This window comes from Triticum urartu, chromosome 2A, assembly GCF_056163025.1.
Source record: "Triticum urartu cultivar PI428250 chromosome 2A, HENAU_Tu73, whole genome shotgun sequence".
NCBI classification, from domain to species: domain Eukaryota; kingdom Viridiplantae; phylum Streptophyta; class Magnoliopsida; order Poales; family Poaceae; genus Triticum; species Triticum urartu.
The window spans coordinates 465,916,134-465,987,796 of record NC_141874.1 but is presented as its reverse complement, the minus strand read 5'-3'; the positions used below and the strand labels follow the sequence as shown (position 1 = coordinate 465,987,796).

The 71,663-nt window shown below is 46.3% G+C and overlaps 3 protein-coding genes across 4 annotated transcripts; 1 reads left to right on the top strand and 2 right to left on the bottom strand.

The window, feature by feature from the left end:
- Positions 1-34,822: 34,822 nt before the first annotated feature.
- RMI1 (recQ-mediated instability protein (DUF1767)) lies at positions 34,823-42,457 on the top strand. Of its 2 annotated transcripts, none has more exons than XM_087544108.1 (8): positions 34,823-35,990; positions 36,751-36,921; positions 37,959-38,104; positions 38,579-38,712; positions 39,265-39,845; positions 40,241-40,351; positions 40,429-40,557; positions 42,069-42,457. In XM_087544108.1, exons 1-8 carry the CDS (start codon positions 34,965-34,967, stop codon positions 42,153-42,155), a joined length of 2,385 nt encoding a protein of 794 aa, XP_087400234.1. In that variant the 5' UTR covers positions 34,823-34,964; the 3' UTR covers positions 42,156-42,457. The 2 variants fall into 2 exon arrangements, with proteins under 2 accessions (XP_087400234.1, XP_048556996.1); XM_048701039.2 differs by having other exon boundaries at positions 34,824-35,990; positions 42,098-42,457.
- A 1,020-nt stretch (positions 42,458-43,477) lies between these two features.
- On the bottom strand, positions 43,478-45,305 carry LOC125541639 (11-beta-hydroxysteroid dehydrogenase 1A-like). The gene is made up of 6 exons (XM_048704995.2): positions 45,046-45,305; positions 44,763-44,955; positions 44,544-44,629; positions 44,333-44,464; positions 44,056-44,220; positions 43,478-43,962 (listed from the first exon to the last, which is right to left on the bottom strand). The coding sequence occupies exons 1-6, from the start codon at positions 45,229-45,231 to the stop codon at positions 43,669-43,671; spliced, it is 1,056 nt and encodes a 351-aa protein (XP_048560952.2). The 5' UTR covers positions 45,232-45,305; the 3' UTR covers positions 43,478-43,668.
- Positions 45,306-50,212: 4,907 nt separating this feature from the next.
- On the bottom strand, positions 50,213-52,070 carry LOC125541638 (11-beta-hydroxysteroid dehydrogenase 1A-like). Its single transcript, XM_048704994.2, has 6 exons — positions 51,789-52,070; positions 51,502-51,694; positions 51,340-51,425; positions 51,106-51,237; positions 50,770-50,934; positions 50,213-50,690 (listed from the first exon to the last, which is right to left on the bottom strand). Exons 1-6 carry the CDS (start codon positions 52,026-52,028, stop codon positions 50,400-50,402), a joined length of 1,107 nt encoding a protein of 368 aa, XP_048560951.1. The 5' UTR covers positions 52,029-52,070; the 3' UTR covers positions 50,213-50,399.
- Positions 52,071-71,663: the final 19,593 nt, after the last annotated feature.

The window sequence follows — 71,663 nt, the reverse complement described above, 5'->3', positions numbered from 1 at the left end:
GAGATGATCTTAGTGGGAGGAAAATACTTAGAGATAAAAGCATCTTTGCACTTGTTCCAAGAATCAATACTATTTTTAGGCAAAGACGAAAACCAAGCTTTAGCACGATCTCTAAGCAAAAAAGGAAATAGCTTCAATTTAACAATATCATTATCCACATCTTTCTTCTTTTGCATATCACAGAAATATGAAGCTATTTAGATGGGTAGCGGCATCTTCACTAGGAAGGCCAGAAAACGGATCTTTCATGACAAGATTCAGTAAAGCGGCATTAATTTCAAAAGAATCAGCATCGGTAAGAGGAGAAATCGGAGTGCTAATAAAATAATTGTTGTTGGTAGTGGTAAACTCACACAATTTAGTGTTATCTTGAGCCATCGTGACAAGCAAGCAATCCAACACACAAGAAAACAAAAGGCAAGCGGGCAAAAGGAGGAAAATAGAGAAAGAGAGGGAGGACAGAGAGAGAGAGGGCAAATAAAACGGCAAGGGTGAAATGGGGGAGAGGAAAACGAGAGGCAAATGGCAAATAATGTAATGCGGGAGATAAGGATTGTGATGGGTACTTGGTATATTGACTTTTGCGTAGACTCCCCGGCAACGGCACCAGGAATTCTTCTTGCTACCTCTTGAGCACTTCGTTGGATTTCCTTGAAGAGGAAAGGATGATGCAGCAAAGTAGCATAAGTATTTCCCTCAGTTTTTGAGAACCAAGGTATCAATCTAGTAGGAGGCTACGCGCGACTCCCTCGTACCTGCACAAAGCAAATAACTCCTCGCAACCAACGCGATAAGGGGTTGTCAATCCCTTCACGGTCACTTACGAGAGTGAGATCTGATAGATATGATAAGATAATTTTTTTGGTATTTTTGTGATAAAGATGCAAAGTAAAATAAAAGCAAAGTAAAAAAGCACAGGAAATAACTAAGTATTGGAAGATTAATATGATGAAGATAGACCCGGGGGCCATAGGTTTCACTAGTGGCTTCTCTCAAGAGCATAAGTATTTTACGGTGGGTGAACGAATTACTATTGAGCAATTGACAGAATTGAGCATAGTTATGAGAATATCTAGGTATGATCATGTATATAGGCATCACGTCCGAGACAAGTAGACCGACTCCTGCCTGCATCTACTACTATTACTCCACTCATCGACCGCTATCCAGCATGCATCTAGAGTATTAAGTTCATGAAAACAGAGTAATGCCTTAAGCAAGATGACATGATGTAGAGGGATAAATTCATGCAATATGATAAAAAAAACATCTTGTTATCCTCAATGGCAACAATACAATACGTGCCTTGCTGCCCCTACTATCACTGGGAAAGGACACCGCAAGATTGAACCCAAAGCTAAGCACTTCTCCCATTGCAAGAAAGATCAATCTAGTAGGCCAAACCAAACTGATAATTCGAAGAGACTTGCAAAGATAACCAATCATACATAAAAGAATTCAGAGAAGATTCAAATATTGTTCATAGATAATCTTGATCATAAACCCACAATTCATCGGTCTCAACAAGCACACCGCAAAAAGAAGATTACATCAAATAGATCTCCACAAGAGAGGGGGAGAACATTGTATTGAGATCCAAAAAGAGAGAAGAAGCCATCTAGCTAATAAATATGGACCCGAAGGTCTGAGGTAAACTACTCACACTTCATCGGAGGGGCTATGGTGTTGATGTAGAAGCCCTCCATGATGGATACACCCTCCGGCAGAGCTCCGGAACAGGCCCCAAGATGGGATCTCGTGGATACAAAAAGTTACGGCGGTGGAATTAGGGTTTTGGCTCCGTCTCTGATCGTTTGGGGGTACGTAGGTATATATAGGAGGAAGGAGTATGTCGGTGAAGCAACAGGGGGCCCACGAGGGTGGAGGGCGCGCCCCCTACCTCGTGGCCTTCTCCTTTGTTTCTTGACGTAGGGTCCAAGTCTCCTGGAACATGTTCGGTGAGAAAATCACGTTTCCGAAGGTTTCATTCCGTTTGTACTCCGTTTGATATTCCTTTTCTTCAAAATCCTAAAATAGGCAAAAACAGCAATTCTGGGATGGGCCTCCGGTTAATAGGTTAGTCCCAAAAATAATATAAAAGTGGATAATAAAGCCCAATAATGTCCAAAACAGTAGATAATATAGCATGGAGCAATCAAAAATTATAGATACGTTGGAGACGTATCAGCGCCACCCCCTTTCCCCTAGTCCAATTCGGACCCATGTGGTCGCGTGCCTCCTTCCCTTTGGCCTGCCTCCTCTATTCCCATATGGCCCAATAAGGCGCAATACTTCTCCCGGCGAATGCCCGTAACTCTCCGGTACTCCAAAAATACCCGAATCACTCGGAACCTTTCCGATGTCCGAATATAGCCTTCCAATATATCGATCTTTATGTCTTGACCATTTCGAGACTCCTCGTCATGTCCCCGATCTCATCCGGGACTCTGAACAAACTTCGGGCATCAAATCACATAACTCATAATATAAATCGTCACAGAACGTTAAGCGTGCGGACCCTGCGGGTTCGAGAACTATGTAGACATGACCGAGACTCATCTCCAGTCAATAACCAATAGCGGAACCTGGATGCTCATATTGGTTTCTACATATTCTACGAAGATCTTTATCGGTCAAACCGCATAACAACATACGTTGTTCCCTTTGTCATCGGTATGTTACTTGCCCGAGATTCGGTCGTCGGTATCTCAATACCTAGTTCAATCTCATTACCGGCAAGTCTCTTTACTCGTTCTGTAATACATCATCCCGCAACTAACTCATTAGTTGCATTGCTTGCAAGGCTTATAGTGATGTGCATTACCGAGAGGGCATAGAGATACCTCTCCGACAATCGGAGTGACAAATCCTAATCTCAATCTATGCCAACTCAACAAGTACCATCGGAGACACCTGTAGAGCACCTTTATTATCACCCAGTTACATTGTGACGTTTGGTAGCACACAAAGTGTTCCTCCGGTATTCGAGAGTTGCATAATCTCATAGTCATAGGAACATGTATAAGTCATGAAGAAAGCAATAGCAACATACTAAACGATCAAATGCTAAGCTAATGGAATGGGTCAAGTCAATCACATCATTCTCTAATGATGTGATCCCGTTAATCAAATGACAACTCATGTCTAGGGTTAGGAAACTTAACCATCTTTGATTCAACGAGCTAGTCAAGTAGAGGCATACTAGTGACACTTTGTTTGTCTATGTATTCACACATGTACTAAGTTCTCGGTTAATACAATTCTAGCATGAATAATAAACATTTATCATGATATAAGGAAATATAAATAACAACTTTATTATTGCCTCTAGGGCATATTTCCTTCAGCTCCGCACCACCCATCCTGTCAAAAGCAGAGAGACGGGACATCAGCCTATCCTGAACTGCCACACCGGGCCCACGGCCACCCACCCGACGCACTGGGCCCATCGATGGGATCCGCCAATCTCCAACCTGCCCGGAACCAGCCATGCCACCGACACACTGCCGGCCCTCCGCGCACCACCACCGCCGCCCACATTGGCTCCCTTGCGATCACGGACACTGAACTGTCAATCTAACCTGCGGGTGCTTGGACCGCCCCCCCTGTCTAGCTCCGGGTCCGGCAAGCCGCTCTGCCCACTGTTCGACGAGGCTCCCAGGAACCATGGCTCCTCCCCTTCCAGAAACGATGACACCGGATCCAGATGAATGAGCACTTTGTGCTGAAGCACCTTCATCTAAACATGTCCCTCTCCTCAGACGGCTTCGACACCGCCAGCCACCGGCGCGAAGGGATCTGATCTGGCTCTGCCGTCCATGCCGTGAGTTTGAACGATGACATGTCCGCCCTCGAAGAGGTCTCCGGCGCCACTGCCTCGATGATGCAGGAACCGCCCAGCAAGCTCTCCACCACTTCCAATTCCCAGGCGTGAGGAGGGATGCCTTCCAGCTCCAAGCCGACCTTGAATTTCATGGCCGCGAACACGGCATGCGTCTGCCTGATCCACTGCCGGAAAAATAGTTGGCGCCCCTGAACTCCAGCACCGGGCGGAACCCCAGTCTGTTGCGGTCCACCAACCTCGTGAAAACCACCAGAAAATCCTTCGACCTGAACCTATGGACCGACACCCTGTCCGGCGGGATGCCCATCCTCTCCTGCAGTGCCTCCAGCACGAACACCAGTGAGACCGTCGCGTTGTATCCACCCACGTACACCATCATGGCATGTTGTAACCTTCCCTCTAGCTCATCCATCACACGGGTCCGCCTGACGACGCACAACTCACCCGACCCCATCCCCGATTCAGACTCGACCTTCAAGCGCAGCGGGGCAAAACGGGGCCACACCAGCACCGCCGGAGCATGCGACGAAGGGGTGGTGGAGGTGGAGGAGGAAACCGCAGAGTCGCCCCCCCCCTCCCACCAACCGTGCGGGGGCCCGACGACGCGCCCGGCAACCCCGCCCGGCGAGCGACTGAGGGAGTCCTGGATTAGGGGGTCTCCGGACAGCCGGACTATATCCTTTAGCCGGACTGTTGGACTATGAAGATACAAGATTGAAGACTTCGTCCCGTGTCCGGATGGGACTCTCCTTGGCGTGGAAGGCAAGCTAGGTAATACAGATATGTAGATATCCTCCCTTGTAACCGACCTTGTGTAACCCTAGCCCCCTCCAGTGTCTATATAAACCGGAGGGTTTAGTCCACAGGACAACATACAATCACACCATAGGCTAGCTTCTAGGGTTTAGCCTCTATGATCTCATGGTAGATCAACTCTTATAATACTCATATCATCAAGAACAATCAAGCATGACGTAGGGTATTACCTCCATCAAGAGGGCCCGAACCTGGGTAAAACATCGTGTCCCCTGCTTCCTGTTACCATCCGCCTTAGACACACAGTTCGGGACCGCCTACCCGAGATCCGCCGGTTTTGACACCGCCATTGGTGCTTTCATTCAGAGTTCCACTGTGTCGTCACCATAAGGCTTGATGGCTCCTTCGATCATCGGTAGCGATGCGGTCTAGGGTGAGGTTTTCCTCCCCGGAAAGATCTTCGTATTCGGCGGCTTCGCACTACGGGCCAATTCGCTTGGCCATCTGGAGCAGATCGAGAGCTACGCCCCTGGCCATCAGGTCAGATTCGGAAACTTAAACTACACTGCCGACGTCCGCGGAGACTTGATCTTCGACGGATTCGAGCCCGTGTCAGGTGCGCCGCACAGTCACGACGAGCACGATGTAACTCTACCGTCGGACAATGTTCGGGAGATCGCATTTGCAACTACTCCGGCCGTCAATCCGGAGCAAATCGCGCCATCCGAGAGCGGAGGGATAGACCCCACCATGGAGACCGCACTCTCAGTGGCGATGGAGCCGGATACTGACTTCACCCCTTACGAGAGTCGTGTCGCCGAACCATTGGATTCACCTCCGGCCATGGACTCCGAGCCGCTTACATCCGTGCCCATCGAATCCGACTGGGCGCCGATCATGGAGTTCACCTCCGCGGATATCTTTCAGCACTCGCCCTTTGGCGATGTGCTAAATTCATTGAGGTCCCTCTCCCTGTCAGGAGAACCTTGGCCGAACTATGTCCGGCTAGAACAGGATGCGGACGGCGAAGAAATTCGCTGCCCACCCACCACTCACTTAGTAGCCACTGTCGATGATTTAACCGACATGCTCGACTTCGACTCCTAAGACATCGACGGTATGGATGATGATGCAGGAGACGAGCAGGAACCACCGCCCACAGGGCGCTGGACCGCTACCTCATCATACGACATATATATGGTGGACACTGAAGGAAATATGCCCTAGAGGCAATAATAAAGTTATTATTTATTTCCTTATATCATGATAAATGTTTATTATTCATGCTAGAATTGTATTAACCGGAAACATAATACATGTGTGAATACATAGACAAATAGAGTGTCACTAGTATGCCTCTACTTGACTAGCTCGTTGATCAAAGATGGTTATGTTTCCTAGCCATAGACATGAGTTGTCATTTGATTAACGGGATCACATCATTAGGAGAATGATGTGATTGACTTGACCCATTCCGTTAGCTTAGCACTTGATCGTTTAGTTTGTTGCTATTGCTTTCTTCATAACTTATACATGTTCCTATGACTATGAGATTATGCAACTCCCGTTTACCGTAGGAACACTTTGTGTGCTACCAAACGTCACAACATAACTGGGTGATTATAAAGGTGCTCTACAGGTGTCTCCGAAGGTACTTGTTGGGTTGGCGTATTTCGAGATTAGGATTTGTCACTCCAATTGTCGGAGAGGTATCTCTGGGCCCTCTCGGTAATGCACATCACTCAAGCCTTGCAAGCATTGCAACTAATAAGTTAGTTGCAGGTGATGTATTATGGAACGAGTAATGAGACTTGCCGGTAACGAGATTCAACTAGGTATTGAGATACCGACGATCGAATCTCGGGCAAGTAACATACCGATGACAAAGGGAAGACGTATGTTGTTATGCGGTCTGACCGATAAAGATCTTCGTAGAATATGTAGGAGCCAATATGAGCATCCAGGTTCTGCTATTGGTTATTAACCGGAGACGTGTCTCGGTCATGTCTACATAGTTCTCGAACCCGTAGGGTCCGCACGCTTAAAGTTCGGTGACGATCGTAATTAGGGTTTTTGTGTTTTCATGTACCGAAGGTTGTTCGGAGTCCCAGATGTGATCACGGACATGACAAGGAGTCTCGAAATGGTCGAGACATAAAGATTGATATATTGGAAGCCTATATTTGGATATCGGAAACGTTCTGGGTGAAATCGGGATTTTACCGGAGTACCGGGGGGTTACCGGACCCCCCCCGGGGGGGGTAATGGGCCTACATGGGCCCTAAGGGAGAAGAGGAGGTCCGGCCAGGGCAGGCCGCGTGCCCCCTCCCCCCCTAGTCCGAATAGGACAAGGAAGGGGGGCCCTTTCCTCTTCCCCCCTTCCCCTTTCCTTCTCCAACAAGGCAAGAGGGGGGAGTCCTACTCCCGATGGGAGTAGGACTCCTCCAAGCGCACCCCTAGGGGACGGCCGCACCTCCCCCCTCCCTCCTTTATATACGGGGGCAAGGGGGCACCCCATGACACACAAGTTGATCTTCGTGATCGTTCCTTAGCCGTGTGCGGTGCCCCCTTCCACCATATTCCACCTCGGTCATATCGTAGCAGTGCTTAGGCGAAGCCCTGCGTCGGTAGAACATCATCACCGTCATCACGCCATCGTGCTGACGAAACTCTCTCTCAACACTCGGCTGGATCGGAGCTCGAGGGACGTCACCGAGTTGAACGTGTGCAGAACTCCGAGGTGCCGTACCGTCGGTACTTGGATCGGTCGGATCGGGAAGACGTACGACTACTTCCTATACGTTGTGTCAACACTTCCGTTGCTGGTCTACGAGGGTACGTAGACAACACTCTCCCCTCTCGTTGATATGCATCACCATGATCTTGCGTGTGCGTGGGAATTTTTTTGAAATTACTACGTTACCCAACAGTGGCATCCGAGCCAGGTTTTATGCGTAGATGTCATATGCACGAGTAGAACACAAGTGAGTTGTGGGCGATATAAGTCATACTGCTTACCAGCATGTCACACTTTGGTTCGGCGGTATTGTTGGATGAAGCGGCCCGGACCGACATTACGTGTACGCTTACGCGAGACTGGTTTTACCGCCGTGCTATGCACACAGGTGACTAGCGGGTGTCAGTTTCTCCAACTTTAGTTGAACCGAGTGTGGCTACGCCCGGTCCTTGAGAAGGTTAAAACAGCAGTAACTTGACAAACTATCGTTGTGGTTTTCGATGCGTAGGTAACAACGGTTCTTGCTCAGCCCGTAGCAGCCGCGTAAAACTTGCAACAACAAAGTAGAGGATGTCTAACTTGTTTTTGCAGGGCATGTTGTGATGTGATATGGTCAAGACATGATGAGATATAAGTTATTGTATAAGATGATCATGTTTTGTTGAAGTTATCGGCAACTGGTAGAAGCCTTATGGTTGTCTCTTTATTGCATAAGATGCAAGCGCCAAATAATTGCTTTACAATTATCGCTATGCGATAGCAATAGTTGCAAGAGCAATAGTTGGCGAGACGACCATGTGACGACATGTTGATATAGATCAAGATGATGGAGATCATGGTGTCATGCCGGTGACGATGGAAATCATGACGATGTTTTGGAGATGGAGATCAAAGGCACAAGATGATGATGATGGCCATATCATGTCACATATTTTGATTGCATGTGATGTTTATCTTTTATGCATCTTATCTTGCTTTAATTGACGGTAGCATTATAAGATGATCTCTCACTAAATTTCAAGATAAAAGTGTTCTCCCTGAGTATGCACCGTTGCCAAAGTTCGTCGTGCCCAGACACCACGTGATGATCGGGTGTGATAAGCTCTACGTCCATCTACAATGGGTGCAAGCCAGCTTTGCACACGCAGAATACTCAGGTTAAACTTGACAAGCCTAGCATATGCAGATATGGCCTCGGAACACTGAGACTGAAAGGTCGAGCGTGAATCATATAGTAGATATGATCAACATAGTGATGTTCACCATTGAAAACTACTCCATTTCACGTGATGATCGGTTATGGTTTAGTTGATTTGGATCACGTGATCACTTCGAAGATTAGAGGGATGTCTTTCTAAGTGGGAGTTCTTAAGTAATATGATTAATTAAACTTAAATTTATCATGAACTTAGCCTTGGTAGTATTAGCATATCTATGTTGTAGATCAATAGCTCGCGTTTAGCTCCCCTGTTTTATTTTTGATATGTTCCTAGAGAAAACTAAGTTGAAAGATGTTAGTAGCAATGATGTGGATTGGATTCGTGATCTGAGGTTTATCCTCATTGCTGCACAGAAGAATTATGTCCTTAATGCATCGCTAGGTGACAGACCTATTGCAGGAGCAGATGCAGACGTCATGAACGTTTGGCTAGCTCAATATGATGACTACTTGATAGTTTAGTGCACCATGCTTAACAGCTTAGAATCAGGACTTCAAAGACGTTTTGAACGTCATGGATCATATGGTTTTCTAGGAGTTGAAGTTAATATTTCAAGCAAATACCCGAGTTGAGAGATATGAAGTCTCCAACAAGTTATATAGCTAAAAGATGGAGGAGAATAGCTCAAGCAGTGAGCATGTGTTCAGATTGTCTGGGTACTACAATCGCTTGAATCAAGTGGGAGTTAATCTTCCAGATAAAATAGTGATTGACAGAATTCTCTAGTCACCATCACCAAGTTAGTAGAACTTCGTGATGAACTATAGTATGCAAGGGATGATGAGAATGATTCCCGAGCTTTTCATGATGATGAAAATCGATGAAGGTAGAAATCAAGAAAGAGCATCAAGTGTTAATGATTAACAAGACCACTAGTTTCAAGAAAAGGGCAAAGGGAAAGAAAGGGAACTTCAAGAAGAACGGCAAGCAAGTTGCTGCTCAAGTGAAGAAGCCCAAGTCTGGTCCTAAGCCTGAGACTAAGTGCTTCTACTGCAAAGGGACTGGTCACTGGAAGCGGAACTGCCCCAAGTATTTGGCGGATAAGAAGGATGGCAAAGTGAACAAAGGTATATTTGATATACAGATTATTGATGTGTATTTTACTAGTGTTCATGGCAACCCCTCGGTATTTGATACTGGTTCAGTTGCTAAGAGTAGTAACTCGAAACGGGAGTTGCAGAATGAACAGAGACTAGTTAAGGGTGAAGTGACGATGTGTGTTGGAAGTGGTTCCAAGATTGATATGATCATCATCGCACACTCCCTATACTTTCGGGATTAGTGTTGAACCTAAATAAGTGTTATTTGGTGTTCGTGTTGAGCATGAATATGATTTGATCATGTTTATTGCAATACGGTTATTCATTTAAGTAAGAGAATAAATTGTTGTTCTGTTTACATGAATAAAACCTCCTATGGTCACACACCCAATGAAAATGGTTTGTTGGATCTCGATTGTGGTAATACACATTCTCATAATATTGAAGCCAAAAGATGCAAAGTTAATAATGATAGTGCAACTTATTTGTGGCACTGCTGTTTAGGTCATATTGGTGTAAAGCGCATGAAGAAAATCCATGCTGATGGACTTTTGGAACCACTTGATTATGAATCACTTGGTACTTGCGAACCGTGCCTCATGGGCAAGATGACTAAAATGTCATTCTCTGGAACTATGGAGCGAGCAACGGATTTGTTGGAAATCATACATACAGATGTGTGTGGTCCAATGAATACTGAGGCTCGCGGCGGGTATCATTATTTTCTGATCTTCACAGATGATTTGAGCAGATATAAGTATATCTACTTGATGAAACACAAGTCTGAAACATTTGAAAAGTTCAAAGAATTTCAGAGTGAAGTGGAGAATCATCGTAACAAAAGTAAAAGTTTCTACGATATGATCGCAGAAGTAAAATATTTGAGTTACGAGTTTGGCCTTCAGTTAAAACAATGTGAAATAGTTTCACTACTCATGCCACCTGGAACACCACGGTGTAATGGTGTGTCCGAACGTCGTAACCGTACTTTATTAGATATGGTGCGATCTATGATGACTCTTACCAATTTACCACTATCGTTTCGGGGTTATGCATTAGAGACAGCTACATTCACGTTAAATAGGGCACCATCTAAATCTGTTGAGACGATACCGTATGAACTATGGTTTGGCAAGAAACCAAAGTTGTCGTTTCTTAAAGTTTGGGGTTGCGATGCTTATGTGAAAAAGTTTCATCTTGATAAGCTCAAACCCAAGTCGGAGAAGTGCATCTTCATAGGATACCCAAAAGTAACTGTTGGGTACACCTTCCATCACAGATCCGAAGGCAAGATATTTGTTGCTGAGAATAGATCCTTTCTAGAGAAGGAGTTTTTCTCGAAAGAAGTGAGTGGGAGGAAAGTAGAACTTGATGAGGTAACTGTACCTGCTCCCTTATTGGAAAGTAGTTCATCACAGAAATCTGTTCCTGTGACTACTACACCAATTAGTGAAGAAGCTAATGATGATGATCATGTAACTTCAGATCAAGTTACTACCGAACCTCGTAGGTAAACCAGAGTAAGATCCGCACCAGAGTGGTATGGTAATCCTGTTCTGGAGGTCATGTTACTTGACCATGACGAGCCTACGAACTATGAGGAAGCGATGATGAACCCAGATTCTGCGAAATGGCTTGAGGCCATGAAATCTGAGATGAGATCCATGTATAAGAACAAAGTATGGACTTTGATTGACTTGCCCAAAGATCGGCGAGCCATTGAGATTAAATGGATCTTCAAGAGGAAGACGGACGCTGATAGTAGTGTTGCTATCTACAAAGCTAGAACTGTCGCAAAAAGGTTTTCGACAAGTTCAAGGTGTTGACCACGATGAGAATTTCTCACTCGTATCTATGCTTAAGTCTGTTCGAATCATGTTAGCTATTGCCGCATTTTATGAAATCTGGCAAATGGATAAACAAAACTGCATTCCTTAATAGGATTTATTAAAGAAGAGTTGTATATGATGCAACCAGAAGGTTTTGTCGATCCGAAAGGTACTAACAAAATATGCAAGCTCCAGCGATCCATCTATGGACTGGTGCAAGCATCTCGAAGTTGACTTATCAAAGCATATAATTTTATACAGACTTGCGGTGAAGCCTGTATTTATAAGAAAGTGAGTGGGAGCACTACAACATTTCTGATAAGTATATGTATGGCATATTGTTGATCGGAGATGATGTAGAATTATTCCGCAAAGCATAAAGGAATGTTTGAAAGGAGTTTTTTCAAAGAAAAACCTCGGTGAAGCTGCTTGAATATTGAGCATCAAGAGATAGATCAAGACGCTTGATAAGTTTTTCAATGAGTACATACCTTGACAAGATTTTGAAGTAGTTCAAAATGGAACAGTCAAAGAAAGAGTTCTTGCCTGTGTTACAAGGTGTGACACTGAGTAAGACTCAAAGCCCGACCATGGCAGAAGATAGAAATAGAATGAAAGTCATTCCCTATGCCTTGGCCATAGGTTCTATAAAGTATCCCATGCCGTGTACCAGATCTATTGTGTACATCACCATAAGTTTGGCAAGGGAGTACAATAGTGATCTAGGAGTAGATCACTGGACAGCGGTCAAAATTATCCTTAGCGAAATTAAGGATATGTTTCTCGATTATGGAGGTGACAAAAGGTTCGTCGTAAAGGGTTACGTCGATGCAAGTTTTGACACTGATCTAGATGACTCAAAGTCTCAATATGGATACATATTGAAAGTGGGAGCAATTAGCTAGAGTATCTTAGTGCAGAGCATTGTTGACATAGAAATTTGCAAAATACTTACGGATCTGAATGTGGCAGACCCATTGACTAAACTTCTCTCACAAGAAAAACATGATCACACCTTAGTACTCTTTGGGCGTTAATCACATAGCGATGCGAACTAGATTATTGAATCTAGTAAACCCTTTGGGTGTTGGTCACATGATGATGTGAACTATGGGTGTTAATCACATGGTGATGTGAACTATTATATTAAATCACATGGCGATGTGAACTAGATTATTGACTCTAGTGCAAGTGGGAGACTGAAGGAAATATGCCCTAGAGGCAATAATAAAGTTATTATTTATTTCCTTATATCATGATAAATGTTTATTATTCATGCTAGAATTGTATTAACCGGAAACATAATACATGTGTGAATGAATAGACAAACAGAGTGTCACTAGTATGCCTCTACTTGACTAGCTCGTTGATCAAAGATGGTTATGTTTCCTAGCCATAGACATGAGTTGTCATTTGATTAACGGGATCACATCATTAGGAGAATGATGTGATTGACTTGACCCATTCCGTTAGCTTAGCACTTGATCGTTTAGTCTGTTGCTATTGCTTTCTTCATAACTTATACATGTTCCTATGACTATGAGATTATGCAACTCCCGTTTATCGGAGGAACACTTTGTGTGCTACCAAACGTCACAACATAACTGGGTGATTATAAAGGTGCTCTACAGGTGTCTCGGAAGGTACTTGTTGGGTTGGCGTATTTCGAGATTAGTATTTGTCACTCCGATTGTCGGAGAGGTATCTCTGGGCCCTCTCGGTAATGCACATCACTCAAGCCTTGCAAGCATTGCAACTAATAAGTTAGTTGCGGGATGATGTATTACTAAACGAGTAAAGAGACTTGCCGGTAACGAGATTGAACTAGGTATTGAGATACCGACGATCGAATCTCGGGCAAGTAACATACCGATGACAAAGGGAACAACGTATGTTGTTATGCGGTCTGACCGATAAAGATCTTCGTAGAATATGTAGGAGCCAATATGAGCATCCAGGTTCCGCTATTGGTTATTGACCGAAGACGTGTCTCGGTCATGTCTACATAGTTCTCGAACCCGTAGGGTCCGCACGCTTAAAGTTCGGTGACGATCGTAATTAGGGTTTTTGTGTTTTGATGTACCGAAGGTTGTTTGGAGTCCCGGATGTGATCACGGACATGACGAGGAGTCTCGACATGGTCGAGACATAAATATTGATATATTGGAAGCCTATATTTGGATATCAGAAACGTTCCGGGTGAAATCGGGATTTTACCGGAGTACCGGGGGGTTATCGAAACCCCCCCGGGGGGTTAATGGGCCTACATGGGCCCTACGGGAGAAGAGGAGGGCCGGCCAGGGCAGGCCGAGCGCCCCCTCCCCCCTAGTCCGAATAGGACAAGGAAGGGGGGCCCTTTCCTCTTCCCCCCTTCCCCTTTCCTTCTCCAACAAGGCAAGAGGTGGGAGTCCTACTCCCGGTGGGAGTAGGACTCCTCCAAGCGCACCCCTAGGGGACGGCCGCACCTCCCCCCTCCCTCCTTTATATACGGGGGCAAGGGGGCACCCCATGACACACAAGTTGATCTTCGTGATCGTTCCTTAGCCGTGTGCGGTGCCCCCTTCCACCATATTCCACCTCGGTCATATCATAGCAGTGCTTAGGCGAAGCCCTGCGTCGGTAGAACATCATCACCGTCATCACGCCATCGTGCTGACGAAACTCTCTCTCAACACTCGGCTGGATCGGAGCTCGAGGGACGTCACCGAGTTGAACGTGTGCAGAACTCCGAGGTGCCGTACCGTCGGTACTTGGATCGGTCGGATCGGGAAGACGTACGACTACTTCCTATACGTTGTGTCAACGCTTCCATTGCTGGTCTACGAGGGTACGTAGACAACACTCTCTCCTCTCGTTGCTATGCATCACCATGATCTTCCGTTGCTCCTAGGGGGATAGATTGGTAGGAAAAGACCATCGCTCGTCCCCGACCGCCACTCATAAGGAAGACAATCAAATAACACCTCATGTTTCAAATTTGTTGCATAACGTTTACCATACGTGCATGATACGGGACTTGCAAACTTCAACACAAGTATTTCTGAATTTCACAACTACTCAACTAGCATGACTTTGATATTATTACCTCCATATCTCAAAACAATCATCAAGCATCAAACTTTTCTTTGTATTCAACACACTCATATGAAAGTTTTATTATTAATCTTGCATACCAAGCATATTAGGATTTTAAGAAAATTACCATGCTATTAAGACTCTCAAAATAATCCGAGTGAAGCATGAGAGATCAATAGTTTCTATAAAATAAATCCACCACCGTACTCTAAAAGATATAAGTGAAGCACTAGAGCAAAATTATAAAGCTCAAAAGATATAAGTGAAGCACATAAAGTATTCTATCAAATTCCAAATCATGTATGGCTCTCTCAAAAGGTGTGTACAGCAAGGATGATTTTGGTAGACTAACAAGCAAAGACTCAAATCATAAAAGACGCTCCAAGCAAAACACATATCATGTGGTAAATAAAAATATAGCTCCAAGTAAAGTTACCGATAGAAGTAGACGAAAAAGAGCGGGTGCCTTCCGGGGCATCCCCAAGCTTTGGATTTTAGTTGTCCTTAGATTATCTTGGGGGTGCCATGGGCATCCCCAAGCTTAGGCTCTTGCCACTCCTTGTTCCATGATCCATCAAATCTTTACCCAAAACTTGAAAACTTCACAACACAAAACATAAAGTAGAAAACTCGTGAGCTCCGTTAGCGAAGGAAAACAAAAGACTACTTCAAGGTACTGTGATGAACTCATTCTTTATTTATATCAGTGTTAAACCTACTGTATTCCAACTTCTCTATGGATTATAAACTATTTTACTAGCCATAGATTCATCAAAATAAGCAAACAACACACAAAAAACAGAATCTGTCAAAAACAGAACAGTCTGTAGTAATCTGTAGCTAGCGCAAGATCTGGAACCCCAAAAATTCTAAAATAAATTGATAGACGTGAGGAATTTATCTATTAATCATCTACAAAAAGAATTAACTAAATATCACTTTCCAAATAAAAATGAAAGCAGTTCTCGTGAGCGCTAAAGTTTCTGTTTTTTACAGCAAGTTCAACAAGACTTTCCCCAAGTCTTCCCAACGGTTCTACTTGGCACAAACATTAATTAAACACAAAAAACACAAACAAAACAGAGTCTAAATAATTTATTTATTACTAAACAGGAGCAAAAATCAAGGAATAAAAATAAAATTGGGTTGCCTCCCAACAAGCGCTATCGTTTAACGCCCCTAGCTAGGCATAACAAGCAAGAATAGATCTAGGTATTGCCATCTTTGGTAGGCAATTCTTCAATGAGGCATCTATCTCCCTTAGGAATTTATTTCTTTCTAGTGATTATCAAACTCTTAGGCACAAGATCGAAAAATTCATTTGTAGCAATTGGTTCCTTAATGATAGCAAAAAGATTGGGATGAATACTTATAGATTTAAGATCCGCAGTTTCCTTACTAGATGATTCACCTTTATTTTTAGGAACATACATAAGCTTGGCAATTTTAGTAGGAGGACTAGGAGTATTCTTTACGGAAGAAAAAGCGGTTCCCAAGTTCGTAAGGATACCCTCAAGTTTATTGATTCTAGTAGAATCTAAGTTTATTTTCTCATTAACTATGGGTTCCTTTTCCTTAATATTTTTCAAAGTCATTCCTACCTTAGATCCGTATTGGGTAATTTGATTGTGGATCTTTTTATCTAGATTTTCAATTAATTCAATAGTAGCAACTTTATTTTCAATAATTTCAAGTCTTTGCATAACATGCTCCAAAGTTAACATAGTTCCATTAACCAAAGGAGGTGGTGAGCCAAATAAATCTAACATAGCATTATAAGAATCAAAAGTATGGCTACCCAAGAAATTCCCTCCGGTAATGGTATCAAGGATATATCTATACCAAGGATTGGTGCCTACATAAAAATTGCGAAGAAGAACTGGAGTAGATTGCTTCCTGGTAGATCTATTTTGAGCATTGCAAATTCTATACCAAGCATCTTTTAGATTTTCTCCCTCGCTTTGTTTAAAATTTAGAACTTCATTCTCAGGAGACAACGGAGAAGATAAGGGACTAGCCATAACGACAAGCAAACAAACTAACACACAAGCAAACAAAAGGCAAACGAGCAAAAGAGGCAAATAGAGAGGGAGGAGGGAGAGGGAGAGGGCGAATAAAACGGCAAGGATGAAGTGGGGGAGAGGAAAACAAGAGGCAAATGGAAAATAATGTAATGCGGGAGATAGGGATTGTGATGGGTACTTGGTATGTTGACTTTTGCGCAGACTCCCTGGCAACGGCGCTAGAAATTCTTCTTGCTACCTCTTGAGCACTGCGTTGGATTTCCCCGAAGAGGAAGGGATGATGCAGCAAAGTAGCGTAAGTATTTCCCTCAGTTTTTGAGAACCAAGGTATCAATCCAGTAGGAGGCCACGCACAAGTCCCTCGCACCTACACAAAAACAATAGCTCAACGCAACCAACGCGCTTAGGGGTTGTCAGTCCCTTCACGGTCACTTATGAAAGTGAGATCTGATAGAGATGATAAATAATATTTTTGGTATTTTTGGTATAGAGATGCAAAGTAAAAAGTAAAAGCAAAGTAAAAGTAAAGCAATAATAAAGTGATGGAGATTAATATGATGATAAAGAGACCCGGGGGCCATAGGTTTCACTAGTGGCTTCTCTCAAGAGCATAAGTATTCTACGGTGGGTGGACAAATTACTGTTGAGCAATTGACAGAATTGAGCATAGTTATGAGAATATCTAGGTATGATCATGTATATAGGCATCACGTCCGAGACAAGTAGACTGAAACGGTTCTGCATCTACTACTATTACTCCACTCATCGACCGCTATCTAGCATGCATCTAGAGTATTAAGTTAAAAACAGAGTAACGCCTTAAGCAAGATGACATGATGTAGAGGGATAGTTTCATGCAATATGATAAAAACCCATCTTGTTATCCTCGATGGCAACGATACAATACGTGCCTTGCTGCCCCTTCTGTCACTAGGAAAGGACACCGCAAGATCGAACCCAAAGCTAAGCACTTCTCCCATGGCAAGAACAACCAATCTAGTAGGCCAAACCAAACTGACAATTTGAAGAGACTTGCAAAGATAACCAATCATACATAAAAGAATTCAGAGAAGATTCAAATATTATTCATAGATAGACTGGATCATAAACCCACAATTCATCGGTCTCAACAAACACACCGCAAAAAGAAGATTACATCGAATAGATCTCCACAAGAGAGGGGGAGAACATTGTATTGAGATCCAAAAAGAGAGAAGAAGCCATCTAGCTACTAGCTATGGACCTGTAGATCTGAAGTAAACTACTCACACTTCATCGGAGGGGCTTAGATGATGATGTAGAAGCCCTCCGTGATCGATGCCCCCTCCGGTGGAGCTCCGGAATAGGCCCCAAGATGGGATCTCGTGGATGCAGAAAGTTGCGGCGGTGGAATTAGGTTTTTGGCTCCTGTTCTGATCGTTTGGGGGTACGTGGATATATATAGGAGGAAGAAGTACGTCGATGGAGCTTCGAGGGGCCCACGAGGCAGGGGCGCGCCCTGGGGGGCCCTCCACCCTCGTGAACACCTCGTGGCTTTCTTGACGGAGGGTCCAAGTCTCCTGGGTCTTATCTGATGAGAAAATCACGTTCCCGAAGGTTTCATTTCGTTTGGACTCTGTTTGATATTCCTTTTCTTCGAAACCCTAAAACAGGCAAAAAACAGCAATTCTGGGCTGGGCCTCCGGTTAATAGGTTAGTCCCAAAAATAATAAAAAAGTGGAAAATAAAGCCCAATATAGTCCAAAACAGTAGATAATATAGCATGGAGCAATAAAAAATCATAGATACGTTGCAGACGTATCAACAGCAGCCTGAACCTGCTCTATTAGGATACAGTGCGAAAAATGGGTATCGATCCCTCAAGGATCAAACCCAGCAAAACCACCTTTAAAGGCGTCATCCCAGGTGTAGAGGCCCATTGCACAGGATCAATCACACTGGAAGTGGTCTTCAGATCATCGGACAACTTCCGAAGCGAGGAGTTAATCTTCGACATCGTCTCGTTTCGCAGTGGCTAGCATGCACTGCTCGAACGAACTGCATTTGCAAAATTCAATGCAGTACCGCGTTACGCATACCTCTAGCTCAAGATGCCAGGACCTCGGGGGGGTCATAACAGTGAATGGAAACACAGAACGCTCGCTCCGCACGGAAGAGCACACTGCGGCCCTCGCAGCAGAAGCACAAAGCAGCCTTTTAAGGCAAACCACTAATTCGGCGATACAGCCCCCGAACACCTTCAAGCGTGTCCGGAGTAAACTGCAACAGGATCGCCTGGCACGTTCAGAGCTCGCCTAGCAATTCGGCCCCCGTCACAGTCCCAATCAAGCAACGAAATCCGTGCCACGCGTACATAATTACACAGTGAAAATACCATGGACATAGGCGGGGGCACGATCAGGGCACGTCCCGTAATGCGGCTTAACCGCCCTAGGGGCTGTATATCTTTATCATTTCTTTCCTCTTTCAGGACCTAACCCCCTGGAAGCCCTTTCCGGCAGTACGATTGCCGGACAGATTACGGGAAGCGACATCCAACGCGACAAGAAGCTAAGATAAACACGGGAACCCCTAGGTGGTCTCTAATAATAATACCAGCTTTCTACTATCCATACGCAGCTTGCCCTTGGATAGGACATTTTGAATAGTCCTACTTTCTGCTTATTGCACTACCTGTACTAGTACGCCTCGACGTATTATTTAAATAACAATGCATAGCATTAGTCTATTATTGCATTATTCATTCCTTTTTTCCCTTTATGTCCATTCACGACAATCCGCACCCGTACGTTCGGGTACGGTCAGTATGCCAGGGGCTTTTGTTTACCCCATAATACGGCGCAAGAAGTCCAAACACTTTTGACAGTGCGGCACCCCGAACTTATATCATTATATGCATCAGCTCCGAATCATGTCTTTGGTCAAATGTTGGGTTTGCCCGGCTCCCATGCTTTGGTACCTTATGTTCCGCTATATAGGCTAAGGTAGCGGTGGGAGAACTACTACGATTGCGTCCCGGTTCTTCCGGACGAGCGCCTTAGTAGAGAAAGCCAAAAATTGACTGTCATGATAAGGCGAGAGACTGGTCGCTGTTCGAGAGGTCTCAAGTCCTTAAAGACTTTTTTCGCTTCGGGCGAGGAGCCGGCCTTGTCCGGCTTAGGCAAGTATAGCGCCCCAAATTCGGCCTTCCGAACACTAGGGGCTTCGCCAAAGTTTAAAATTGTAGACTTCTATGGCTAAGTGAGAGTGATAAAGCCTTATAGTCCGATTGCCTGGTTCGTTGCGCTGAACACCTCCCTTGAAGGACCCAAAATTGGGTAAAGAGTGCTCAGGTTTATCCCGAACACCCCAGTAATAGCTACATGGGGGCAGAAGCCGATGACTGGCCAACTCTCAGATATTATAAACGGCCGCACAGAAGGTAATATTTTAAATTAAAAAAGCGTTGCATAGCGCAGATGAACTTGTTTCACATTACAGGATCACACGAGCATGTTCATTCAAAAATTACATCCCTGGCACATTCATCCGCCACAAGGCGGGAACCCTTCAGGACACTCTCATAGTACATCTCATGGTGGCGATGCTCCTTGCCCTCCGGCGGCCCCTCCTTCACCAGCTTCATAGCGTCCAGCTTCGCCCAGTGCACCTTCGCCCAGGCAAAAGCCCTGCGCGCACCCTTGATGCAGGCTGACCGCTTTATGACTTCAAGTCGTGGGCAGGCCTCCACAAGCCGCCTCACCAGACCGAAGTAGTTGCCGGACTGGGGCTCGTCAGGCCACATCCGGACTATAAGGCCCCTCATGGCCTGTTCGGCCGCCTTGTGAAGCTCGACCAATTGCTTCAGCTGGTCGCTCAAGGGCATCGGGTGTTCGGTCCCAGTATATTGAGACCAGAACAACTTCTCTGTCGAGCTCCCCTCCTCAGCTCGGTAAAACTCCGCGGCATCCAGTACACTGCGGGGAATATCTGCGAACGCTCCTGGAGAGCTCCGAACTCGGGTAAGAAAAAGGAAAGTTTCCTTCACATGCTTGCTTTGCATAATAAATGCCTTACCAACTGCTATCTTATTCACCGCATCAATTTCCTGGAGGGCCTTGTGGGCTTCATCCTTGGCGCTCCGGGCACTTTCAAGCGCCTGTGCGAGCTTGGACTCTTGCGTCTTAGAGTCGAGCTCCAAGGACACGTGTTTTTTGGCGAGAGCCTCGAGCTCTTGCTACACCTCGCCCACTCGGTCTTCTTGCTTCTCCCGCTCGATGCGTTCCTTGGCCACTTTGTCTTCGGCCTCGGACAGCGCCTTCTTCAGGGTCGCCACCTCGGTCGCGGCCCCTGGCAAATTCATGGTGATCCTATTATTTTACAAACGAACTTCTTTTCAAGAGCGTAGACAAGGTATTGCTTACCTTTGCTCTCCTCGAGCTGCCTCTTGATAAGGCCAAGCTCGTTCTCGGACCGCTCCAGGTCCTGCTTCAGTGCAGAGACCTCCGCAGTACGTGCGGCAGCAGCCAACAGGGAAGCCTGCACTTACATATAGACATAATCTTAGTAGACTCCTGACTCATCATTTGATCCTCTATTCGGCCTTTCTTCTCGAACACCGAACAGAGCATCAGGGGCTACTATCTATGTGGTAATATTTTCTTATATATATTTTGATTGCTTACCTCAAAGCCTGCTAGGAGGCTGGCGCAAGCTTCGGTCAGCCCGTTTTTGGCGAACTAAACCTTCTCGATCACCGCACTCATGATAGTGCGGTGCTCTTCGTCGATGGAAGCGCTGCGAAGCACTTCCAGCAAGTTGTCCGATGCCTCTGGATGGAAAGAGGACACCGGCACGGGTGGTTGGCCCCCTTAACAGGGGACCGCCTACTGGAGTCCGGAACCATCGAAGGTTCCGGCGCAGTGTTCAGCTGGGGGTCGAACTCGGAGCCCGTAGGAGCCTCGCTCCCTTGGTACCCAGGGTCCGGGAGGTCGCCTCGAGACACCTCCAGGACCACCTCCCCTTGGCTTGGTGCCTTTTGAGACAACACCTCGGCGTTGTCCGTAAGGCGAGGGGTGGAGGCGGTCGGAAGAGAATCGTTGTTCATATCCGACGAGTCCAACGAACCGCTCGACAAAGATACGTCGAGATGAGCTCGGGACAGACTGCATAATCATGTTCGGCATGAGGAGAAGTAGTGCAGTAAAACATACCATGAATTACTATGGTGTCCGGATACTTACAACTTTGCCAGGGGCTTGACCCTGGGTAGCCACTCGTCGCCGCTGTAGGCGACCGTCGTGGAGTAGTCCGGAGGGAGGGTCCTGCCCTTCTTGGACCCTTCGGCCTCTCTGGTTGGATCGGCCTTCCTTTTCTTGTCTCCCCCGGCTAGGGGAGAGAACTTTCCTCTTCCTCCTCCTCGTTTTCGTGGGAGGAGGGCGCGTCGGAGTTATCGGACGATGAGTCCGATACAACCTTGCGCCAGAGACCCTTTTGGGTCCCCGCGGCCTTCTTCTTGGCCTTCTTCACCGGCACCTCGTAAGGTGCCGGAACCAGCATCTCCGTCAGGAGAGCATCGGCAGGATCTTCCAGCAGTGGGGCGGGGCAATCGATTTGCTCCGCTGTCTTCACCCAGTCCTATTAAAGGCATGGAAGGCTTAGATCCCGCACATGATTAAACTAGGGCAAATAGATACCCTGTGAAATATAAAAACTTACCAGATTGGCGCGGCGCTTTGCGCTGAGTCCGCGATCCTCGGTGAGGGAAGGAGGTACCTCGGCGCCCTTAAACAGCACCTTCCGGACGTCCTCGTGCGTTGTGCCATAGAGCTCTCGCAGCGTCTGGTGCTTGGCTGGGTCGAACTCCCACAAGTTGAATGCCCGTTGTTGACACGGAAGAATCCGGCGGAAGAGCATGACCTGAACCACGTTGACGAGCTTAATTTTCTTGCTCATCATGTTCTTGATGCAGGTCTGGAGTCCGATCAGCTCTACCGAGGAACCCCAGGACAGGCCCTTCTCTTTCCAGGAGGTGAGCCGTGTGGGGATCCCGGATCGGAATTCGGGGACCGCCACCCAGTTGGTGTCGCACGGCTCGGTGATGTAGAACCACCCCGATTGCCACCCCTTTATGGTCTCCACATAGGAGCCTTCAAGCCAGGTGAGGGAGTCCTGGATTAGGGGGTATTCGGACAGCCGGATTATATCCTTTGGCCGGACTTTTGGACTATGAAGATACAAGATTGAAGACTTCGTCTCGTGTCCGGATGGGACTCTACTTGGCGTGGAAGGCAAGCTAGGCAATACAGATGTGTATATCTCCTCCTTTGTAACCGACCTTGTGTAACCCTAGCCCCCTTTGGTGTCTATATAAACCGGAGGGTTTTAGTCCGTAGGACAATAGACAATCATACCATAGGCTAGCTTCTAGGGTTTAGCCTCTCCGATCCCGTGGTAGATCAACTCTTGTAATACTCATATCATCAAGAATAAATCAAGCAGGACGTAGGGTCTTACCTCCATCAAGAGGGCCCGAACCTGGGTAAAACATCGTGTTCCCTGCCTCCTGTTACCATCCGCCTTAGACGCACAGTTTGGGAACCCCTACCCGAGATCCGCCGGTTTTGACACCAACATTGGTGCTTTCATTGAGAGTTCCTCTGTGGCGTCGCCGTAAGGAAGGATGCCTCGTCTCATTGTTAAAAGAAACATCACCGCCGGGGGAGCTCTGGCTGTCAGCCAAACTCTCCGGCTAGGCAGTTTCGTCATGACTGCCTGTTCGGCCGCTGCACCGACGATGACTTCTCGGGTCATCAAAAACAGCCTCCACGTCGGCTCGGAAGTCGCCGAGCAGATGGATCCAATGGAGCTCTCTTCCCTAAATGAACTCTTGGATCGCATCGCCGCCTTGGGAGTCACTATGAACTATGATCGGATTGGGCTTAAACCCGATCAAAGGGAGATTAACTCTCCACTGGTCACCCATCATGTTGCGGTGGTGGAGGAACAATGCGGCAACTCTTCCTCTATTTTGAGGACTAACTATGTCCGGATTCCTGAGCTCTCCGAGCCGGATACCCACTTACAGGAGGACATTACCCAAGCCCTGAACCTAGAATCAGGCAGCGGGCCAAATTTATCAGGTAACACTCCGGAACCCGAACTTCCAAGATTGGAAACTCCTCGGCCCCTGGGTCTCAGATCGGGTAGGGATTCGGACTCAAATCCACCCACCCACCAAGACATAAACGATCTTTCACACATTAGGCAAGAGCCCCATGAAACAATACATCATTATTGGGCCAGATTCCTCCTTGTGATGAACAAGGTTAAGGACTGTTGCGAGGAAGATGCAGTCTCACTTTTCTGCAATAATTGCATGGACAAGGGAATCCTTAACGCCTTAAGTCGCCGTGACATATCACGCTTCACGGACTTGGCGTCAATAGTACGAAAGTACTGTGCGATGGAAAGCGCCTGGAAAACCGAAACGAAATTTTGGGATAATCCGGCTCTGAATATACACCCAGTCCGAAGTAAAAGGGTGCACTATCATAAGACGCCCGAGCTAGTTGCAAAGAAACAAAAACCCTCTACAGGGCATGGAACCGTACTGGAGGGATGGCTTAACGGATCCTGCAAAATTCACAGTACAACGGATAAAATACCAACACACAGCCTTAGATCATGTTGGATACTCCGGCAGGTGGCCAAAAGTGGTGAGGATCTTCTTATCCCAAATGCCACAGAGCACCATCCCGTGGATAATAAAACGGTGTTAACAGTCTTTGAGACCTTTGCGTCACATAATAGGCGCAAGCGAACACTCCGCGGCATGGCCGAAATCTGCCACGTAGCAGCAATAAATCCATGGAGTGACACGGCTATTACCTTCAATGCCAGTGACGAACCTAAATTCCGAACAGCCCGAGCACCAACTGCACTGGTCCTCAGTCCAATTGTGGACGGCTTTCGACTCACCAAAGTACTCATGGACGGCGGCAGCGGATTAAACCTCATCTATGAGGAAACTCTTCAAAAAATGGAAATAGACTAGAACCGCATTAAGCAAAGTAGCACAACCTTTAGGGGAATCATACCCAGTCGGGAGGCACGATGCGCTGGGAAAATCACACTAGATGTGGTATTCGGTACGCCAGAGAATTACAGGTCCGAAGAAATTACATTTCAAGTGGCCCCGTTCAGCAGTGGATACCGCGCCCTTTTAGGACGTGAGGCGTTCACGATCTTCCAAGCCGTACCCCATTACGGGTACATGAAGCTCAAAATGCCCGGGCCCAACAAAATCATCACCCTCGCTAGTGATCCGGACACATCACTCCGAGCCGAAAACAAAACAGCCGCACTGGCCCTCGAGGCATTATCCGAAGCCCTCTCGGCCGAGGAGCTAACCACGCTACGCTCCACAGTGGACAGGGATGACGTGATACTCGATAAGAGATCCAAGTCCACCTCTTTTAAACCAGCGGATGAAATAGTCAAATTCCAAGTCCACCCAAGGGACCCTACAAAAACAGCCTCCATCGGGGCATAGTTAAAACCCGCCGTGGATGCCGCACTACGAGAGTTCCTGCGGGAGAATTGGGACATATTCGCCCGGCAACCCTCAGACATGCCAGGAATCCCACGCAGGCTGGCCGAGCATAGCCTCAATATCATAAAGGGATTCAAGCCGGTCAAGCAAGCTCTTCGGCGTTTCTCCGAACCTAAGAGACAGGCCATGGGAGAGGAACTATCCAAGTTATTGGAGGCCGGATTCATCAGAGAGATAAAACACCCGGACTGGCTAGCAAACCTAGTGATGGTACCAAAGAAGGATAAATCCTGGCACCTTTGTGTCGATTTCAAGGACCTCAATAAAGCTTCCCAAAGGATCCCTTCCCCCTCCCCCGCATCGACCAAATTATCGATGATACCGCAAGACACGAGTCATTGTGTTTCCTCGACGCATACTCGGTTACCACCAAATCAAAATGGCGGAGTCCAACCAAGCCGCAACGGCATTCATCACACCATACGGTCCCTTCTGTTTCAACACAATGCCTTTTGGCCTCAAAAACGTCGGCGCAACATATCAACGCATGATTCAGACATGTCTGGAGAAACAAATCGGCAAAATAGTAGAGGCATACGCAGACGATGTGGTCGTCAAAACCAAACACGTCGACTCTTTGATAGACGACTTGAGGCTCACATTCGACAACCTCCGAACATACGACATTAAGCTCAATCCGAAAAAATGCGTTTTCGGCGTACCAGCCTTAAAACTCTTGGGTTTCATTGTCTCCAGTAGAGGTATTGAAGCTAACCCGGCCAAAATCCGAGCTTTGTCACAGTTGGCTACCCCAACAGACCTCAAACAAATCCAAAAGCTAACAGGATGTGTGGCGGCTCTAAGCCGCTTTATCTCCCGCTTAGGAGAAAAGGCTTTACCCCTTTATCGCCTCCTCCGGCGCACCGAACACTTTGAGTGGACGGACGCTGCCACAGCCGGATTGGAAGAAATAGAGGCCATTTTGGCAACCAACCCAATCCTGGCCGCGCCAAACATCGGCGAATCAATGCTGTTGTACATTGCGGCAACCCATCAAGTTGTAAGCGCAGTGCTCGTCGTCGAACAAGAAGCTGACGGACATAAATTCCCTCTTCAAAAGCTGGTATACTATGTATCCACTGTCCTCACTCCATGCAAATCACGGTACCCACATTATCAAAAGATAGCCTACGTGGTATTCATGGCTTCCCGGAAGCTGCGACACTACTTTCAAGAGTGTTCGATTACAGTAGCCTTGGAAGTGCCACTTAATGATATTATAAACAACCGCGATGCTACGGGCCGGATTGCCAAATGGGCTATTGAGATCCTCCCGTTCGACATAACATACAAACCTCAACGAGCCATTAAGTCGCAAGTATTGGCCGACTTTGTCGCCGAATGGACGGAGGCCGAACTCCCTAAAGAGTACGGCGCATACTCCAATTGGATCATGCACTTCGACGGTTCTAAAATGCTGGCTGGTCTAGGGGCTGGCGTCGTCCTGACGTCCCCAACCGGAGATACCGTTCAATACGTACTGCAAATATTGTACACAGACTCTAACAACGCAGCCGAATACGAAGCCCTGTTGCATGGTCTTCGGATGGCAGTCTCCATGGGCATTCAACGCCTGGAGGTGCGTGGGGATTCAAACCTTGCAATATCCCAAATAAATGGAGACTTTGACGCCAAGGATCCGAAAATGGCGGCCTATCGAAACGCCATCCTAAAAATGCCAGCTCGGTTCGAGGGGCTCGAATTTCACCATGTGGCTCGGGAAAACAATCAGGCGGCGGATATCCTCGCCCGCATCGGTGCAAAACGCGATGCGGTCCCTCCCAACATCTTTCTGGAAAGGCTGTTCAAGCCATCCTTAGTATGGGAAGGAGACACCGGTAACCATAGTCCGGACCCGGCCAAAATGCCCGATACCGAATACTCTAACACAATCGGAGGCCCCGCCACCGAAATCACACCTCCAGCCCACGTAATAATGGCCATTATAGCCCCGTGGACAGAACCATTCCTGGCCTACCTAACTAGGCAGGAACTTCCGGAGGACCAAAATGAGGCACGCTGCATAGTGCGGCGATCTAAGGCCTACAGGGTCCACGAGGGAGAATTGTATAAAAAAAGCACTACCGGAGTCCTTCAAAGATGCATCTCCGAAGAGGAAGGGCGAATCCTTTTAGCAGAAATCCACGCCGGACTCGGCGGTCACCACGCCGCAGCCCGGGCTCTTGTAAGCAAGGCCTTCCGTACAGGATTATATTGGCCAACGGCCCGGGCAGATGCACAGGACTTGGTCCAATGTTGCGCCGGTTGCCAGCTCTTTGCAAATCAAAGCCACATGCCACCCACCGCCCTTCAAACAATCCCCATTATGTGGCCCTTCGCGGTCTGGGGGCTTGACATGGTTGGACCCCTTAAAGGGGGAACCCATAAGAAAAAATACTTACTGGTCATGGTGGATAAATTCACCAAATGGATAGAGGCCAAGCCCGTTAAAACAGCCGAATCCGGACCAGTGATAGACTTCATATCTGGGGTCGTACACCGTTATGGCGTCCCCCATAGCATCATCACTGACAATGGCAGAAACTTCACAGCCGATGAGGTAAAACTCTGGTGCAGCAAAATGGGCATCAAGCTCGATTATGCTTCAGTCTATCATCCACAAACCAACGGCCAAGTCGAGCGAGCAAACGGTCTTATAATGAGCGGCATTAAACCCAGATTAGTGCGTTCCTTAACGGAGTCTAACACGCACTGGGTAGAGGAGCTCGACTCTGTACTCTGGGGGCTGCGGACCATGCCGAATCGTAGTACCGGATACACACCCTTCTTTATGGTGTACGGCGCAGAGGCAGTCTTGCCCTGTGACATAATTCATGACTCACCTCGAGTGCGCATGTACGAAGAAAGAGAAGCTGAGCTTGATTGGCAGGACAGTTTGGACACCCTGGAGGAGGAGCGCGACGTAGCCAAAGCCCGTTCTGCATTTTATCAGCAACAGGCTCGCAGATACCAAAGCAAAGAAGTACGGGCCAAAACTTATAACATTGACGAACTAGTTCTACGCCTGCCGGATAAGAAAAAGAACAAGCTCGAGCCCAAATGGGAAGGTCCCTTCATTATTGACCAAGTTCTGACCGGTGGAGCGTACCGACTGCGGGATGCATCGACTAGTCGACTCGAGCCGAACCCATGGAACGCGGCCAGGCTCCGAAGATTCTATGCCTAGCGCCGGACCCTATGTCCGTCCCCTCCCTTTGTCCATTTTTTGCATGTACATTATCTGTCTTGTTTTTCTTTCTTCCTTTCTGTTATTATTTCTGTAGGCCTTTGAGGGCCAACTTGTGCCTTGCTTGCACATTATAGATGCGCTAGCCGCGCTCATAATACCTAGGGCTTCTTTCTCAGAAGCTTAATTATTTATCTGGGCCTCAGGCCCCGAACATGTGTCATGCTTCCGCATGTACCTTTTTTGCCATTATATGCATCGGTATGACTTAAGTTTTGGCCAAGCTGGGTTGCCTGGCTCTTGTATTTATGCCCTACGTTCCCGTTAATTCGGCTAGGGCATAAGGGGAGCACCTCTGCGATTGTTACTGCCGGGTCAGCCGGATGTGTACCTCAGACTGGGTGAAGCCAAAAGCTAGCGTTCTTAAGGGAATATTCGGTCGGTGAACAAAAGATGATTTTTATTTATTGTCCATATCTGCCCCCAGATGTTTTTCCTGCGTTTCCTATCGTAGTCCGGACATGCACTTTAGGGCATGCTTACCCAGGGAAAGGAACCCTTAACGGAACTATTCTCCCTGGGAGATGTTTCTTACTACCCATGTAATATAACATAACTAGTTGGGCACTTGTCTGTTCAAGCACTTATGACCCCTACGCCTGGTCTCCACGCATGCCCCGGTTCTTATATAACTGCGCGGGTATTCGGATACACTCCGGACTATCGGGTCCCGAGGTTGAAGCGAAAAGGTCTGCCAAGACAAATGATCTACAATCCGGCTAGAAGGCATTATACATGTCACTTTCATTACATAGTCATGCAGACTGACTAAATTCCTCTTCTATACCATCCAACAGGCGGTCTAGCTTACAATCCTGTTGGGAATACTTTGCGGCTAATTCTACTTGCCCATAAACTAAGCTAACGGGGATCTCTTTTCCGTCGGGCCCCATAGGTCCGACCTCGGCCATGTGATTTGGGTCGGCCTTGGTATACCGCATCTTCACCATGGCCCAGGCTTCTCTGGCACCCTATCGGCAGGCTGATATCTTCCATAATCGGAAGCGCCGCCGTGCTCCCTTGAGCTTCTCCACAAGCTCTGCAATGCCCTCTGGCAGGGAGACGGATGGCCACAAGGCCTGGGCAACACCCTGCATCACCTACCAAACTTGTTTGTGCAGATGTGACAGCTCGGATAGAAGATCCCGCGGACCTGGGCATTTCCTCCGCGGGACAACCCGTCAGCATACCTACAGACATAACGCTGTTAGTCGGCTTCTTCGCCGAACTCCTTTAAAAGGATTCGTTCAAGCACTTACTGAAAATGCCGCGCCGAAGCCGCTTATTCTCCTTCTCGGAGTCTGCAAGCTGGCCCCGAACGTCTTTTAGTTCCACGCTCAGCTTAATATTGGCGTCTTGGAGATTGTTTTTCTCCCGCCTAACCTCAGTCAGCATGCATTTGCCAGCCTCTAGCTGTCGCATAACATGCTGGTCCTCTCGATTTTCTCCGGATTCATCTGCAACATCTGTTGTTAGATCTGTAGCCATGCCGCACATTATATGGTAACCATCATTCTTTAAAGTAAATGTTACCAGCAGGTGACTTTTCGGTTCCTGCAATGCGGCCACAGCAGCCCGCAGTTGGGTTTTGCATTCCTCTAGCTCCTGTGACAGCCTAGTATTCTTCTCTGTAAGAACCTGCGCAATAAAGATGATCCTTAAATCAGTTCTGCTAACTGTTTCAAGTCTCAGGGGCTACTGATACATATAAATCGTCAGATTTACTTACCCGTACATCCTTTACATACTGATCTGTGGCTCTGGCTAGACCATCTTGAGCAGCTCGGAGGTACGCCTCTCCAGAATTGAAGCATCAAATGCCTCTGGTGAGAAACAAGCATCACGGAGTACGGCCCGGCGGCGCCTATGATTCATGGCGCTTTCCACCTTTGAGTTTGTAGCGGATAATCTATCTGCATCCTCTGTAGGGGGATTATTCGGCGCCCGCCCCATATTGGCTTCCGCCTCTATGTCCGGTCCTGGCGCCCGGCTGGTGGAAGCGTGATTAGTAACATCGCCGGACATATTCCGGCGAGCGTTTTTTCTGTTAAAGAAACACGGGCGTCATTATATTTCGAGAAAGACGACAACCACGGAGCGGGGTTTGTTATACCTTTGCGCCGGCGTCTCCGTCCTGACCGCCTTTCTTTTTGGCCTACCCGGCCTCGGTGCCTCCTGTTGGCGCGTTGCTGCGGGTTCGGCAGGGCGTCCCGAATGCCTTCCCTGTAAAAATGCCATGTGTATATGGTGGGTGAAGTGTCTAAAAGGGGATCCTAGTTTTGGAGTTGGGATTTTTGGGTTTTCTTACGTGCGATGCAGGGAGCAGTCCGGGATAGTCGGCCGTAATGGCCACCATGGCATCGTCGCAGCTTAACTGATAGAACTGCCGGTCTATCAGCTCCACGAATATAACCGAATCTTCTTCAAGTCTGGAGTCGAGGGCCCGGTCAGGGTCCTCTGGTTGTGGAGAAGGGCTACTGACCTCCTTTATGGCTCTTCGCAGTTCCTGCCGCAAAGTGGCAAGGTGAATACTTACGACAAAGAATGCGGGAAAAATGGGAGCAGGGAGATATAACTTACCCAGCTTGGAGGATTGTACATGGAGAATCCATCCCGTGGCTTGATGCGGATGAACTCCTCTTCCTCACCCTTGAAAAATTCGGACAAAATTTTTGCCAAAGCGGCAGCATTGTCCGGACCCTTACGCCCGCAGCGGGTGGCGTCATCCGCCCCGTTATAACACCACAAGGGGTGCCCATGATATTGAAGTGGTTGCACTCCCCGCATTATGCAAATTGACATAACTTCGATTACTGTCAATCCTGATCGAGCCAGTGCTTTAATTCGGTTTATCAGATAGAGGACTTCTCCATTGTCTTCCACCTGGGGGCTCCGTGGGCGCCAACTTCGGCGTTTCTTCAGAGGAGCATTGTTGAACTCAGGAAGACCCCGCCGAATAGGGTCCAGAAGGGGAACGTCCTCCATATAAAACCATTCTGAAGGCCAGTCTTCCGGTGACTTCTTCGGAGTACCGGACAGGTATCCGGTATCGGCAATGCGCCATATTTCAGCTCCGCCCACTTGATAAAGTGACCCCCTCTGTGTGCGAGGGACGAGGCAAAACAACCTTTTCCACAGCTCGAAGTGAGCCTCGCAGCCCAGGAACAACTCGCAGAGAGCCACATAGCCGGCGATATGTAGGATGGAGGCGGGGGTGAAATTGTGTAATTGGAGGCCGTAGAACTCCAGGAGCCCGCGGAGGAACGGATGAATTGAAAATCCGAGTCCCCTTAATAGATAGGGAACAAGGCAAACCCGTTCCCCCATAGAGGGACAGGGAAAGCCCTCCGCTTGCTCCCCGCCATTATAGGTGGCAAGCCCGGCTCGAACGGGCACCATGTACGCCGGAGGGAGAAATCCCTTAGTCTGCAGTTCGACTAAACGACTGTGCGGGACTGAACACCTCTCCCAATCACCGGGCTTAGGGCTTCGGGGCGGGAGGAGAAGCTGCGGAGGTCGGCCATGCTGGAATGGATCTTTCCGGAATGCGCTCTGATGGACTCTCGCTGGAGGAGAATGGTATGGATCGGATCTAAGGATCCCCATCCTTTTAATAGACAATTTATTTATCTGGCTAGGGGGGCGAATGTAAAAACGCCCTGGCGCCTCGTATTCATTCGACGCATGGGAGAAAGCCCTTATTGGGCACAGAAGCCAAGAGGTCCAAAACATTTATGGGACCGGACACTGCTTTCCAAACGTTCGAAAGATGGAGAAGAACCCGCCTTGCAATGCCGAAGACAATAATGCGCGCCGGACTCATCGTCATTGAAGCCTGGTTCGGGGGCTACTGAGGGAGTCCTAGATTAGGGGGTATCCGGACAGCCGGATTATATCCTTTGGCCGGACTGTTGGACTATGAAGATACAAGATTGAAGACTTCGTCTCGTGTCCGGATGGGACTCTACTTGGCGTGGAAGGCAAGCCAGGCAATACGGATGTGTATATCTCCTCCTTTGTAACCGACCTTGTGTAACCCTAGCCCCCTCTGGTGTCTATATAAACCGGAGGGTTTTAGTCCGTAGGACAATAGACAATCACACCATAGGCTAGCTTCTAGGGTTTAGCCTCTCGGATCTCGTGGTAGATCAACTCTTGTAATACTCATATCATCAAGAATAAATCAAGCAGGACGTAGGGTCTTACCTCCATCAAGAGGGCCCGAACCTGGGTAAAACATCGTGTTCCCTACCTCCTGTTACCATCCGCCTTAGACGCACAGTTCGGGACCCCCTACTTGAGATCCGCCGGTTTTGACACCGACACCAGGTGACATTAGGCATCTTGCCCACCATGGCGCCTCCGCACTTCACTTGCTGTCCGACCACCACCTTCGGTTTGACATTGAAGGTCCTCAGCCACAGGCCGAAATGGGGCTTGATACGAAGGAAGGCCTCGCACACGACGATAAACGTCGAGACGTTGAGGATGAAATTGGGGGCCAGATTATGAAAATCTAGCCAGTAGTAGAACATGAGCCCGCGGACAAACGGGTGGAGGGGAAATCCCAGTCCGCGGACAAAATGGGTAAGAAAAACTACCCTCTCATGGGGTTCGGGCGTTGGGATGATCTGCCCCGCATCTCGCAGCCGGTGCGCGATATTCGCGGCCAAATATCTGGCTTCCCGTAACTTTTTGATGTTCTTCTCCGTGACGAAGGAGATCATCCACTTGCCTCCTGCTCCGGACATGCTTGAAGTGGTTTGAGAAGAAGAATGTGAGCTTGTGCGCTAGAGCTTGAGTGTGCGGGAATGGGTAAGCAAGGAGGAAGAAGGCGTGGGTGAAAAGAGTAAATCCTTGTCCCTTTATAAGGGCGGAAGAGGCGATGCGTCTCCCCACTTGCCTGGTAAAACCGCTTATTCCCCAGGCGCCGTAATTGATGGCGCGGATGGGTTATCCACGTCCGTATTGATGAGAATCCCGTAATAAGGGGGACACGATCTCTGCTTTGACAAGACGTGACAGAAAAACCATCTCGCAATATGCGCAGTGCTGGTTGAGAAAAATGGTTCAGATAAGGACCGGGCCATGACGTGATGTTGTGCTGCCAAAACGTGTCAGCAAATTAGATTTATGGAAATATTATTCTCTTTACGGTGGGGTGTGGAACTTGTTTTGCAGAACCGGACACTATCTTTGTGTTCAAAAATCTTCCATGAAGTATTTGGAGAAGAACCCGCCTTGCAATGTCGAAGACAATACTGCGCGCCGGACTCGTCGTCATTGAAGCATGATTTAGGAGCTACTGAGGGAGTCCTGGATTAGGGGGTCTCCGGACAGCCGGACTATATCCTTTGGCCGGACTGTTGGACTATGAAGATACAAGATTAAAGACTTCGTCCCGTATCCGGATGGGACTCTTCTTGGCGTGGAAGGCAAGCTAGGCAATACGGATATGTAGATCTCCTCCATTGTGTAACCCTAGCCCCCTTCGGTGTCTATATAAACCGGAGGGTTTAGTCCGTAGGACAACATACAATCATACCATAGGCTAGCTTCTAGGGTTTAGCCTCTACGATCTCGTGGTAGATCAACTCTTGTAATACTCATATTATCAAGAACAATCAAGCAGGACGTAGGGTATTACCTCCATTAAGAGAGTCCGAACCTGGGTAAAACATCGTGTCCCCTGCTTCCTGTTACCATCCGCCTTAGACGCACAGTTCGGGACCCCCTACCCGAGATCCGCCGGTTTTGATACCGACAGCGACCTTGGCCGCAGCCTCCCTCCTGAGCTCCTCGACCGGAGAAGGACTGCGCGACCTCTTGCACTGCGCCGCGACGTGCCCCGACAGCCCACACCGAAGACAAACGACCTCATTGGTGTAGTCCTTCAAGAAGTGACCTTTCGTGAGGCACCGAAAGCACTTGTCACACATCTCCGGCAAAACTTCCTTACGGGACGGCGACGAGCGGCGCAAGATAGGCGCGGGCCGCCGCCGCCACAGAGACTTCTTGGAAGCAGGGGCCTCTTGCCACTGCGAGATCCGCCTGGTCGAACTCGCCACCGCGCCCACCACAACCGGCACCGCCTGCACCTCTGCCGCCGCAGAACTCTCGGAAGCCGACGAGATGCCCAGCCCGAAGACAACCGGTCGCTCCCCATGGAAGGACGAGGGCATTGAACGCGGGCTCTCCGCCATGGCGCGCACCGCTAACGAGGGGAGGCGGGGAGCGGAGGGGACGGGGGTGAAGTGGCGCGCCGGCGAAAGGACCGGATCCAGGGTAGTCGCCGCGGCCGGAGTGACGTACGGCGGGGAGATGGACGCCGACGCCGGAGTGACGCACCGCGGGTTCTCACCCCATCTAGCACATTCTCTGCGCCACGCATCAGTTCGTTCCCTCCTTAGACCTCCAGTCCAAGCGACCTGGACGAAACAACCGCCCCGACAGCGTCGACGTCCAAACAAAGCTTTTGCAGATCCTCCCGCGCTGGAAGCCCGCAACCCGCCTCCAAAATTTCTCCAGGGAAACCGCCCCCAAAACCCTCTCCCCCGCTCCCTTCCTCCGACCAAACCGCCCCCAAAATTTCTTCGAGAATGGGGCGCCGCAGCCTAATCATCACCGACTCCGACGAGGAAGATGCCGCGGCCACTCCTGCCTCCGCCTCCACCTCCGTTTCCACCGGCGGCGGCGGAAGCGTCGGCCGCCCCTCGTCTCAAAACCCCAGCCCCTTCCTAGCCCCCTACACATTACCGTCCTCGCCTCCCCCCTCCCCTCCCGTCGAGATCTCCGATGACGAGGAGGAGGTCGATGAGATCCAGGACCCCGACGAGGATCCCGCGTTCGGCGACGCCCCCGACGAGATGCGGGACTCTGACGGGGACTCCCTGTTCACCGACGTCGCCGATGACCTCTCCCCACCACCTCCCGCTCCACCTCAATATCCTCCGCCCCAAACTTCATGTCCACCTCCCGCTCCTGCTCCCGCCGTTCCTTCGTTCCGAACCCCAACACCAACCCCGCCTCCCGCATCCACTCCTCCGTCCGGAACACGAACCCCAGTCCCACCGCCGGCCGCCGCACCTGCTCCGGCCCGAACCCGAACTCCAATCCCATCGCCGGCTGCCGCACCCACTACTGCCCGTACCCCAACCCCAACTCCACCGCCCGTTGCCGCACCCACTCCTATGTCCCGAACCCTAACCCCAACTCCACCGCCGGCTGCCGCATCAGCTCCTCCTGCCCGAACCCCAACGCCAACCCCACCACCTGCTGCCGCGCCTGCTCCTCGGCCTCGAACCCCAGCTCCAACCCCTCCCTCTGCCTGGACCCCAACTGCGACCCCGCTCACGTCCTCGACCCCATCGTCCGCACTGAGTGCGCAGCTGCGTCCGGTGGATGCGTTCCTGCGGCGACTCGGGCTTCGTGTACGGCCAGAGTGGCTTCAACAGTGTGCTGCCGGGTTGCCTGGGTTCAACGGCCATGGCGGCACTGAAGTGCAGGCTAGACAGTGTTTTGAGCAGCTCCTCTTTGCCGACATGAACGAATGCGGCGCTGGTGTGCTTCCCGAGGGCGTCGGGTCTATGGAGTCCGCCATCCTCGATGGACCATTTGTGCTACAGGTTGTAGTCCCCTTATAATTCACTATTGGATGATTGGTTATGATTTTCTTTTCGAGTTGTGGATATCAGTACTGCTTTGGTGCCCTCCCTGGTGCAGCATAGTTATGCAATGTATAGCATGGTTTTGCTCTGGTGGATACTTCAGGTTGGTGATGGCAATGTCTGCAATTTGCCTCCATATCTGAGCTTCTAATTTGAGATCCATCTGAAATAAGACGTTTATGCTGGAACCTAAACCTTTAGTTTACTTGCTTTACTTCAACTTAGTGACCGCGTCACAAAGGCACAATTCCTTAGTCAGAACTTTGGAGTATCGTTCTTTGACACATGAAGGTGATTGCTGGCCGCATAGAATGGTTAATATTGTTGAGATTGCTGTACTAGTAAAGTGCAGGTTATGCATTTTGGTTCATCTAAGTTATCTGTTTAGTTCTCGGTCACCAGTGTGTCAGGAAAACAATCCTAAGCATCACGGGGTCCTTTTAACTTAACCCAATCGCATGCATCTTCAAGGTAGTACTGTAGTAGGACTGATGATCTCTTTCCTTCTTTCTTTGTAATGTGATATTATTCACATTTATATAATCAAAGTTGAGTCAGTACCAGATTGACCTTAACTTAAGGGCCCATGCTAGTCGGTAGAAGAGAAAGATTGCATTGCTTATATGGTTGGTCCAAATTATAAAGGTGTAGATTTGTCATGTGCAGATTCAGGACCGTTTCATGAATGTAACCATCTAACCAGCTCTGTGTTTCTTAGGTTGATGAAATCGCCAATATGTCTGCCCCTTTAAGGGAAAGATATCGTGATGCACATGCTGGCCCCAAACGATGTTTAAAGTTATCAATGACAGATGGCATCCAACGCATATATGGAATGGAATATAGGCCTATCAAAGACCTGGAAGTTCTTGCTCCTGCTGGTTTTAAGGTCATCTTTCAAAATTTGATCTGCTCATTTTTCTGAGAAGGTTGTCTTGCCTTACGATTTTATGTTCTTTTCTTAGCTTATACTAAAATGATGAATTTCCACAGAACGTGCTTACTTGTGTTAGGATGCATTTGGCATGGGAATATACTCTTCACATACTTGTGTTCATGGCAATAGTATCAGGCAGTAATAGGATAAAGTTAGAATATTATTTAAATAGGAAAGAGATAATATTGAAGATAGAAATCGAAGTAACTAATATGATGGTGCCTATGCTCCGGTACCATTTTGACTGTTTTGTGCAATTTTCATATAAAATCAATTCACATATTTACTTTTGTAGCAGTTGAATACATTCATCACCCTTAATGTTCCACCGAGCAATAACTAATATGTGGAGTACTACGCAATTACCTTCTCATGGGCTATTAAACATTTGAACTTACATCTGGATTGTAACATGAATATCTACATTTTTAATCAAATACTCCCTCTGTTCCTAAATATAAGTCCTTTTAGAGATTTCAATACGGACTACACATATTTAGGAACGGAAAAGGACTTATATTTAGGAACGGAGGGAGTAGATGTGAAAGATAGGACCAGGCACTCCGCATGCATTCAGTAAGTTTTTTCTCTACTTCTGTGATACCATTTGTAAATGTTGGGAAACATAGAAGTATGGTGCTTACTCCATGTGTGGAGTGTTGGTTGGTGCTGGCAAAGATTGATTGCAGTGAAGAAAACTCAGAACTCAGTTGAGAAACCTGGCATTCTCTGAAACTCATTGGTCATACCATTGTCTGCATTTTTTAACTAGCATCCTCTTATATAGCGTTTTTTTCTTGAGACACCCTGTACACCGAAATGGCAGACGCACTCTTTATGTACGGGTATATCATTTATATAAGTGATATATGATTACAAACAATATATCAGGTAAATGCCAATGAGTGTGCAGCATGAGATTATAAGACATATTTTTCCCTATCTTAATATTTGTACCAACAGCTTGTAACTTTCTTTACATATCTCAGATTGTTATAAGGAATGTGCACATAAAGAGAGGGCTTCTTATGTTAGTCCCTGAGGTTATTGAGATTCTTGGTGGGGTAGTTGATGAATTGGAAGCAGCACGTGTCAGACTTGTTTCTGAAGTAAATAAACCACCTCGTGGAAAAAGGTATGTACTGTCCTTGTCCATCAGTGAACACATTAGATCTACGCAGATGCCATTTCATTGCGAGGTATATTGCTTCACCTTGTATTTTAAGCAAGAACTCGACAGTTATTTATGGAAGTGTCCGGTGAATTAGATAATTTAAAATGCAAACACTTCAGCTGAGGATCTTTGGCTGCATCTCTTCTTGGTCAGCAAGAGTCGCAGCTCACAGCCAGAATATCATTTTTGTATATTAAGTACTTAGCAAGCTTCATTTTCTTTCATTTTGTTTACATATCTTTCTATTATAACTCCCAATTTTGTAAACTGAATAATAAATGCTTATCCAATCAGCCACATGCCCTGTTCTTGCAGTTTTGCTATTCAATGTGTTCTGTTCGTCACATTTCTTTACAAGCTGCTAGTTGTTTGTTCATATCTTGGTATATTTATTGTTCTAGATTCCACATGTATGTTCATGTGTTCATGCTGCAGGAAACAAGGTGGATTACCTTTGTCCTCCAGAGCCACCCTAGCTGCCTGGCCACGTAATGTAAGCGCTGCAAATGGTGGTGAGCAAGGCATCTCAATTGCAAGAACAGTAAACCCCTCTCATCCAACAGGATTAGGTAATACTTCTATGTTTAAGTAGACTCATTTTTATTAGATGGAGTCGTAGATGTTAGAGAGGCAACTGAATTACTATGGATGATTATCTTCTTTGCCAGCAATGTGTAAGTAGACACATTTTTTTGTGTTATCACCTTGATTTTGTGATCGATTTACCTGCAATTAATTACTCCTACCTGTGAGTCTATGCTGCTGAAAGAGACTGTATATTCTTTTACTCAAGTGGTGATACAGGTGACTGAATATGCTCCCTATCTGCTGTAGAACTCCATTATATTCAGACACTATGGCCTACTTATAATTGCTTAGCTGCTTGTTGCAAATATTCTGTGCATGACCACAGTTGCCTTACCACACTTTCTTAGAGGTCCTCCTGTTGTATCGAAAATGTTTTCCTGCAATTCTGTCATTCTTGTGGCTCAATACTGTGTCAAAGAAAGTCGATTTGTCAAGCAAGTTGCCCTGTGTTTCAGTTTACATTGTTTAAGATCTTAACCTTCCAAGTATTTATTATATGATGTATTCATGCTTCATTGTTATTCAATTCACAGGTAATGGCTCTCAAGTTGGTAGAACTACACAAACAATGGAAGAAGAGCGTGTTAACCATCCTGTTGTAGTAAATGGTGTCCGAGCACAACGTCAACATTTCCAAGAAAACACTATGCAGGACCGATCTACTTCTCTTACTGGGAACAACGCAGAGGCTTCTGCACCTGCTACCTATAGACATGAACCCCAACAAAGCACTAGTAGAATTGCACGAACTTTGGTAGACGAATATGTTGACCATCCTATTGTGGCGAACAATGTTGACGAGCAAATACAACGTGTCCAAGAAATCACCATGCAGGACCAAGCTACTGCTTTTACTAGGAGCAGAGGAGAGCCTTCTACATCTACTCCTTGTGGTGGGTATGATTCCCAACAAAGGGCACATGACATTCATGCAACTGGTGCCAATGGTGCGGAGGCTGCACGGCCTTCAACTGTTGATGATAATACTGGTCAGATGGAACATCCAGTCATTCTAAGTGGTGAAAATGAAAAACCTTTCATATACATTTTCAACTTGATGGCACATTGGACCATAGAAAAGGATACAAGACCCTACATTCAAGGAAAAATTAAGGTTCATTTACTACTTAGTACCTTTTATTTGCAGATTTAGCTGTCCTTGACCTCCAGCCTTTTTGTCTACATTTTTTTACATAGAACTGTGTCCATTTCATATTTCATGTTTGATCAAAATGCTTTTCAACGAGTTCAAGACTGGCGGTAGATTTTCCTACATGTATATTTATTTTCTGTCATTTCCAGATTGGATTTTCTACTTGCAGATTTAGCTATCCTTTCAAACCTTTTGTCTACAAACTTTTACATAGAACTGTGTCCATTTCACATTGCTTGTTTGATCAAAATGTTTTTCCATGAGTTCAAGAGTGCTGGAAGATTTTCTTACATGTATATTTACTTTCAGTCATTTGTGCAAAATGCAAACGTTGATTGGTGACATAACTGCTACAGGGTTTGATTACCTCTGTCAAACGATTTCAATTTAGGAATCGCAGAGAGTACGAGCTTCTTGTGTGCATAGATGATGGAAGTCAAATTTCAGAGGCCTTTGTTGACTGTGCTGTGAGTATATCTGTTTTATTAATAGTTTCCTAGCATGTTTACTCAAGATCACAACCTTATCATAACACATTACACAGATTGTACGTAACATAATTGGCCACTCATGTGAGGAGGTTTCAACTGCCGTTTCTGATCCAACCTCAGAATCGTACATCGCTATGAAACAAATTCTGAGTGGATTTCAGCATTATTTGGAGAAATTTGAGGTCCCCCCTCCCTCTTTCCCTCTCATAAAATTGAATATGTATCTTTATTAATACCTTTGCCTTATGGTCCTTTCTTACTGGCGTGACTAATAATATTAGTTTCAATCGCCTGTGCATCTGTTGTCTGACTTATAGCTAGGACAAACAGGGCCCTCCTGATTAGTATGCTCTGGCAGATAGAAATAAAGTAAAATGTAAATAAAAATCTATTTGAGACTTTTGCAGACCATTTTACAATGTCAAGGGGATGGCAATGTCTTACACGCACAAGAGATTTTAGGTCGAATGTCTTATAAGTATGCTCCTAGTTTGACAACATTTACATTTCCAAGTCGAATGTCTTTTGTCACTTAATTAATAATGTGTCGATCAAATTTTCACCTGATATTTCATGGCATGCTAAATGTATACTGTGTGAATGCTGTAAAAAATAAAAATAAAAATTGTTAGCTTTTAAGCGATGAACCTTAAGTCTTAGTGCACCTAAGCCCCTTCGTGCGTCCAAGTCGGCCCCGGAGGGGAGTGAAATGCCACCAGAGATCCTTTTTGGCAACACTTTGGTCTACAAGCTGAATTTTGTGAGGCTTATAGCCTTCCAACTGTTTGAGCTTGCTTTAGATAAGCCTTAGTTATTTTGACAATTCCAGTCGATAAGCCCTTAAGCTAAATAAGCCCCATAACTTTTAAATCAAGTTAGGTTAAGCATGTTCAGATTAGTACATAGCAATTCAGCCTGCTAGTTGTGCTATATAATATCTGCGCACTTACCATTCATGTTTGTAGCTGGACTTCGGTTGATGTTTTAGAACTGTTGAAGTGTACTCCCTCCGTCCGGTGAAAAATGTACATATAGAAATTTTAGGACAAATTATGGAGTGGAGTAAAAAATGCATTGGAAATGTGCAAGCCATCAATTTTCTCCTCTTTAATTACCCATCCCCCAATGAACTAAGTGCATGTAAAAATTAAGAAGACCATGTGTAGAATGTTATTGGTCTTGATTACCGTGTGATGAGAGAAACATTTTTTTCTACTTTAAAGTGCATTGGGAAGATAGAAGTACACTCTTTTATGGACAAATTTTAAATTCAAATGTACACTCTTCACCGGACGGAGGGAGTATATGTGGATTGCCTAGTCCTTTTCATCAGTTCGGACTTTTGGTTGCGTTGGCTAGTGCATGAAGCTTAGCAAGAACATTTTGCTAGTGCTGCAGTTACCGCATAAGCCAATACTACTACTGTCATTTGGTCAGTTGCCTCTTCATATTGTACTGGTAGTAATTGCAGGTTTTCTTTGAAGCTATTCCTCTATATATATTGGTGGCAAACACTTCAAATAGTGTGCTACTACCTTGTATTCATAATTAGGGAAGAATAGTGTGCTACTACCTTCAAATAGTGTTCAGACCTTTCAGCGCATGGACCATTTGGATTACTTTGAAAAATCCGAATTCATTTCATATGATTTTAGTTCCTCGTTTTTTATTTACAACATCTTAAATCTCGAAGGTGTGTATGTTTTCCCCCATCAATTGTAGGGTACAATGCATATTGAGTACAACGGACAATCTTCTCGACCTATCGTGCGTGAGATGAACGAAGGTTGTTCGACTGCTGATGCATGGCTCCTGCTTCAGAGGCTGAAAACGTGTACGGCTCAACGGCACATCCGAAATTTGGACTTTATGGATACCACTCCGTGATTATGGTCAGCCTTTTTGCTCGGTTAATGCAAAAGCTACATCGTCCTGATCTTGATATGCTAGGCTAGTAGGCTAAGTGCACTTGTGAAGTTTTCAGCTCTAGGCTTAAGCAGCACTCAGTTCCTCGTTTTACATCTTTGCTTCTGCTATAAAATGTGTTCATTATCTCTGATTCATGCAGTAGCTCTTGCATTATTTTTCATCTTCTAGCTCTTGCATTATTTTCCATCTTCTATACGTTGGGGGATTGGAACTAAGTAAAAAACAAAAACAGTTTGTTGTCACAAGGATAATAAAATATGTCAAATTATTGAAAAGACAATTCAAGAATTCACCTGGCCGTCAAGAATCCCTCTGTCCGAAAGAATGTACTTCTTCTGTTCCGAATTACTTGTAGTAAGTATGGATGTATCTAAATATATTTTAGTTCTAAATATATCCATTTCTGTTACTTGTTATAGGTATGAATGTATCTAGATGTATTTTAGTTCTAGATACATTCATTTCTGCGGCGAGTAATTTGGAACGGAGGGAGTAGAATGTTTTGTACTCCCTTTGTCCGAAATTAGTCGATGTTCAAATGAATGTATGTCGTACTGAAATAGTGATTAGGTCTAGGTTCCTGTAAATTGTTTGTGTTCGAACGTCCTTCCATGAGCTGGTTAGATCACCTCTCCCACCCCCACACACATATGACAAGCCACGGCAGAATTAATAAATTTGACCTTAAAGTGAAAGTATTTCACAAACCAAACTGTTTTTGAAAATATTTCACATCGTTGACCCTTTTGTGCAGCAACTGTTTTTGAAAATATTTCACATCGTTGACCCTTTTGTGCAGCTCCTAGCAGTAAGGCGCTGCACTCTATTGTGCAACTCCTTACAGTTAGGCACTGCACAGTGTAGTGCAGCTCCTTACAGCTAGGCGTTGCATAGTGTGGCGTCTGTGTGTTACAGCTAGGCGCTGCATAGTGTGGCGTCTGTGTGTTAGGCGCTGCACAGTAAGAGTGTGGCGCCTTGCTGTTGGGCGCTGCATATTAGAGGTCAGCTGGGTGAAATACTTTCAAACATAGTTTAGTTTGTGAAATAGTTTCGTCCGAGGTCAAATTTATGTTTTTTGCCTCAAATTCCCAATTCGGTAACTCAGAAGTGGAAGTTCCATGCACATTGCACCAAGTAGTGATGTCTTCTACGGTGTCCACTGGATTTCAGACGAAAAAAAAAGTACTGTGATGTTCTTTTCCACTCTCAATTATTACGGACCATGGGACATACTAGTACACAATTATTACGGACCATGGGACATACTAGTACACAAGCATGTTTTAGTTGGACAAAGCTTCATCTTACTACTACCAGACATCGTAGTGGGCTTCTTACATCACAACGGGCCGATCCAGCTACTTTCATCTGGCCTGAATCTCCGGCGACCGCAGCGAGGCCGTTTGGGTGAGCCAGCGCACCCCGGGCATGTCGAGGATCTGTCTTCCCACAGTGTCGGTCGTTGCAGGGCGCCCCAGCGTCTTCACGGTCAGGAGCCGGGAGCTCCAGGCCAAGATCTCCGGGAAGCAGACCCTAAACAGGTACACCGCCATGTACCACCTCGGCTCAAACACGTACCTCTGCCCCCGGCACACGTCCTTCACCGCCGTCTTTGCGAAAGCGGCGACAGGCTCCGCCGCTGTCGGCCCAAGGATCGCCTGCGATGATCACAATTATGGCTACATCAACAACATGAAATGATATGATGCTACCGCGGTCGAACGATAATATCGTGTGGCAACTCGTGTTACATCTCTTTCGTCTTGGTCAACTTTCATCTCGCCTTCCTTGGTGAGCATCTTCCCCTTTGTGATCTCTGACTCGACCACCCCTGGGACGATCTCTGTAATGCGGACTTCCCCACCGAGCTCCATCCGAAGCGTGTCGTAAAAATTTAGCGCCGCTGCTTTGCTCGCCTGCCATGCAAACAACAGTCATTTTGCATTAGCAACCACATTGTACCCGTGCATTTCAACTGTTTATATATGCTAGCAAGCAAGCGTGTAAGGGACTCGTCTGAGTAGAGACATTGTAGAAGGTGTTCCTTCCGATGAATATGTAGGAGGAGTTGGAGGTGACACCGACGATCCGGCCATGGGTTTTCTTCAGGTGAGGAATGGCATAGCGAGTTGGGTACACATGTCCCCAGAAGTTGATGTCCTACATGCGCAGAAAAAGGTCAAGTTAGTTCGTGCCCTAAGTTTGTGTGAAGAACTGAAAACGGCATGTGGCTGTGTACCATAAGTGTTCTGAAGTAGTTCACGTCCTCCACCTCTTGGAACTTGCAGACCTGCCAAATCGACGCGTTGTTCACCAAGTGGTCCACTGCAAATATCAAGCGCGTCAAAAGACAGTTCCAGTTATCTGAATGCACACTTCTGTTTCAAGAAATTTCATGTATCGATATTTGGCTGCAGATTGTGGTGCCATATACGGATGCCATTCAGCTCAGACTTACATCTTCCAAAGTAGGCAACCGTGTCGTCGATGAACTTTCGGCAGTCATCGGGCTTGGAGACGTCGGCCGGCAAGACAAGGACGCTGGGCGAGCCGAGCGCGGACGCGTGGTCGGCGACCTCCCGGAGGCTCGCCTCCCTTCTGGCCACCAGCGCCAGGTTGGCTCCTCTCTTCGCGTACTCATACGCCAGGTGCTACACACACAAGCAAGAAGCTAGCTAAAATCTACCATATGTAAGAGATGAATCATCTTGGAGAGATCTACAATATATATATATATATACCTCGCCTATGCCGGAGGAGGCGCCTGTGATGAGGACGACCTTGCCGGAGACGCTGTCGGGGAAGACGGAGCCGAGGAAAGAGGCGGTGAGCCTGTAGACGTAGTAGGGCGGGAGGAAGAGCACGAGCAGTGCGGCGAGAGCGAGCTGCAGCGCTACGCCGGCCAGCCTGCCCATCAGCATCGTCATCGGCGTCCTTGCCGACAGGTATTATTTGCAGTGTGTATCCCTACGACGGCGGACCTGGGCACCAGCGTTGCATATATGCCGGCAGCTGGCAGGCAGGATCCTCCTTTGCGGTGCGGTGCGGTGCAGGAGACGCGTGGAGAGGCGAGAGGGCATGCTGACCGCCATCTCAGCTGCTACGTGCCGGCGCTGGGGCTACGTGGCAACCACGTTTCGTGCTTCATCTTGCCGTCAGACGTCGGTCTGGTCATCTCGGTGACCGCATACACAGCGCAAGTAACGTGAGCATCGTCGATTGGAAAAAGAAGCCCGTTGTATGCTCTGTTTCAGTTTCGAGTTTCCAATGCACACCCATACGTTTCCAGCACTGAAAACAAATCTTCTTTCTAAACCTCCCATTTAAAAGAACAGAGTTTTTTGTTGTTGTTGTCGTCGTCATCGAGAGATTTAAAAGTACAGAGTTTTGTTGGTAGAAATAGAACCGGGGAAAAAGCTTGTGAACAGCCGGTTGATCCGACACCGCGCGTCCACCGTCTGGAGCGTGTGACGCGTGTCCCATGCGTGGTCCGTGACTACATTTTTACTGTAATTTTTCTACAACAACATTCGTGTTGCAAAAGTACCTTTTGTAACAATATCGGTGTTGCAAAAAAGTGAAGACGTAAAAAAAATATGCAACAAGACACGTATTGCAAATAATATACGTAACAAGACCTTTGTTGTAAAAAAATAAAAATAGCATAAGACCTCTGCTACAAAAAATACTTTTGCAACACTAATCTTGTTTCAAATATTTTTGCAACAAGACTTGTGTTACAAAACGAAACTTACAACACATCCTCTATTTCAGAAATGAGGACAACATTAAGCCACGAGATACAATGGAGTTTTGTTGCAAAATGAAATTTGCTCCGTTTCACAAATGAGGATAACATTAAGTCACAAAATACAATAGATCTGACGATTCACAATCTGATGGATTCTTTAAAAAAATTCATCGGTTGACGCGTAACACGGTCAAAAACAAATTCTGCAACACAACACATGTTCACTCGTACAACACATGCCCCACGTGACATGTGCGCGTGACTCCTTGTGACCCTCTAATTTTTCTGCAACAACTTCAATGTTGCAGAAGTTTCTCCTATAACATAATATATGTTACAAAAGGATGAAGACAATTTTTTCAACAAACCTTGATTATAAATAAAAATCTAAAATAAGACCTCAGTTGAAAAAAAAATTCGCAACACAAACTGTGTATCAGAAAGGTAAATAGCGGTGTGGACGTTTTGCAACAAGCATCCTGTTGCAGGACTTGTACCGCAACACCGCCCTTGTTGCAAAAAGGAGGTGGCGCTTGTGAGTGGGTTAATAGGATGGACATCACCACGTTGGCGGGTTAATTGGATGGACATCCCCACGTCCATCCAACGGCCAGACATCCCCGCGTCCATCCAACGGCCAGCAAAGCGGCGGATGTTTTCTAGCTATCCGCCGGCGGACGCGTAGCGTGACTTTAGAATCATACTCCCTCCGTTCCGAATTACTTGTCACATGTATGGATGTATCTAGATGTATTTTAGTTGTAGATACATCCATTTCTAAGACGAGTAATTTGGAACGGAGGGAGTACCATAGTTCAAACGCAACTCTTTTTTTTTGAAAACATTAAGCTTTATTGATTAGAAATAACAGTTACATCATCAATAAAAGGAGATACAATATTAACCATGGGCTCCTCAAACCAATCCTTAGTCGCTGAATATTTCGCTAACCTAGCAATTTCATGAGCAACTTTATTTGCTTCCCTATTACAATGTTCAAATCTAGTAATAGTAAAATCGCAAGCCATAAAATAGCAATCATCAAAAACTGCCGTCGCCGCTCCCGCCGATTGTCCTCCATTCTTCATCGTGTCAATCACTTCCGTATTATCAGAGTTAACAATAAGGCGGTTGCACCCCGCCTTCTGTGCTAGGGTAAGGCCAAACCTCAGTGCCAATGCTTCTGCCGTTAGAACATCCGCACACCAGTCAAGTCGCCAACTTCCACCAACAATGAACCTTCCTTTGTCATCTCTTAGGACTTCCCCCGCCGTGCCTCTAAGCAGATCATGGTCAAAGGAAGCATCAATGTTTAGCTTCACAAAACCCATAGGAGGTCTAAGCCATCCCCCTTTCTTACTGATCGCCTTAGGGGAGTTTGCTTTAACATAATTTGCCGCTATAGCACGGGCCCCCATCGCAGATTGATATGCATCTTGAGACTTTCCTTCATGAACCAGTTTACGTCTATCCCACCATAAATACCAAGCTGTTATAATGATCAATTCACGTGCATCCTGGAGTCCCAAAACAGATATTTCTTCCTCTGGCATAAGTAATAAAAATTCAAGAACTGCCTCTCCTGCCCGGTCAACAACACAGGCTCTATTGATCACCTCATACAAACCCAAATTATCCCAGACCTTTTTCGCCTTCTGACACAGAAACAAGACGTGTTTCGTGTCTTCTAGCCCTTTTGAACATGTTGGGCAGATGGGAGGGACCTTCACATGTCTATTGACAAGCGTAACACGACATGGGAGTGTTCCATGCAATGTACGCCAGATGAAGATTTTTACCTTTGCCAGACAAGATAGCTTCCAGATCTTGCTCCAAACAGGATTAGCATTGGATCTACCCATACCATACATATATTGTAATTTTCTTCCATGCTGTTTGTTTCATTCCTCCTAATAAGCCGATCGAACAGTGAACAAACCATTTTTTGTGAAACTTCAAGCAATGAAATCCGTCATTTCATGTATCGAAAGGGGGATTGCAAGTACCCTTTGAGCGTCAATTGGCCACAACGTTTGTCTCACCAAGTCTTCATCCCAATAACTCGTAATTGGATCAATAAGATCAGAAACCTTTGACAAAAGTTGCCCCCTTCTAGGAGTAATTATTTTTCTATTTGCACAATTCGGGATCCATGCATCTTCTCAAATATCAATTTTTTGTCCGTTTCCAACTCGCCAGATATAGCCGTTCCTTAGAGAATTAACCCCTGCCATAATGCTTTGCCAGGTGAAAAAAGAACCCTTCTTTAGACTTGCATTCATTAAATCGCCATCCGAGAAATATTTAGCTTTCATGATTGTGGCATATAACGATTCCGGATTATCAAGCAAACGCCACGCTTGCTTGGCTAGTAACGCCAAATTGAAACAATGTAAATTTCGGAACCCCATTCCACCTTGTGTTTTTGGGACACACATTTTCCCCCACGCCATTCAATGCATCCTTTTCTGATTGTCCTCATCATCCTACCAAAATTGCGACATCGCGTCAATGATTCCTTTACAATTTTTTTAGGAATTTTAAAAACGGACATAACATAAGCTGGGATAGCTTGTACAACAGCTTTAAATAGAATTTCCTTTCCTCCCGCGGATAACAGCTTCTCCTTCCATCCACTAATTTTTGTAGTAATGCGATCAATTAGGAAAAGGAACAATCACTTTTGTCCATGCCCACATTTGCAGGTAAACCCAAATATTTATCATTGAGGGCTTCGGTCATAATATTCAATGTTGTGCAGATCCGCGCTCTATCTTCTACTTTTGTATCGGGACTAAAGAAAATACTAAATTTTTCAACACTCACCAATTGCCCTGAGGTAGCGCAATAAGAATCCAATACTGATTTCAATGCCTCCGCATTCATAGCATTTGCTTTCATAAGGATCAACGAATCGTCGGCAAATAAAAGGTTTGAAATTGATGGGGCATTTCTGTAGACCTTAACTCCAGAAATATTACCATTCTCCTCTGCATTAGCTAGTAGAGCGGTCAGCCCCTCTGTACATAACAAGAATAAGTATGGGGAGAGGGGGTCTCCCTGCCTCAGACCTCTAGTAGGTTTAAAGCTCTCAGTCTCTTCATTATTAAAACGAACCCTGTACTCCACAGAAGATACACATTGCATAACTAAATCTACCCACTTCTCTTTGAAACCCAATTTTAGCATTATTTCCTTCAAAAAGGACCACTCTACTCGGTCATACGCTTTATGCATATCCAGTTTGATGGCACATATACCCTCTTTACCACTCCTTTTTTTCTTTATTGTGTGAAAATATTCGTAGGCCATTAAAAATATTATCTGTGATCATTCTTCCTGGTACAAATGCACTCTGAGTTGTACTGATAACATCTGGAAGGATTAACTTCAGACGAGCCGCAATCATTTTTGAAATAACCTTATACACCACGTTGCATAAACTGATTGGTCTAAACTGAGTTACCTTTTCTGGGGAACCAATCTTTGGGATCATTACAATTGTTGTATCATTCCACCCATTAGGTATAGTGCCAGTATTCATCGCCTGGAGCACCTCTTCAGTCAGATCATCCCCCAACATAGACTAAAATCTTTTATAAAAAATGGCATGTAGTCTATCCGAACCCGGCGCTTTTAAGTCTTCTATATCAAAAAGCGCCTTTCGAACCTCCTCAGCCGTATAAGGAGCAAGGAGAGCAATATTTCATCTGTCACTTTTCTTCTGACGAGGGATAAAACCTTCGGATTCAGTTGAGCAACTTGTAAAGTAAAGAGATTAGCGAAGTACCCCGTAATATGATTTTTCATCTTCGTATCTTGCAGCCAAACATCATTGTCATCCAGCAATTTTTTAATCTGATTTCTTTTTTTTCTAGTCGTCGCCGCATTATGGAAAAAAGAAGTGTTACGATCACCATATAAGAGCTAGTTTGTACGACCCCTTTGTAACCAGTAGATCTTCTCTTGCTCTAATAGGTTTTTAGTAATGACAAGAATCTCTTTTTGGCGTGTTTGGGATTCCGCATTTATAGGACCCTTTCGCAACTTTTCTAATTCTTTTTTTAATTTTTTAATTCTTTTTTCGGTCCTCTCAGAATATCACGATCCCAAATATGCAAATCCGCGTTCACCGCTCGTGTACGCCCAGCGAGAGATGGTCCAATACCTCATATCTTTGCTTTTTCCCACGCTGTACGTACAATTTCTACAACTGTTTCATCTTATGCTATGAATTTACACAAGAGGAACCATTCATCACTCTTCACTCAAACCACAACTCGCCATTCTATTTATTTTGGTCCCAGTACGACACAGGAACACTCACGTACCACCTGCTCTACTCTACTCCCGTTTGATGTCCGCGGTGTGCAGCGACGGCGGCTGCAGCACGCGCTTGGCGCCCGTGACCTCCAGGACCCTCCTCGCCCTCATCTGGCTGCCGCCGTCGCCGGAGCTCCGGCGATAGAACACGCGTTGCAGGACGTCGCCCACCTCCGGCGCCAATGACCGCCAGAGGAACAGCGCACGGTACCACAGCGGCACGGTGACGCTGCGCCGGCCGCGGCAGACGGCGTCCACGATGGCCTCGGCGCACCGCTCGGCACGCACCACCGGAAACAGGCCCACCTGAGCCTGCGTTTGCAAATCAAGCATGAGCATGCACCGTTCACAAATACCGAGAACTTCTGTCTGAAGTGGTGCAACAACTCACATCCCTGGTGTCTTGATCGACCTCCACTCTCCCTTCTTTGGAGAGGTGCTTCCCCTTGGTCATCTCGGACTCGATCCATCCGGGCGTCGCCACCGTGACGCCCACCTCGTCGCCGAGCTCCATCCGCAGGGTCTCGGCGAAGCTCAGCACGGCAGCCTTGCTAGCCTGCAAGGATAAGGAACATGTATCGGTCGTCAAAATGCTCATGTCTGCACACTAGTACTCCTCTGTACCATAGTATATGTCGTTTTAGTAATTGAACTGCTAAAACAACAAATATTATGATACGGAGGGAGTAGAAAGGAAAAAACAAGCGCACTGGCGAGGGAAATATACATTGTAGAAGCTCATCCTTGGCATTGCCAGCACCGCCGCGGCCGAGGAGTTGACGAAGATCTTCCCGCGGCTCCTCTTCAGGTGGGGAAGAGCGGCGTGGGTTGGATGCACCGTGCCCCAGAAGTTCACGTCCTGCAGCACAGCACCAACACATATCAGCATCATGAAAGGAGATGGTATAAGCAGAGAAGCACAAGAACGGAGGTGGGTAGAGAACCAGGGACCGAACAGTACCAAGACTTGCTTGAAACCGGCGACATCGGGCACCTCCTCGAACCAGCACACGTTGGCCAGACCGGCATTGTTCACAAGATGATCCACTGCAATCAAACCACTTGCCCAAGTTACAGTGACTCACTCATCAAGGTAGGCAGTAACTAGCAGGTGGGTACTTACGCCGGCCAAAGCGCTCGACCGTGGCCTGGACGAACGCCTTACAGTCCTCCGGCCTCGCCACGTCCCCCGGCACGACGAGCACGTCCGGCGAGCCGAGATCGGTCGCCTTGGCGGCGACCTCGTGCAGGCTTCCCTGCCTCCTCGCCACCAGGGCCAGCCTCGCTCCCTTCTTCGCGTACTGGTAAGCTATTTGCTGAACGCACACGCAGCAAGTCAAGTTAATCGGAACCCAGGAATATACTACTCAAATAAGGGCAACCCTGATCGAGAATCTCCATTATCCGTACCTCGCCGATGCCGGAGGAGGCGCCCGTGACGAGCACGACCTTCCCCGCGACGTCCTCCGGCGCGACGGTGGCGGCGGCCGACGCGGCGAGCTTGTAGACGTGGTAGGGGGGCATGAAGAGCGCCAGGAGGAGGAGCGACCGGCGGGCCGCCCAGTCCATGAAGGTGTTGACGAGGTCCGTCGCCGGCGTCTCGCTGCGCAGCACCGTGTACCCCACCTTCAGCATGCTCAGCATCTCCATGGCGGCGTCGACCTCCTCCTTCCTTTCCTTCCTTCCTTGGGGCTGGGCTTGCTTGATGTCTGTAGTGCGCTCGCATGAGACCAGGAGAGACACACTCGAGGAGCTTCACTGCATGAAAGCGGGAGTCTCAGGCTGGCATGACACGTCGCATATGGCTGGACGCGTGGCGCGGTGTCCTGCAGGAGCAGAGCTACCTGTGAGCTTCTAGACACAACCTGCAGGTGGCCAGAGCACGCAGAGCGCTACAAGATTGCATCAAGATTGGTGCATGTACGTTAAATGATAGGATCATGGTATGTTTCTTGGAAAAAAATTCTGTGGATACCGGCTGCAAACTCCATCTCGTGCATACCCTCTCCCAGATGCTCCCACGTGTCCCACCTTCTCATCTGACGATAGCTGCTCCTCCGCTCCGTTCGTGGCTTCTCTCGGCTTGGATTGGAAACGAACGCTCGGCTCCAAACATACGATCCCGGCTCATCGTGGTACAACCCCGGCTCCCGTGAATTATGCATCTGCGATCGCTTCCGATCAGATAAACGTCTGTAATTGCTAGCTACTCCTTCCCCGTCCAGCCGTGATCCGATCAAGTTTTATCATGGCCGAGCGACCGGGACACTCTCCCCGTCCGTGATGTGATTGGTCGCCACGTTTCTGGTCGAGCGTTCGCTGCACTGAGCGAAACTACAGCCATGTCCGTCGCACGCCCAAACCACGTCCATCCATTCCCAATTCCCATGGCCACATGGGGTTGGAAGGACATCCATGGCCGCCGCGCACCGTTCTGCCGCAGGTAGGATTGCCGAGAAGGACGAGAGGGGCCATGCCTGAATCTGACATTGTCTCTTACAAGGACGACCATGGTGGATCTGCCGCTGGCTTGGATCACATAAACCTGACTACATGCCGCCATGATAGGAAAAGGGGTGCAGCAGTCATCCAAATGGATTTCTGTAAAATTACATTGATAGTGTGACCGAATGTAGTGTTACATCTTGATCAAATTGAGTAGCGTGCCTGTTGTAGAGGTTTTGGTGAGCTATATAAATTTCCCTACATTAATCATCAATTACAAGCTATAGTTAGAACAACTGTAAAGGTTTCAGAACTTCTGGACTGCTGATTTAAAATATAATTATTATCAAAATTGGCAGTCCTAAAAGGATGTCACATTCACAGTCGAAATTGAGTTTTGTGGTTGGCCATCTCAATGAGGTTTCTTCAAGACAAAAATATTTACAGAGTTAGGATGAAAAGATCCTTGCTCAAGTGGAATTTCACGAATTATGTTCTTGTGTTTTAGAAGCATCAAGAAAAGAAGAATTAAATGACTGAATTTGTAGACATATTGTGTTGTCTGACTTTAACTGAAGTTTAGTCCAGTTAATGACAAGGCAAACAAAAATAACATCTTTGCTACAGTGTATAGCAAATCAGTGAAATTAGAGAAACAGTCACATTTTGGGAACACATCTATCAAGTTGAAGATTTCAAATCATCCATATGTATTTCAAATGAAAAGGTACACTGTACACAAGTTATTGTACATTGTCAAGGAGAGCAATCAACTCTACACCGATACAACAGTTGTCCAACTCCAAATTTACAAAATTTGATATTCCTAGGCCAAGTCTACTACATCAGGAAGCATGGAGTCTTCTCCAAAGGTTTCCTCGGCAACTGTTTTGTTGCAGTGGTGTACTTGAGGGTCTTTGTCCAGCGGAGCGTGGCTGCTGCACGAGTATGTGGCGTCCCGTTTTCTCTTTGTTCACTCGTCCCTCACGGTTGTGGATTTGACAATTTCTCCTTGAAGTCTGCCACAAACTTTTATACATGAAGCTGCTCCAAGATAGTAAAGGACATGCACAGAATGTGAGTTTGGTCATGTACTTGAGACAGAGAAAAATCATTGGAATTATGTATACTATAAGCATGAAAGGTTCAAATAAACAAATACAATAACCAGACACGAGGCATTGAACTGTTCGCCTTATGCTTCTTCTGTTTATTCTATCATGTAGTCGAGTTACAGAACCATAACTTGTGTTCACTGCCCAACAAATAAATATGGAGCACATCTCATATAAGATAACTGAATCATTCGGATTGTTGTCTATTTGTTTCGTTCAAAATCCGAGTAAATTTTAAGGTTGTCTTTTAGATAAGAAAAAACTTTCATTGGACAATGAACGACACTATGGCAGCGTGATCCAGATTCAGTGTTGTAATTTGGTGGTCTGCATTGGTGAATCACTATGCATGATTTCCTGAATCAACCGCTATCTAATTAAGGCTCTGCTCAAGAAAAAAATTACTCTATCTATGGCTGTCTTATACACTTTGAATTGCTAATTTCAGTAACAATGCAAGTGCAGCAGGAGTCACCACCGGATAAGCAATTGAAGGACAAATTTCAGTGTTGAGTGCCATAATGAATCAGGACATCGCACCAAACGATATCAGCCCATGTTATGTACAGAACCACTAATGGAATCGGCTGTTTGGAAACCACAATTCACTATCTAACAACCGTACCAACCTTGGAACAACACATATACTTAAATAAGACCTTTTTTTGTTGTCAATTGGGGTGCTTAGGGAGGGGGATTACCAGTTTTGGGCGAGATGCAACAGGTGCCCATGGTGGAGGGAGAGGCCGTCGCCTGAGGCGGAGAAGGAGGGGGCGAGCGGCGCGTCCTGTCCTCCATCGTGGCGCACGAGGCGGCGGGGCAGGGGACTCCGGCGGCGGACCTTGGAGCCGACGACTGGCATAGAAAGGAAAGGGATGCCCTGAGCCGATTCGGCTGCGTGGACCTCCACCTCCGCTGGACTCGTCTCGTGAAGGAGCTGGGATCACATGTAGTTTGGAGCCGAGCTTTCGTTTCGGAGCCGAGAGAAGCCACCAACAGAGCGGAGGAGCAACTATCGTCAGATGAGGAGGTGGGACACGTGGGAGCATCTGGGAGAGGGTATGCACGAGATGGAGTTTGCAACCGGTATCCACAGATTTTTTCCTGTTTCTTGCAGGAGTATTTCCTTACCAAAGTGTACGTACGGTTTCGTCCTTATCCTCCGTTGGACTGACAAAACGCCTCATCTTTATTTTGCCTCAGCCAAAATGACCTGCTTTAATGTAATGTTGGTGCCGTCTACGATTGCACTTTCGGGCATTGTTATTTTTTTTGAGGCGTCGTTGTATAACTCCTCTTCCTCTACGGGTGGTATGGGCTTTCTGGGTGAAAGACTAAGGTTCGGATGGTTTGGGGAGCGAGTGATGGCGGTGTCTTCGTCGTTTTCTTCTTGGGGATGTTGCTTGAGAGAGCTAGCTCGTGCTTAGTGCGTCTTTTTTTTCTTTTGCGTCGAGTTTGGTGGATGCCGGGTCAGTGGCCCCGGACGGCTGATGTGCACCGAGGCGGCGGCCTCGGAAAACGACGTGCAACACAGCTCCATGGTGTGGGGCAGCGGCTCGGTCTTTGCTTGGGTGGCAGGTTTGTCGGCTCGGTCGACGTGCCCCGGAGAGGGCGTAAGTGCATCTAGTGTCCCTTAGTGATTTTGATGTATTGGAGACTTATAGGTTAAGAGACTAATGCATTTGTGATTGTACACAGGTCTATAAATGTATAAGGAGTTTGATACTTATAGAGAGAGTCGACCCCTAAAAATGAATGTCTTCAACTGAAGACTTTAGCTCTCTGAAGACTTTGAAAGTGAAGAAATTGGTGTAATCCTGAAGACTTGATATTCATGCGAGGAATATGAAGCTTGAAGACCTTTGTTTTCATAGTTTCATTTTTCTCCTTCTTGAGTCATAGGAAATACCGTACTGTTAAAGGGGGTCGAGGTAAAACTAAGGAAAAGTTTTCAAGTGATGCTCATCTCAAAATCCTACACCTACCAATCCTTTTGAGTGAAGCCATTGAAACTCTCATATAGTTCAGTCAATTTCTTCAGTGACAGAGGCGAAGATCTTCTGGTCTCTGAGGAATTTGTTCTGACTGAGGAGTTAGGAATTCGCTAGTGCAGATTGCCTACAAGTGAGGAACATGATAGCCCTGAGGAATTTGATAGCCAAATTTCCGACCGTTGCTGTGCTACGCGCCAGCTGTCCCAAAATATCTACCCACCTAATGGCCATATCATTGAAAGGCATTTATGTCTTATCATGTCGGGCTGCTCCCTAGGCTATAAATAGCCGCCCCCTACAACCACTAGTTGGTTGGTTGCTCTGCGAGAAACTGACACTTGTCATTGAGAGCATCCCATCCTTTGAGGACTTTGAGCGAAAATCATCAAGTGAGGAAAAACCCCAAAACCCAAACCAAACACATACAAACCCAAAGTGATTGAACATCACTGAAGAGATTGTTCCTGTGTGGAACCGACGCTTGTTACCTTTGAGGACTATGCATCCTCCATACGGTTAGGCGTCATGGTCTAGAGCATCCAAAAAGAAATTATGGATCACCGAGTGACCGAGTTTGTGAAGGTTTGGAAGTCACCTGAAGACTTACCATGAGTGATTGGATGAGGTCTGTGTGACCTTAGCTCAAGGAGAATACAGTGAGGACTGTGTGTCCTCAGATTTAAATACCTAGCCGCTCCAACCAGACGTATGACTGTCGCAGCAGTTGGAACTGGTCTACCCAATCATTGTCTTCACCAAGCTACTGGTTCTATTTCCTCAATCCTTTCATTTCCTCATTTCTATGTTAAAGTACTTGATCGTTACTGTTTGAAGACTTTGATTGAAAACTTTCTCAATTTTCTCAATCCTATTTCTTAAGTCAGCTTGTCTTTAGCCTGCTTATCCCGTGTTTACGCTACTTGTACTCCGTGCTTGTTTTTATTTCATCATGATGACTGTGCTACTACTCTGTTATGCTTGCATCTGAGTACTTATTCCGCTGCTAAGTAGTTCGTTGCTTAGGAATTTTCTCACCCTGAAATTCCTAAGTGACGAATTTGTAAAAATCACCTATTCACTCCCTCTAGTCGATATAACGCACTTTCAATTGGTATCAGACCAAGGTACTCCTTTGTTCTGTGTGATTTTGATTTAATCGCCTGGAGTTTTAGTTATGTCGACTGCAGGTATGATCAAGGTCTCTGCTGGGTGTCCTACCTTCGATGGGACGGACTACCCCAACTGAAAGAACAAGATGTGAATGCATCTTGAGGCAATTGACAATGATCTCTGATACGTTGTGGAAAATGGCGTTCCCTTTGTCACTCCTACAATCAACGCTACTGATGTGAAGAGATTCAAGCAACTCAATTCTCAAACGAAGAACATCATATGTGGCCATCTGAGCAAAGGGCAGTATGGCAGAGTGAGTGCTTTGGAAACTGCTAAGCTTATCTGAGATAGGCTGTCCAAGGTCAACAAGGGAGTCTCAACACAGTGTGACTCTCGGGTTGACGTTCTTCGCAATCTCTTCAACTGCTTCAAAAGACTCGACAATGAAAATGTTCAGCAGACCTTCGATCGCCTCAATGACATTTCAAATGAGCTTCAAGCACTTGGTGCCACTGACATCACCGACCATGAGGTGGTGAAGAAATTGCTGAGATCGCTTGATTCCTCATTTGACACTCTGGCACTGATGATACAAGAACGTGGGGACTACAAGTCACTTGATCCTGCTGATATCCTCGAGAGGCTAAACACTCATGAGTTCCAACTTGCTGAGAAGAGAGATCTCTATGGACCAAGCTATGGCAGATCACGTGCACTAAAGGCCAAGGTTGTCTCTGAATCTGAAGGTGAGGATTCTGGTAGCAGTCTGTGTGATCCTGAAGAACTGAGCCAGGAGCTAGCAATGCTCGTGAGGAAATTCCAGAAATTCTCAAGACATGGTCGCTTTGGTAAATCCTCAAGAAGTGATGACATGAGATCAGATTCCTCATCCCGTGACTACAAGAAGAGAACTTGTCACAAATGCAAGAAACCCGATCACTACATCACTGATTGTCCTCAATGGGAGAAGGAATCAAAGAAGAAGAAATACAAGGATTACAGTTCTGATGACTCGAAGAAGAAGAAGAAATCTTCAAAGTCCTCATCATCAAAATCCTCAAAGTCTTCATCTCACAAGAAGAGCAGCTCCAAAAAGGCTCGGGCATTTATTGGTAGGAAATAGACTCTGAAGCTGAATCTGAGAAAAATGAGGAAGAGGAAGCATCTGAGGAGTCCGACTCTATTGTGGCGAGCCTAGCCCTCGCTACTACGTTAGTCAGCAAGTCCATCTTCAACTATGAGGAAAATGACCTCCCCAACACTGCCGACGACGGCGATGATGACTACGCTCCCACCTATTGCTTCATGGAAAAAGGTGCAAAGGTACTTAAATATCCTTCTTCTGAATCAAGTGAGGATGAATCTGATGAAAATCTTAAGCCTAGCTACTCTAAACTTGCTAAGATTGATGTGAAACAACAAAAGGCTTTTGAAAAGGTTCAAAATATGCTAGACAAAAGCGATGACCTGTTGGGTGAAGAAATGGATCGAACTCAAACTCTGACTGATAATCTTCAGAGACTTTAGACTAAGTTTGAAAACCTTCAAAGTCATCATAACACTCTCTTATCTGATCATGAGAAGCTTTCTATGAATTTCTTCAAAGAAAGTAAGATCTTGAGCAGCTAAGGGTGAGTTATGAAGATCTTCAGAAGGAACGCGATTCATTGCTTGCTCAACATATCAGTTCCGCTCAGGTTGAATTCATTCCACCATGTTTGAAATGCATTGAACGTGAATCTGCTAATTCTTCACCTGAAAGTTCAAATGCTTCTATTGCTGCAAATTCTTCAACTGTCTCTGCTATCACAAATTCCTCATCTGAGGATGCTACTAGTGTCACTGACCATGCAAGGCTCAAGGAATTGTATGTGACAGACATGTACAAAAGCCTCAAAGGGCATCAGGCTCTTTATGATTGGTTAAAAAGCAGATCCTCAACAGGAACCCTAGGAAAGAGGGTATTTCCTTTGAGAGGAAACTCAATGCTGATGGGACCTACTAGAAACCTGAGTAATATCCCAAAACCACATGGGTTGTTGCAAAGGGACCTCAAGTGGATCCATTTGCTTTATCTGGCTTTACATGTGAATCTTCATATTCTTCTGATGAGTCATTTGACTCCAACTATAAACTGTTCAAAAATCAGAATGGTGAAGTATTTGCTAGATATGTTGGCACTAACTGCAGGAATGATCCCCCTATGAAGAAAATCTGGGTTTCCAAAAGGTGCCTTGAAGTCTTTAGGTAAATGTCATCATGACACCACCTGTGAAGAATAGGAACCTCAGATCAAATTCTTCATATGGACCAAAGTCTTCATATGGATCCAAGTCCTCATATGGACAAATTCTTCACATGGATCAAATTCCTCATATGGATCTAGATCCTCATATGAACATTATCGTGCTAACACTTCTGTTTCACAGGGAAGATCTAAGGGTTATGAATATGTGCATTATTCTTCAAATCATTATGTTCATAAGTCCTCAAAGAATTTGTCGTCTTATTCATATGCCTACTCTAACCCCTCTTATGTGAAATGAATTGGATTGGCTTCTATGCCGCCTTTCTCTTATGGAGCTCGCAGAATGATGAACTCTTTGCCACCCCTCCAGATGTGGGTGGTGAAGAAAAAGAACTAATCTCTTATGCAGGGCCAGGTCTCCAGACGAACTTAAAACGTCTGAAGAATTTGCTGAAGACCTGAATATGCTTGAAAGGACGCAAGCTAATCATGAAGAAATGAATTTTCATTTCTCACGTCCTCATACCGCTATATCTGTTCTATTGCTTGATGAAATTGATCTGATGAATTTGATGTCATATTCTTCATTGCTGAAGTATATGAGTTCGTAAGATGCACTAGTTCATCTGCAGGATGATCAACCCAAAGCCACTGAGTGGATCCTCGACAGTGGATGTACAAATCACATGACTGGTGACACGAACTTATTGATGGACACTGCTTTATCTCCATCGCATCTGAAGTATATCACCTATGCTGACAAAGGCAAAAGCAAGTTATTGGGTCTAGGTAAGGTTGCGATCTCAAAGGATCGAAACATGGACAAAGTCATGCTTGTCGAGTCCTTATGATTCAACCTCATGTCTGTCTCAATGCTTTGTGATCTTGATATGGTTGTTGTCTTTGGCAAGTATCATTGTGTTGTGATCATGGAAGCTGACAATTCCAAAGTCTTCGAAGGCTTTAGGAGAGGAGATTTGTATATTGTTGATTTCTCTACAGGACCACAACCTGCTACATGTCTACTTGCAAAAGCTTCAGAAGGCTGGCTATGGCATCGACGACTTGGTCATGCTGGCATGAGGAACCTGCACATGCTCGCGAAGAAGAAGCATGTCATTGGCATCGAGGGTGTCAAATTCCTTAAGGACCACCTATGTGGAGCTTGTGAAGCTGAAAAGATGACCAAGGCCAAGCATCCCTCAAAGACCATCATGACTACCACTCGTCCATTTGAATTGCTTCACATGGATCTCTTTGGCCCTACTCATTATGCCACATTTACTAATGCTGCATCTTTATATGGCTTTGTCATTGTTGATGACTATTCTCATTACACATGGGTGCATATCATTACTTACAAAACTGAAGTGCAGGAAGTCTTCAAACGATTTTCCTCGAGGGCTTCAACCAACTTTGGTGTGAAGATCAAGCACAACAGAAGTGACAATGGGACCGAGTTCAAGAATACTGGTCTTGATGACTATCTTGACAAACTTGGCATTACTCATGAGTTATCTGCTCCTTATACTCCTCAGTAGAATGGCATCGTGGAGCGCAAGAACATGACTCTTGTTGAGATGGCTCGCACTATGCTTGATAAATACAAGATTCCTCCTCGCTTATGGCCTGAGGCAATTGATACTGCGTGCCACGTCATTAACAAGGTATATCTTCACAAATTCTTCAGAAAGACCTCATATGAACTCCTCACTGACAAGAAACCCAATGTGAGTTATTTCGAAGTCTTCAGTGCTAAATGTTGGATTAGAGATCCTCATCACAATTCTAAATTTGCACCGAAAGCACATGAAGGTTTTATGCTTGGTTACGGAAAGGACTCGCACACCTACAGAGTCTTCAACACCTATCACCACAAGGTTGTTGAAACTGTAGATGTGTGGTTCGATGAAACTAACGGCTCGCAAAGAGAGCACCTACCTCCTATGCTAGATGAAATATCACCTGAGGAATCCATTAAATTCAAGGATATTGAGGATGTCATCCCTACTGAAGAATCTTTTGAAGAAGCCAGTCCAGAACGTGAAGAACATCATGCTGGTGCACCTGAAGAAAATGGCTCTGAAGAAAATGCTGAGCCCCCTCAACGTCGTCAACCCGCTCATCCTTGCATTGCTAATGAAGTGCAGATTGAGAGAATCATCAACGACATCAAAGTATCAGGTCCTCTCACATGCTCAAAAGATTCACATTTGTCTAACTTTTGTGGGCACTTTTCTTTTGTCTCTATCACAGAGCCCACCAAAGTAGATGAGGCATTTCTGGATCCTGAGTGGATTCAAGCAATGCAAGAGGAATTACATCAATTCGAGCTCAACAATGTCTGGAAACTTGTCAAGCGACCAGACCCATGCAAGCACAATATCATCAGCACCAAATGGATCTATCGCAACAAACAAGAAATGGCCTTGTGGTGAGGAATAAGGCACGGCTAGTAGCTCAAGGCTACACACAGGTTGAAGGAATTGATTTCAATGAAAATTTTGCACCTGTTGCTAGACTTGAGGCTATTCGCATATTGCTTGCTTATGCTAACCATCATAATATCATCTTATATCAAATGGATGTGAAAAGTGCATTCCTCAATGGTAAGCTTGAGGAAGAAGTATATGTTGCTCAATCCCAGGTTTTGAAGATCCTAAGCATCCTGACAAAGTCTTCAGACTCAATAAGGCCCTCTATGGCCTCAATTAGGCCCCTCGAGCGTGGTATGATACTATGAAGGAATTCCTCATGAAGAAAGATTTCAAACCCGATTCACTTAATCCAACTCTTTTCACCAAAGCCTATGATGATGAATTATTCGTGTGCCAAATATATGTTGATGATATTATCTTTGGCTGTACTAACCAACGTTATAGTGACGAATTTGCCTATATGATGAGTGAGGAATATCAAATGTCTATGATGGGAGAATTGAAATTCTTCTTAGGTATTCAAATTCGTCAACAACGCAACGATATCTTCATATCTCAGGAGAAATACCTCAAGGTTGTGTTGAGGAAATTCGTCATGCAAGATTGCAAAGGCGTCAAAATCCCTATGCCCACAAATGGCCATCTATGCACTGATGAAAATGGTATAGACTTCGATCAAAAGGTATACTGCTCCATGATTGGTTCTTTATTGTATCTATGTGCATCTAGGCCATATATTATGCTTAGTGTTTGCATGTGTGCCCGTTTTGAAGCTACACCGGAGGAATCACACCATAAAGTTGTGAAGCATATTCTTCGATATCTAGCTCACACATCAACACTTGGATTATGGTATCCCAAGGGCCCGGCTTTTGATCTCATTGGATATTCTAACTTTGACTATGCTGGTGATCATGTGGACCGCAAGTCAACATCAGGCACATGTCATTTCCTCGGACGTTCCTTAGTATGTTGGTCCTCGAAGAAGCAGAACCGCGTATCACTCTCTACTATTGAAGCTGAGTACATTGCTGATGGTTCGTGCTGTGCTCAATTGCTATGGATGAAGAAGATCCTCAAGGACTACGACATCAATGTGAAGAATGTGCCTCTCTACTGTGACAATGAGAGCGCTATCAAGATTGCTCATAACCCAGTTCAACACTCGAAGACAAAGCACATCCAGATTCATCATCATTTTCTTCGAGATCATGTGTTGAAGGGCGACATATCTATCGAGCATGTGAAGACTGAAGAACAGCTAGCCGATATCTTCACAAAGCCCTTGGATGAGAAGAAATTTAGCAAGTTGCGGTGTGAGCTAAATATCTTAGAATCTTCGAATGTTCTCTGAAAAGGACGCACATCCTAACACTTATGCAAAATTGATGACTTAGATGTACAACACACAAAGTAACATTTTCCTTCAATCAATGAAGACTAACCCTCTATGTGTGAAGAAATTAACAAAGAATTTGATTCTTAGAGCCCTACGACAATTGTACGCGGTGTCTGAAATCATCATTCTTATATGATGGGTTACGCCACCAATAAAAGTTGAAAATCTTCAATTTGAGTTTTTCTTCAGTTTTGAAATTCCTCAGTTGTTCAAATTCTTCAACTTTGCATTGTCTTCACTCTTTCCGATTGTGTCCTTCATTGAGTTTTCAGTCCTTTACAGCATTCACTTATTGCTAATTCTTCAAGTTGACTTTTCTGCTAAGTGAATATGATCAGACCCTTCCCCCTCTATGCTAAACTCAACCCAATCTGTTCACAAATTCTTCATGTGCATTCTATTTGAAACCCGTTCAAAATCTTCACTGTGTCCTTGTCAGCCGAAGAATTTGCGAACGAAACATTAAATTATCATATCTCAATTTTTGGCTTTTGCCGCTCAAACCGTTTCACATCCCACGATATGATTATTCTATTCACCCATGATCTCTACCTCACTGTACGTGGGTGACACATGTTGCTAGGATAAGAAGGGTCAGGGGCACATTCGTCCAATTTCTTCAGGCGAGCGGTTTTTCACTTCATCTATAAATACCCCTCTCCCTCCTCAGACTTCATTTACCCCGCTCGACCTCACACCTCTTGCTCGGGTTTCCGGACCTAGCGCCGCTGCTACTTCTATCGTCGCCGGTGAGGAAGAGCTTCACTGCCTCGACCTTGTTGCCGTCGTACTCGCGCCGGCCGCGGAAATCTTCACTCCACCGCCGCCGTAGTTGTCTTCCTCCGCCAAGTTAGGGCGTGGAAGATCTGAACGGATGAACTTCCCATCTACACTTCCCAGTTCATCGTGTTCTTCGTCAAGGGTAAATAAAATCTATTTTTACTACCCTTATTGATTCTGATGATTTTCACGAATCTTCAAAAGGTGTTTATTCCTCAACTTCCCCACTAATTAAACAACTCACATGCATCTATTCTTGATCTATTTCTCTAAGCAATGTTTTTCTTCAAGATTCCTCAATTGTGTGGATTTTCAATCTATACAACTCTGGAACCTAAGTCAAAGACCGCTTATGTGAAATTCCTCAAGACACTCCTGATCAAATTCCTCAAACTTGTTCTGTTTTGAAAAACTTCTGAGAACGCATGTGACCTCTCCAAATTCTTCACACCTACACTCTATTCACATGTACTCATGTCTGCTGCTGAATCACTAGGTTCTCATCAACTTAACTCATTTGCAGCGTTCCCCGAAGACAGATTGCATACCTCTTCAGAGAATTCTGTTGTTCAAATTCCTCAGCTGAAGAAAATGTCTGATGGCAAGAAACCTCAGAAGGGGGGAGAGAGATTGGAAGTCAACATAGTGTTTGAGATCCGTGATGACATCTATGCAGGGTACTACACACCTGCTGAAGAAACGAAGAACGAGCGCAAGGTGCACATTCAGAGGATAGAGAGGAGATGGGCACGGGAATGGAGGGAGTACAAATATGTAACTCCCGAATACATGAAGAAATTTGCGTTACACCCTCCTTGCTCATGACCTCCATTGGCACCTGGCCAAATTGCTGATCCCACTAGCCTCAAGCGCGGTGAGGACTATCCTGATGAATGGGCCAAGTGGCAAGCCAAATTGGCCAAGGAAGCAGTGAGGAAATTCAATGAAGACTCTGCTGCCGCTGCTGCTGGGACCTCTGCTAGCAAGCCTAAGAAGGCTATGCCCAAGAAGCCTGCACACAATCCCAATGCCTCTGCTTCAATGCCCTGACGGCCAAGCTCCTCGGCAATTCCCTCACGGACCAGCTCTTCAAAGCCCTCACGGCAAGCTCCTCAAGCAGCTCCAGTTCCCACTGTTGCAAAAGCTTCAGCTACTGCTGCAAAGTCCTCAACACCTGTGCACCTCGACTCGTGCCAAAGGACAACTAGCATCTCAATTGCTTTAGGAGCATCTGCAAGGTCCTCAGCTCCTCTTTAGTCCTCAACAGGCCCTACTTTGCTGAAGACAAAAGCCACTGCTGGACGAGGCTCAAGGCCAAGTCCTCACAAGAAGTAGGTCGCCTTCCATGTGTCGTCTAGTGAAGACGAAGCTGATGACGAAGAATTAGAATAAATCATCAGAGACAGACATCATTGGGTCGCTAGAGCCAAAGGCACAAATGGGCCTCTTCTGCTGGATCCCAAGTTGATCCTGGACTTCATTGATCTCTGGCACAAGGATCCCAACACTCCTATGCCTGACTTCAATCTCACACCTGGCCAAAGTCATATGCTAACCGCCTTCATAGGAGAAGAAAAATGGAAGTTTGAGAAGGCCAGGCAGCTGAAGAAAGCTCAGTATAAGAAGGAGCATTTTTTTTAAGAAGCATGTAGTCACAATGACAACTGATGAACTTGTGGCCATGCAAGCTGAGATCAAAACACTCGGTGATGAATTTGACGCATATCGTGCAGATTGGCTAGGAGCCAAAGCCAAATTCGTCAAGATGGCGAAGGGATTCACCTCCAATGTTGCAGCCCTAACACAACAAGAAATTCCTTAGGCTGAAGTATCTGCTCAACCTACTGAAGATCATGCCAGCACCGCTGATGAAAATCAGGCTGCTGAAGAAAATGAAAGCGCTAGGGCAGATGAAGACATTCCAGCCGCTGAAGAAACTGCTAGGGCAACCTCTAGTGTTTCGCCTAAAGAACAAGCCAGGCCTGTTGAAGCATCTTCTACAGCGCCTGAAGAAAATGACCAAGCCAGGACAACTGCATCAGTTGTGCCTGAAGAAACTAAACCAATTTCCTGTGCTCCTCCTTCACCAACAACAAGCATCAAGCTTCCTTCTGCATCAGAAGCGAAGAAAACCAAGGCTGCAGAGCGAGCAGCTGTGAAGAAAAGGAAAGCATCTGCTGCCTCAGAGTCTTCTTCTCCGAAGAAAGTGAAGACTTTGACCAGCTCCTATGAAATCCCATAGATGTTGTTCCTCTGTCAAGCATGCCATCAAAGGAGATTGTTCCCTTTGGTGAGGAATATGTAATTCCAAATGAATTAGATGAAGAAGATCCTTCTGCTGCTTCGACAGAGCAGTTGGATGAAGAAATTGAAGTGGATAACTGAAAGTGCGTTATATCGACTAGAGGGGGGGGGGGTGAATAGCCGATTTTTATGGAAGTCTTCAAAACATGGAAGTTATGAAGACAAATAGTAGAGATATGCCTATTACTATGCAGCGGAAGTTAGACTACACTAGGCAAGCCATGGTCAAGTATCAATAGAGTGAAAGCACAGTGACAAATAGCTGTAGTGTAATTAGGATCAGGTAGGAAGATACTATGAAGCCAAACAGATCATACACTCACGTTGTGAAGACAAAAGATAGAACAGACACGCAATGACTTCACAATGAGTGATCAGTAAGTAAAGGGAAGTGAAGATGAAACCAGTGACTCGTTGAAGACAATGATGTGTTGGACCAGTTCCAGTTGCTGTGACAACTGTACGTCTGGTTGGAGCGGCTAGGTATTTAAACCTTAGGACACACAGTCCCGGACACCCAGTCCTGAACACGCAGCTCAGGACACCAAGTCCTCACCGTATTCTCCTTGAGCTAAGGTCACATAGTCCTCGCCCAATCACTCTGGTAAGTCTTCAAGGTAGACTCCCAAACCTTCACAGACTTCGTTCACTGGCAATCCATAATGTCTCTTGGATGCTCTGAATGCGACGCCTAACCGTCTGGGGATGCACAGTCCTCAAGTGTAATAAGTCTTCAGATCACACAGACAAGAAGACTTAAGTGATGCCCAATTTACTCTGGCTCTGGGTGGTTAGGGCTTTCTCCTCGCTAGGAATTTTCTCTCAAAGGCTTCGAGGTGGGTTGCTCTCAAACGACAAAAGCCGTGCACTGAAATCTGAGCAGCCAACCGTTTATGGTTGTAGGGGGTGGGCTATTTATAGCCACTTGGCAACCCGACCTGATTTGTCCGAAATGACCCTGGGTCACTAAGGAACTGACACGTGTCTCAATGGTCAGATTTCAAACTCTCATGGCAACTTTACTTGGCTACAAGCAAAGCTGACTTGTCCGGCTCTGGACAAGATTCGCTCTCATTGTCTTCACTCGAAGACATAGGTTTTTGGTTTAGGCATCACTTCAGTCATTCTGACTGGTTCTCCTGGACTCCACTTAACAGTACGGTGGTTCCTATGACTCAACACAAAAGAAAAAGAACTACGAAAGATCTAAGTCTTCGAGCTCCATAGGCTTCATAACGTGTCTTCTTTTGTCATAGTCTTCAATGTGAATATCTTCATATACCACCTATGACTTCAATGTCTTCATACATTTTTAGGGGTCATCTCTGGTAGTAAAACCGAATCAATGAGGGACTTCTACCTATGTTATCCTGCAATTCTCACGAACACATTAGTCCCTCAACTAGGTTTGTCGTCAATACTCCAAAACCAACTAGGGGTGGCACTGGATGCACTTACAATCTCCCCCTTTTTGGTGATTGATGACAAACTAGTTGAAGTTTTCAACGGGGAATATAGTCTGTGAAATTGTAAAGGATAAGGAATTGTCTTCATAAGTTGCAAGGGCTCCCCTTGAAGATGTGCATATAAGTTAATTTGCTTTTGGAATGCAAATGCACATGGCAGGTTGTACTTGTGGAGATCCACTTCAGCTTATGATGACAATCCACTATGCATGTGAAAGTATATGAAGATAATGACATGCATAATGGAAAATGGACGTCTGCAGAATGAGATAAGTGCGGAATTTATCTTCGCACATGCGGAATTTATCTTCGCAAAAACAGGGTGGCAAACAAGTAGCAGACGACCATCTGGTTTAAGTGTTACAACTCATAAGAATCAAATGTAGCAAAAAAACGAGAGTTGTAAGCACGAAGCAAAATATAAGGCACCCGCCCATATGAACCCGCTTGAAGACTATCAACCCATATGCTTCTCCCCCTTTTGTCAGTAAGGACCAAAAAGGTTTGAAGACATAGAGTGTCTACTTGTTCCCAGGAGCAGCAGGGTCGTTGGAGGTGTTTGGCGGTGCAGAAGAGGGTGGTGGTGAAGTTGCATCGTCTTCATCCGCGATGACTCGTGCAGTTACTGTTGCAGCAGATGAAGAGAACTCAGAGTCTTCAAGTGATGGTGTGCTTCGCACCACAGCCCTTCTAGGAGGTGTGGTGTCAAACTTGAATCGCTCAGTGAAGCCATCCTCTTCAAGTTCAGCTTCAGTACACATCATTGATAGCCCTTTCCATGTACGACGACAGGTTTCATGGGTAACGAAAGCATTCTTGGTGGCAAGATTTTGAAGACGATTAACATCCACCAAGAGGCTTTTCATCTGACGCTTTAGCCAGTCATGATGCCTATCTTGTTTTTGATGAAGGGCCACAAGAAGCTCTCGGTCATTGAGAACACAAGCGCGCTTCTTGGGTCTTGAAGCAGTTGCACTGTCAGTGGCTTCAGTTGAAGCAGGGTGTGGTGCACGTGTAGTGCCAGCCAAAGGATACACCCTGGAGATGGCTTCAACACCTTCAACGTTCTGAGTGAAGCTCTGGTGTTCTGCATTCTGAAGACTCAAAGGTTGCTTGGCAGGCTCAGGATATATAGCTTCAGCAGAGGTATCCACATCTGGCAAGAAGATCCGATGGTTGCGGGCTGAGGGCTGATATGAGATCACAGAGTGAAGCTTGATCAGTCTCATTACCCAAGGAGCATAGAACTTTAAACCAAACAGATCTGAGCCTAATGCAGCTAGTTGGCGTATGAAGAAATCCTGTGCGTTGAAGCATTTGCCATGAAGGATACAGAATACCAGAGTCTTCATTGCACCCTCGATCTTGGCATTTGGAGAGTGCCCTTTGATAGGCCAGAGAGTCTGCCGGATAATGTGATAGATGGTTCTGGGCAGGTACTCAAAGTCTTCAACGAAGAACTCTGTTGGATAAGGAGCATCGTGGGGCAATGGCTTCATCATGGAGAGCATCTGACTCATATTCGGTTCAGGCCTCTGGAATATGCTCTCAAGAGCTTCAGTGTGTAGTGGACAACCTTCCTCGAAGAGTTCGCCAGGAGTGGGCAGGCCGGTGAGCTCAATGATATCAAATGCATTGGCTTCGTGATGGACATTGCCGGTCATCCACTCCAGGGCCCAAGTCTTCGGATCTCTGTTGTATCCTTTGATGTGGAGGGTGGCATAGAATTGCAGCAGAAGCTCTTCATTCCAGTGCTCTTCATCAGTTACAAACTGCAGCAGACCCACTTGCTTGAAGCAATCCAACGCTTCCTCTAAACAGGGCAGACCAGCAATGGCTTCAACATCAAGGCGCTTGTGCGGGAAGATGCGACCTTGGTTGTATAGGATGCATGAATAGTAGCTGCGCTGAGGATAGCTCCAGAACCTATCTGATGAAATCCTTTCCCTTGAATAGGGGTTCTTGGAGCTATTGAAGAAAGTATTATCTGCCCTGAAGCCATTGATGTTGAAGGAGCCAGGTGCTGATGCAGGACCTAGGAACCTTGGCAGTCTGGGGATTGGCTTCTGGACCCGAGGCCTGTGCTCAACATGGTAATCAAATTGAGGACCTGCAGCAGACTCAGGAACAGAAGTGTCTGGATCAGTAGCTTCGCTGTCTTCTGAAGCTTTTGGTGGGGAGGGCTCCACATTGGCTTCAGTGTTGGTTGTGGCAGCCTCAATATTTTCAGCCTCCGCTTGACTAGCTAGAGGGTCGGTCACAAGCACGTTCTCCTGGAGAACTGCTTCTTGGTGGAGCGTAGGAGTGGGCTCTTGTGGTGTTTCTTCTGCGGCTGATGCAGCCGGAATGTCTTCAGCATAGACTTGAGGCCTTGGACCTTTGCGAAGCCTGCGGAATGCAGACGACGCCTATGGGGTTGGAGTGGGCTGGGCCTCATTGTCTTCTTCCTCTTGAGGGTGATCCGCCCATGACGCATCTTGTGCAATTGGCGTCAGAGGACGACCAATGCTGATGAGTTCGCTGTGTTCATACTGAGGAAGGGCTGCATCATCTTGTACATTGTCCTGATGACCAATGTCTTCAGCAGCGATGGGGTCGGCTGCTGGTATGTCTTCAGCTTCAGGAGCCTCTGTGGAAGCAGGCTCATGAACTGTCATTTGTCGTTCTGAGTTAGGGTGAACCATAGAAATAGGTTCAACTATCAAGGGCTCTGTGGGAGCAGCCCGAGATTTCTTGGTCTTTCTCTTTTTCTTGCTGGGTGCAGTAGGAGAGGCTTCAGAGCTTTTCCTCTTCCTGGCTTCAGCCTCAGCAGTTCTTGTCTTCTTGAGCTCTGAAGCTGTTGACCGGCTCTTTGGCTTCAAGCCAGTTGTTGCAGTTGGGAAGACAAGAGGAACTGCTTCTTGCCTTGGTGCCTCTGGTTCAGCCATAGTAGGCTTCTTCTTCTGCTTCGCGGCCATCTTGGGGTCGATGCCAGGACGCCCAAGTGCCTTGCGCTTCTCAGCCTCATTGTAGGCTTGCACACATCTTTCAGCCAGAGACTTCATCCGCTCACGTGAACCTTGAGCTTCTGCATGCTTCTTCAGAAAGTTTTCCTTAAGTTCGTGCAACATGATCTTGAAGCTCTTCACTTCTTGCACGCTGAGCTTGGCCATATTCTTCTTGAACTGAGCCTTTTCATGATCAATTTTCTGCTTCAGTTCAACAATGCGCTGGGCAATTGCAAGTTCTGAAGCAATAGCGCCTTGGAAGGCGACGCTGAGGCCAACGGGCAGCTGCAGATCTTCGAAGCTGATGTTTGGTGTGGCAAACCATTCGTCGATGAAGTTGTGGATGATGGCGACATCAAAGAGAGGCAAGTTGTTGAAGATTTCAGCTTCTTCTTTGCTCTTGATGAGCTGCTCGAGAGCGTCATCTCCAAGATCTTCATCACTTGACAGATCAATGGCTTCGCTGCGTAGAATGGCAGCAGCTGTGAGCTCTTTGCCGGTGTGTGGCTGAGGCATCTTGGCCTTCTGGGGCTTGGAGACGCGGGATACGTCTTCAGACTGCACACTGTCTTCAGGAGGTGCAGTTGCCAATGGCTTCGCCCTTGAGATTTTTGGTGAAGGGGCCGGCTTTGAAGCTTTTGGCTTCTTCGACTGCTTTGGCTTCGGCACAGCGGGAGCTTCATCAGACTCAGAGTCAGCTGGAGGGTCATTCACGGCAGTCCCTTGGACTAAGATGCGGGTGATGAGGCCCTCAAGGTTGGCATACGGACCGATGATATTGGGTTCTGCATCGCGTGTGCCATCTGCCCTTGGTGCTGAGGGACCAGGGTTGAAGTCTAACCCAAATTTCTTCTTGTTCTGCTTCGCTGATTGTTGGGCAAACTGAAAGTTGCGCTTGAACAGATTGTCGTCACAACACCAGAGGAGTGACGACGGATGTGCATCATCAGGCTGTGGCCCACGGACCATGCATGGATAGAAGCTTTGGGCAATAGC

What these genes read in the sequence shown, in the direction of transcription:
- LOC125541638 (XM_048704994.2), bottom strand. Translation starts at nt 52,028, where the DNA reads ATGGAGATGCTGAGCATGCTGAAGGTGGGGTACACGGTGCTGCGCAGC. An exon ending in CAAGGATGAGCTTCTACAAT is followed by an intron (nt 50,935 to 51,105) that starts GTATATTTCCCT and finishes TTATCCTTGCAG; the next exon opens with GCTAGCAAGGCTGCCGTGCT. An exon ending in TCGATCAAGACACCAGGGAT is followed by an intron (nt 50,691 to 50,769) that starts GTGAGTTGTTGC and finishes TTGCAAACGCAG; the next exon opens with GCTCAGGTGGGCCTGTTTCC.
- LOC125541639 (XM_048704995.2), bottom strand. Translation starts at nt 45,231, where the DNA reads ATGACGATGCTGATGGGCAGGCTGGCCGGCGTAGCGCTGCAGCTCGCT. An exon ending in CCTCCTCCGGCATAGGCGAG is followed by an intron (nt 44,956 to 45,045) that starts GTATATATATAT and finishes TTGTGTGTGTAG; the next exon opens with CACCTGGCGTATGAGTACGC. An exon ending in TTGACCAAGACGAAAGAGAT is followed by an intron (nt 43,963 to 44,055) that starts GTAACACGAGTT and finishes TGATCATCGCAG; the next exon opens with GCGATCCTTGGGCCGACAGC.
- RMI1 (XM_048701039.2), top strand. Translation starts at nt 34,965, where the DNA reads ATGGGGCGCCGCAGCCTAATCATCACCGACTCCGACGAGGAAGATGCC. An exon ending in CTCTCATCCAACAGGATTAG is followed by an intron (nt 38,713 to 39,264) that starts GTAATACTTCTA and finishes TTCAATTCACAG; the next exon opens with GTAATGGCTCTCAAGTTGGT. An exon ending in ACATTCAAGGAAAAATTAAG is followed by an intron (nt 39,846 to 40,240) that starts GTTCATTTACTA and finishes TAACTGCTACAG; the next exon opens with GGTTTGATTACCTCTGTCAA.